The sequence below is a fragment of the Pogona vitticeps genome, chromosome 12, assembly GCF_051106095.1.
Source record: "Pogona vitticeps strain Pit_001003342236 chromosome 12, PviZW2.1, whole genome shotgun sequence".
NCBI lineage: Eukaryota > Metazoa > Chordata > Lepidosauria > Squamata > Agamidae > Pogona > Pogona vitticeps.
Window position 1 is genome coordinate 9,527,377 of NC_135794.1, and position 72,089 is coordinate 9,599,465.

A 72,089-nucleotide genomic window follows, 5' to 3' on the forward strand; every position below is an offset into this window, starting at 1 on the left:
ACGCCAAAACTAGCAAACCAGCCAAGTGGAAAAACCACAGGGAAAGCGTCCTGGATTCACACGCAACAGTGTACAGAAGGATCAAAAAGGAGTTCATGCGTGCCTACGGAGCACCCTGCAGAATAGAATTCGAAGAGAGTGGGTGTGATCAGAGAGAGGAACGAGGGATGTTTTTCCCCACCACCACCTTTGGGGGAGGGGGGTTAGGATTGTCAATACATGGCAGTCGTGTTAGGAAAATGAAGTGTCTTTGGGTATAGCTGGCTGGAGGGAAGAAAAAAAATAGTTTTGTGTCCCGGCCATTTTGCTACTGTGGTGATGCTCAGTCATCTACAGAAATGCACAGCCGATCCAGAGAATCCCTGATTGAAACACGCCCTGTGTCCCCTTTCCCTCCCCCACCCCCACCCCTTCGCCCTTCTTTTCATTGAGGACACAGCAAGACCTGAAGAAAGGCTACATGGACAGCAAGATCCTCCCAAAGGGAACCTTGCCAGCACAGAATCTCCCGTCCTTGGCTGCCGTCCGGTCGGTCGCAAAAGTGCGTTCCTCGAGGCGAGGTCACCGGTGAGACTCCAAGCCGAGAGGCGCCGCTGGAAGGCCGGAGAACGCCAGACCAGCCCTTCCTGGGTTTCCAGCTCAGAGGGACCAACTGGTGGAGGGCTCGACGCTGGGGGTGCCCCTGGAGGAGGTAGGGCTTGGGGAGCAGTGGGAGGAGCTGCTGCTACCGCCACCGGTGCTCTGCGTGCTGGATCCGGCAATGAGGTGGACAACAGGCTTCTGGGCAAAGAGGACCCCTGTAGGGCAGGAACAGGCAAAGAAAATTAGGAAGCCAAAAAAGGGGGGGGGGAACAAAAGGAGGTCCTCTGGGAAAAAATGGACCTCCTCAAGACAGACCATGAGAAAATTAACAGCCAAATAGTATCTAAACTACTCCAGGTGGAGTTATTTGGAATCATTTTTCCACCAGAGCTCAGCAATTCTGCAGCCTGGCAGATGGAAAGGGAGACAGTGTGTGTAAGAGACCTCTTTTTCGGGTTTGTTTGGCCCAGTTGTGATCTGGTTCCATTTTGGACTCTGCTAGGACTTTGCATTTATTTTTATTTTAAAATTCTATTAAACAAAATCATACAAACAAAACACGTAACAACCATTCCTCCCCCTCAAGCCCCATTCCCCTTCCAAAATTGCATTGACTCTTGCAAAGGTATATTAATACATAATCAATGAATTCTCCCCATATATCTATAAACATATTCTTACTTATCAACCACTTTTCAACTTTAATATTACGTATTAATTTGACATTAATAGCTATATCCAAAACCTCTCTATAGCATTTATTTAACTGAAAATTATACATTGATTTCGAATTCCTAGCTAGAGTTAGTCTTGCGTTTAATAAATTAGAAATTAAGTCTTTAGTTGTCCAATTACATGGCTCCCTATCAAATATTGATAAAAGTGCTATTAGAGGACATAACTCTAAACTTAATTTTATTTTCTTTAACTTTATTTCATTTACTTCCTCAAAGATTAATTGACAAAATTTCAATATATTCTCACGGTCCCACCACATATCAAAATAAGTACCCATTTTCCAACCACCTTTCCAACACAACCTGGAATAATTAATATCTATTTTATTTAATCTCACCAGTTAAATATCATCTCCAAACTACCCTGTGAACATTTTCCTTTATCTTATTTATTTATTTATTTATTTATTTATTTATTTATTTATTTATTTATTTATTTATTTATTTATTTATTTATTTATTTATTTATTTATTTATTTATTTATTTATTTATTTATTTATTTATTTATTTATTTATTTATTTATTGGACTTATATACCACCCCATAGCGCTATAAGCACTCTCCGGGCGGTTTACAATTTTTAATTATGCAGGCTACACATTGCCCCCCCAGCAAGCTGGGTACTCATTTTACCGACCTCGGAAGGATGGAAGGCTGAGTCAACCTTGAGCCGGCTACCTGGGATTTGAACCCCAGGTCGTGAGCACAGTTTTAGCTGCAGTACAGCGTTTTAACCACTGCGCCACGAGGCTCTTCAGACACAGATTTCAGTATTCTTCTATCCCATATATTTTTCCAAACCCAGTACTTATTTTCTGATCACAGATTGTACTCCCATAATGTTCTGAGCAAATCTGCTTCCAGCAATAATTTATAAATTTTACTTACTGTCCCTTTCATTACCTTATTTTCACCAGTGCCCTCTTTTTGTAATGCTACTACTCCAAAATTCATGATTTCTCTACATTTGCCATTTCTTTTTTACCCAATCCTTTGTCCACTGCTCTAACTGAATAAGTTTAAATATATTCTATCCATTCCTAACACTTCTTTTGTTTGCTCTTTATTTCCCATTTTTTCTATCCAATATTTTATCCTAACTTGTGTCTTTCTTAATATATTTTTGATCCTCCTTTTCAGGTTTCTTGAATTTCCCCAACTCTACCACTGGATACAGTAGAGAAACTGATGGATTAAGTATTTTTCTAAACTTATTCTAAATTAAAACCATATTTTAAAATAAAGGATTTTCAGTATTTTTACTGTTACTATATGCTATAAAAAGAATGTTTTCAGTGGTCATATATAATTCTTCTGTTTCGCTATTAAAGCACATTAGTTTAATAGATGGAAGTATAATATCAAGCATATGTCTTATCTGATTGGCTATATAATATAACCAGAAACATAAATACAGCCGTTCTACTTTTTGAAAATTATACTCTCTTGTTATTGATTTTTATCTCCATTATAAAATTTATTAATCATATTTTGCCAGTCTTTAAACTCTTCTTCAGTTTTCTTATCAGTGACATCATAAATAAGAAAAATTTCTTGGGCAAAAACGTCATTTTACATACTGCTGTTCCACCAACTCATGAAAGTCCAATTTTCTTAAAAACGTCTAACTTAATTTTTATTTATTTCTTCAGTTTTTAAAAATTCTCTTCTTTCGATCTTTCTAAATTTGCTGGAATATTTATACCTAACTACTCCATAGAGTTTTGAATATTAATATCAAATTCTTTTCTAGTTATTTCTACTTCATCTTTATTATAATTAAACATTACCACCTTGGATATATGCCAATTTATCTAATGCTGTTATCTCTCCAAATTCTTTGAAATACGACTTTACCCTATCCATAACCATTAATGGGTTTTCTCTTGTTAATAAAGTGTCATCAGCAAATAAACTAATTTATTTATCTTCTCTAATGACATTTGCTAACAATTCTATAACTTAAAAAAGCAATACTGGGGAAAGAGGACATCCTTGTCTAGTAACCACGGCCTAGGAGATACCACTTTGCATGGGACAGAGGGAAAATTAGAACATTTTATTGTCCTCCTTTGGACAAGTTACCTTCCTAGACTGCAACTCCCAGAAAGCCCAGCATGGCTTGGGAGGATTCTCAAAAGAAATACAAAAATGTACTGTTGGGAGAGAGACACATGAAAAGTGTGGATGAATGTTTGTGCAGCCATGTAAGAAATTTGTAAAGGGATACAGAAAAAGGACAAGTCAAACCCAAGACTGGAAAAACAAGAAAATAAACAGAAACATGAACTTGACAGACTCTATATTCCCTATTCTGGGCACTCGAGAAGTGTTGAAGTGGGAGATTACTTTCTCTGTGCTACTGCTCCCTTCAGAGCAGAGCATGGGAATGCGCCTGGAGACTCTGCTGCCTATCTTGGCAATGACGTCTGTCTCCTTATGTTGAATATCTAATGCAATATCCTTACGTATATTTAATGGCTGAAGTCTTATTGCTTAGCCTAGTGATTTGCAATTACAGTAAGTCTATTGAATCAGTGGGGCTTTGGTTGAGTCCTCTGTAAATTCCACTGATTCAGGGATCAGCTTACCTCGGCTAAGCTACAGAACTTCCACCAGTATGTGATGCAAATTTCACATCATCTTCATATTCATAGTTATGAGGCCAGCTCATCACCTGGTGGCCAGCCATTTTGGTAAGGGGCCTGTCCTGTCTCCATTTAGCTAGACTGGCTTTCAGAAATGCAGTCCCCCCTCCCCCCCGTGATCATATCCAAAAGCAGAGAGATACCTTTCTATCTGACCATCTACAAATTCCTTCTGCGCATCTGAGTGCTTCCTAATTTTGAAAAATCACTGAAATATTGGCAGCCTTTAGCGTATATGCCAGATGTGGAGAAGGAATTTGAGTGGGAATTCAATGGTCAAAACAAAAGGGATGGCTTAAATTTTTCTGCCTGCTAGATTTTCAGGGATACCACCAAGCTCAAAACCCTCCCTGATATGCAGAAGCAGTTACTCTCTCACCAGCATAGATTGTGCCATTGATCTCCACTGACATATTAATGCTCCCAAAGCCAGATGGGGTCCAGTTCAATGCTGCCGCAGTTGCTGCCGAATCTGATTTATCCTCTGGTTGTGGGGGTTGGGGGAGAGAGAAAAAAAGACTAGAGTGAGTTAGAGTATGCTTGCTCCATTCCTTTGTATTCCCTGAGATAGCAGCTCAGCTTGAAAATGCCTCTCCTGCCCCCTATTCCTTGGCTGATCCATTTTTTTTTGCCTCAGTCCACAAATTTAAAATCTCAGAGAAATTAATCATAGGCCAAAATTCTGTTGCTTAGTCTAGTAAAATGCACTAGAGCACGCCCATTGAATCAATGGGGATTTAGTGATTTAACTCCAACTTACTATGCTAAAGTAAGTCACAATTAGAGTAGGCCTATATGAAAGAATGAAAATTAGAGATGACCCACCAAATTCCCACTGATTCAATGGACCTTCTCTAGTGCAATCTACCACACCAAGCAACAGGTTTTTAACCACAGAATGGTATATTTGAAAGGGGCTGCTAGAGTATCCAATTCAACCATTGACAATGCACGAAATTATCGAATGCTACAGTGCCTGCAGAGTGGTGCTGAGGAAGCAAAAAGCTTCCAGCTGTTGGATGTCATTCATAGTGGATTTAAAAAACAGTAGTGGTCCAGGTTTTGTTTCGGGTCTAAAGCACCATGTGATACAGAGACTGTAAAGCAGGTAGATTTTGCCCCTCCACACATACCAACCATACATGCCTTTAAGCCAGAAAGATAGCCTCTGAATCCACAGGGGTCCATCAGATTAGTGAATGGCCACAACAGATTCTATCTGAAGCAGTGGTGTCTGCATCTTCTTCACCTCTTGCCCAACTGGCAGACAGACCATCAGTCCCAAAGTGAAATCTAGTTGTCTCTTGAGACTTCTGATGCTAGTGCTATACCAGTGTAGTTTGCTGGGCTAGCGCTGCAGGCAGCTCAGCTCCATCCTGTTTGATTGAAAGAGGGTCAGGAGCAAGGTATGAGGAAGAAGATAAAAAGCTGCTTTCTACCACGTCAGGTACTTGGCCCACCTAGGCCAGTACTGTCAACTCTGGCTGGCAGCAATGCCTCTCCAGATTTCAGGCAAGGTTCTTTCTTAGTCCTACCTAACGATTCTTAATAAACCTTGTCATCTTTCATTGAAGTCCTAACAGAGCATAACCTCTGTATATAAGGAGAGCCACACTATCCGTTCAGGTGGGTAGCAGGTGATTCAGGAGGCCCAAATGAGGCCCAAAGTCTGTCGTTTTTGCCTATGCCTTATCCCTTCTTGGTGCTAATATTGGATAAGGCAGGTCCTGGACTGGAGACAATTTGCCCTGCTCTCTAGCCAACGAAAGGTGAAAAAGCAGATGACAACAAAGCAAGACCACAGCTCACCTCGGCCATTGATTTTGATCTTCATGGGCAGCTGCCGTGCCATGCTGAAGAGGTTCCGCTGAAAAGCCTGTTGGACAAACCGCTGCTCTTCCTCGGTCATGCGGGCAATCTTTTCTGCCGGCTCACCAGATTCTAGCCTCTCCCTCAGCTGCTCCAGGGTGGCCGTTCTGGCTGCTGCTATGGTGGCCTGTTGATTAGCCAAGGACACAGGCATGGCAATGCGATTTGGCGTGGACACACTCAAAGGGATGCTGTCACCTGGAAAAACAAGTGGGTAAATCAGACCCCCAGCAAAGCACTCTCCTTGCAAGGAGGAGCTGTTGCAACAGTTAAGGCTTTCATGGCCGGGATCTAATGGTTGTTGTGGGCTTTTCGGGCTCTTTGGCCGTGTTCTGAAGGTTGTTCTTCCTAACGTTTCGCCAGTCTCTGTGGCCGGCATCTTCAGAGGACAGCATCTTCAGAGGATAGCCAAAGCACAGAGTGCTGTCCTCTGAAGAGGCCGGCCACAGAGACTGGTGAAACGTTAGGAAGAACAACCTTCAGAACACGGCCAAAGATCCCGAAAAACCCACAACAACCAGTTAAAACTATCATGAATTAAAAAGCAGCACACAAAGAGTGCACGTCGTTGCTGTTTACAAATCAAGTGACTAACTCAACGAAGAATGCAGATCCTTCAATCATGGCAGGGATACCAAAACTATCCTTGATTAGCCAGCCAAGAAGTCTTGGGGGAAACTGGCCAAAGCATATAGCCCAGTACCCTATTATCATGAGTCCCAAACAGAGCAGATACACTGACTCAGACACTGAGTGGTCGGCAACAAGACATGGACCATGGAACTTAAGAGAATAAGGAGAGCCCTACTGAGAGTAAAGGCCTCTCTCGTCCAACCCTCTGTGCACACCGCAGTCAATCAGTTGCCTCCACGAATCCCACACACAGGGCAGGAGCACGGACTGCATCCTTCACCTTCTGTTCCCTAGAAGGTAGCACCAGTGAGCCATTGTGACTAGCAACTTTTGCTTGGTTGCTTCTTTCTTTAGAAAAAAAAATTAAAAAAAACTGTAGCACTGAAGGCGTACTATAACAGTATTATAAAAACTGTGCACGCATGGTGTGAAGACATCCTGTGTATTTATGATGTTTATATACTGCAATTTAGGCAAATAGATCCCAGTGTGGTTTAATATGAGGCTCCAATAAAATATCAAAACGGGCAACGCAAAAAGAATTTTCCAAATTCACCACAACTCTCTAATCAACTCAGACAGCAGGATGACTAACCCAATTATAGTGTTTAAAACCCAGCTCCCTTTCAGGCCTTAAGCATTCATTTCATCTAGCAGGTCTGAGATTTTTGTTTTTTAAAGTCTCAATCTAGTGCCAAGGAAGTAGTAACACAAGTGTTGGGCCCCTTCCCTAATTTCATAAAGAAATAAGCTTCAGCTTAATTTCTTATGGTGATAGGAACTCAGAGCTCTGTGTGTGTGTGTGTGTGTGTGTGTGTGTGTGTGTGTGTGCGTGCGTGCGTGCGTGCGCATGCACACCTAGCATTCCCAGACCTCCCCAACCAAAGCATCCCCTTCCCCTAAGCTCTGGCAGATGCTGGTTGAAACAGGAGAAGAAAGTCCTTAAAGGCATCTGGATGAACAGCAGTGAGGAGGTAGCATAAACAGAGAAGAGAAAGGGAAGCAGAAAGCAAGAGCGGTGGGGTGGGTGGAAAATAAGTTGATTCTGATCAACAGAAAAAAAAAGAGACCGCAAGTACAGCTGAGAGCGACTGGATTTTTTTTTTTTTGGAGCACCTAAGAAATGGGTTGCCCCTCTACTTGACAGCACAACAGTTCCTATACAGTGGGGTCTTGACTTGAGAACTTAATCCGTATTGGAAGGCGGTTCTCAAGTCAAAAAGTTCTCAGGTCAAATCTGCATTTCCCATAGGAATGCATTGAAAACCATTTGATCCGTATCTGCTCTTTTCCGTCCATAGAAACTAATGGGAAGCTGCTATTCTGCCTTCGACCACTAGAGGGGGATGTTTTGTTTCTTTTTTCCTTAGGTCAAGAAAGGTTCAGGGAAGGCAGGGAAAATACAGTCCAGGCAGTACAGTACCAGGCAGTCTGAAGACTCCCAATCCACTCTCCAAACGCTGGGAGGAGTGAGGAAGCAGACAGGCACCCTCTTCACTGGCCAACAGTTAACTGAAAGTTCACATTTTGCACTTTCCCTGCCTCCCACGTGGTTTTTTTCAGTTCTTAACTCAAATCTAAGTACTTAAGTCAAGTCAATATTTTCCTACGAGAGTGGTTCTTAAGTCAAAATGTTCTTAACTCGAGCCTTTCTTAAGTCAAGACCCCACTGTACCAGGCAGTCCGAAGACTGTCTCCCAATCCACTCTCTAAACGCTGGGAGGAGTGAGGAAGCAGACAGGCACCCTTTTCACTGGCCAACAGTTAACTGAAAGTTCAAATTTTGCACTTTCCCTGCCTCCCACGTGGTTATTTTTCAGTTCTTAACTCAAATCTAAGTACTTAAGTCAAGTCAATATTTTCCTGTGAGAGCGGTTCTTAAGTCAAAATGTTCTTAACTCAAGCCGTTCTTAAGTCAAGACCGCACTGTACCATGTTGCAAACTTGAAAATGATTTAGGTATGTAACTTTGTCACAAGGCTTGACAAGCATTAAATTCAGAATGTGAGAGGCTGGAGTGTTTTTTTTTTGGTCCAGTCTCTGCAGCAGCCTAGTGCCTACTGGGTGATACCCGTCTGCCAACGCTCAATCCACCTAATCTTTCCCAAAGTCAGCACCTGGCTGCATACATTACAACCCAGGTAGCCGGGCTGACCTTTCCTGAGAGCACCTGCTGGAGACAGGTGAGTGTTTGTGGTTCCGCTGCTGGGGGTGAGGCTAACGATGGGGAAGCGGATCTTTGGAGGACACAGAAGAGAAGGAGGTCCTGTCGCAGCAGGCGAGTAACTGAACAAGGAGGAGCTGTAACTGGGCCGCCGGCCCTCCCTCCTGTTGCCGTCAATGGCTGCCTGCAGCTCAGCAGGAGAACTTAGGGACTTCTTCTCACATTCATAGGCATAGAGGTACTTCATATACCTGGTGGGGAGAAGAAAGAAAACAAACAGAGGCAAAGACGTCACTTGACAGGGTTCTGCATTTGAAAACAGAAGGGGTACATTCTAAACCAAGAACCATCACAGAATTAAGTAAATATTACACAACACCATGGTTAATGCTACCTCTAGTTAAAAAACTGCATCATGGTTGGAAATTACAGGCATACAGCAGAGGGTGGTTTAGAACTGCTTGTTGTTTTCGTTTTCCACCTCACTTTTCTAAGTTCACTCCTGTCTCCCTGGTGCAGCAGCCACCTGAGGCACAGCAACATCCCTAAACAGTGTCTTGACATTAATGCATAAATCAAAGCTATGATTCACAAACTGTGATTTACAAACCAGCTTCAATGCATTCTTCAATAACCTGGTTCGGCAATTACTCGCAGATGTCGCTTTGTAAGCTTCCCTAAGTTCAGATGTAATGTCAAGCCACCGTTTGGCACTGTCTGAATGCAACCACAGTTTACTAATCAAGAGAGAACAAAAACAAATATGTATGAAAAAATGCTATTAAAGAAAAGCAGATGGCAACGCGAAGGGAAGGAAATTGGTACAGTATAATGCCTTAACAGGCCAATCAACTACCAGATGGAAGTGTAATCTGACTCAATTCATGTATCTGACTTAAATAAATGAAATAAATCTGTTAATCTTAACAGTACCGTGGTTTTGTTTTTGCTTTTTCATTAGATGGTAGAACAGACTAAGCATGGCTGATTATTTCAAAATTAAAAAGTAGTTGAACAAATGCTCTATTTGAAAAGCTGAATATGAACAGGTATGTAGATATATCAAATTATTTTGTACACCAAATGTAGAAAGGGCTGGATTTATACCTTATTCATCAAAATGGAACTTATATGAGCCTCAGGGTTTTCTATTCCCTACAATTCTACCAGCACAGCAACTGGAAGATTTTGTATCTTCCTATCTTCCTTCCTTCCTCCTTTAAACTGCAATTTTAAACCATTAAAGCACAGTTACAACTGTGGTCAATCTTAACTATGGTTGGTTGAAAGAAGTCCACCTCTCAAGCCATGCTTTGGAGTTAGCTTGATGATAATAAGACACAATTAAGCTTAAAAACTGTCAGGTTTCAATAAAATTCCTAAAAGAGGCTAATAAAAGACACAATAGGTCATCTTTCTAAATGATGCACATTCAAGACTGGACAGTGCTTGAGTGGGAGAATGCTCCAATGAATTGCCATGTATTTGATAAGTGATTATTTAATGTGATATATTAGAAAAGAAAGAAGAAAAAGAAGGCAAAGGTACATCTTGTTATTGGCTACCTCTGCCTCAGCAATGTTTATTTCTCGCACACACACTCAGTTCCAGTTTGCAGTATGCAGAGAGGTGTACACCTTAGATTGTGGAAGACTTCAGGACTTACTGGGTGCGAAGTGTAAATGCAGCACTGGTGATGGAAGTGGGCAGGTTAAGGCCTTTGGTGATCTCCCTCCAGATTTTTTTGTTGATGATTTCCACCAGCCCTCCTTTCTCCGTCACCAGCTTGTACAGCATGTAGAGGTCAAGGATCTGCTTTGCCATAATGGGGATACGGTTGATTGGTGTTCCTGAAGCCAAATGCAAGACAAAACAAGCAAGCAAACAAAATCACCCGCAAGAAGTTAAAAACACACACAAAGTCAAAACCACAATAAGGCTGCAACTGGGCCATACACCTAGAACCGCCTCTCTTAACACCTTTGTGACGTGACAGATTCTTTCTTTTCAACACCTTCCACAGAGTCTACCTTTCTCATAAAGCCTCTGCCCCATTCTAAGGCTGAATGACAGGCACCATCTTCCTGTTCTTTCTTCCTTTGGTTGCCTTCCTTGTGCTGAGATATATTACTACTCAGTAACCCGTTATTTTGCTGTTATGGTAAAATAGTGTGCTTTAGACTAGAATTGCATGCATGCCACTGGCCATAGCTGTAAAATATAAGATTACCTTTCCTCAAAGGAAAACAGGGTTCTAATTCTTACAGAAGCTGACCTAAGACCCCTGGGTTTCTTAAATTGTGGCTAAAGAACACAACAAAAGCCGATGTTCTGTTCCTGGCATACGTTTTCCCTCAAGGTAGCTTCCCCCAATGCTCCCCAAATCAAACAAACAAAGAGCCCTACACCTAGGCAACAGCTTCAGAAAAATACAGTGGTGCCTCACTTAACGGGCGCCCCATTTAATGACGAATCCGCATAGCGATGAAGATTTTGCGACTGCAAAAGCGATCGCATTGCGATGTTTTTAATGGGAAAAAATTGCTTTGCGACAATCGGTTCGCTGTTTCGCTTCCCATTATCGCATAGCGATGATTTTCCAACAGCTGATCAGCGGTTCCAAAATGGCCACCGGGTAAAAAAATGGCCACCCACTGTGTTTTCGCCCGCATTCCTCGCTTACTGGGCAGCGAAAATGGCCACCATATGGAGGATTTTCACTTTAAGGTGAGTCTGAAGCCCATAGGAACGCATTAAATGGATTTTAATACATTCCTATGGGCTTTTTATTTTCGCATAGCGACAAAATCGCTTTGCAGCGATTTTTGCTGCACGGATTATCATCGCTATGCGGGGCACCACTGTAAAAGACAGTGGTTTGGGACCCAGATCTGTGGCAGAAATGTGCAGACGTCATTACATTCAGAGTAGTGCAGTTAGGGTTTGGGCTGAAGAGTATGAATCTCCTTTTAAAAAAACACAGCTCCTAGGATAGTGCAGACAGCATGGCCAGGACTCTCAGACAGATGGGTTGTGTAATCCCAGTTCTTATACTCTCCATCTAGTCTGAGGAGCTTTCCTATCTAAAGACTTTCAAGATTTCCAGAACTAACCTGGTGCCATCTGCAGAACTGCTGGAGGTGGCTACATTTTCAGGGGCAAAGCTTTAACATGTCAATATTTTGGATTACAACTCCCATCACCCACTGGCCATGCAAGCTGAAGGATTATGGAAGTTGCTGTCCAAAGAAAATCATTTTTCCAAGCTCTGGTCCCATGACTTCCAACCAACTTGAGTTGACTTTTCTTACCTCTGCAGCCTTTCTGTTTTAGCATTACATCTGTAACTCAGAGGATGATAAACTGGGCATATACAACTGGGTTACACTTATTATTTACACACACACACACACACACAGAGAGAGAGAGAGAGAGAGAGAGAGAGAGAGAGAGAGACTCCTATCCATCCATCCATCCATCTCTTCAGCAAAGTGGTGCTAATTTCTTGATTCTGTCTGATTGCTGTAGTCATGAAAGTATCATGATCTAAGCAGGTTTAAAATAGACTATCAGGACTGCAAAGTTTCTATCTTTGCTCTAATATGTCAGGAATTTAGAAACAATTGTAAAACCTTGTATAGGAGGTCTGGGTGGAATACTGAGAAAACAATAGCAGCATGCTCCAGACTGAAGTACACATGGTAATCAAAACACATGCCCCCCCCAGTAAAATTATTAAATCCATCATTTAAAAGTATCTAGCTGCATTATGCTACGTGGTGGTGCTGTGGGCTAAACCGCAGAAGCCTGTGCTACAGGGTCAGAAGACCAAGCAGTCGTAAGATCGAATCCACATGACGGAGTGAGCGCCCGTTGCTTGTCCCAGCTCCTGCCAACCTAGCGGTTTGAAAGCATGCAAATGTGAGTAGATTAATAGGGACCACCTCGGAAGTCGCACTGGCCATGTGACCACGGAACATTGTCTTCGGACAAAACGCTGGCTCTATGGCTTGGAAACGGGGATGAGCACCGCCCCCTAGAGTCAAACACAACTGGACAAAAATTGCCAAGGGGAACCTTTACCTTTACCTAGCTGCATTATTGGGCATTAAAAAGTAGTTGGCTTGATCTCTACAAGATTTCTACACAATCTTGAGCACACTTTAATATTCTTTATAAGCACCCTACAATTAAAGTTGCTGCAATTTCCTTCTAACCAAGGTAGGAAGGAGGTAACTTCCTGCTTCTCATCCCCTTGGAGAGGAGTGGCTTTTTCTCACATTGAAACCCATGCCGCTCTTGAAATCGACATGTTTGTTTGCACATAAGTTTTTATTTTCATGAGCCAAGCAGACCTCAAACTGCAATGCATGGGGTAACATCACGGCGACAACATTTCAATTTCAAAACTGTTTTTTCTCTAAAATGAAGAACTAAGTGGGAAAAGCCTTCATATTGAGAAACACATGAGAAGTATGTGGATGCAGGGGGGGGGGAGACTGTTCACCTCACTTCTGGTCTTTTTTCTATGCTCCTTGGGTGCAGATTGTTAAAGCTATAGTTCAAAGAGGCAACGGTTCCAACCTCGGCTGGCAATAAAGACAGCTACAGGCCTTCGCCTGAAAGGCGTGTTAAGAATCAGGAGTTTTACAGCACACCAGCTATCGCCATGTGAGAAAGTTCTTTTGAAGTCTGGCCGTAATGTTGATTTCATGACTGTTCCAATCTCCAGCAGTCAAAGAAATGTGTTTATCATCCCATGAAGGGCAGCATCCTGGCTGCCATGCAGCCTCAGGTTTTTTATGTTTTTGGCAGCTGTGGCTCAATTTCCCTCTCTGTTCGACTGAACCTTCCATTGGCCAAACTCATAAATCCATTCTCCTTAAGTCCCCCCACAATGTTTCAAAGAGGAAAAGAACAGGCTCAGTATTCTTTAAGCTTGTGAAGACAATGCACGGGGCCATGTTGTCATCAAGGAAAGAAGCTGGCTCTATATGTTGAAGAACACAACAAAACTTAGAGCTGTGTTTTTGTTTTAAATTCACAGGCACTGAAATAATGCATAAATAATAAGAGAAAAACAACAAACCAATCAAGCTACAGAGAGAGAGAGAAAAAAGAGGGAGGAACAGTCTTGCTTAAGATTTAACAGATTTATTTTAACATTTTTCTGGGCTCACTGTCTGCCTTTTCATATGCAAGGAATACAGTACTCAGCCCACAAGCACAGTAGTCATGGTTATGGGGGATTGGATATGAGTGAAACAAGACGCAGAGAACTACAACTGTATGATTAACAGCCCCATCATGATAACCACTGTGTATATAAATCTATGACTCTGATCTGTGGCTTTTAAAGTTTGGCCATAATGTTGGTGAAACAGATAGCAATCCACAGCAACTCTTGCTAAGATAGTTCTGTTAAAGTGCTGTAATATTTTTTTTTGTTTTGTTATACTGAACTGGACTAAAATGGATATAGTTTTAAGAGTACAAACTCTCCTGCCAGCTCCTATCTCAAGCACAGCCTATATACCCCAAGCCACAGCTGAACCAAAATACATTTCCTGAATTCATGTCACTGTAACAGAAGAATCTGAACTCAAGAAGCTTGTAAGAGAGTCAGTACAACAACTCCTGTATCTGTAACAGCAACTAGGGATGGAGAGAGGAATGGGACAGAAGGGTTGAAAGCAAGCTTTGGAAGGCAGAGAAAAGGTTTAGCCATATTCTGGTGATCTTATTAGTTATAAAGGGGAATAAAGACACTGGAACACAATTTGTACCATTAGCAGATTCTGTGACACGTAATGTCTGAAACAAACCCAAATACTATTTGAAATTACCTAAATGAACAGTGACCATCTGTATGTTCAACGCAGTTGCCTTCACATAGGGTAGGAAGCAAACAGAAGCATACAAAAAAATCTGATCTGAAAGATTACTTCAATTTTTAACTATCTCAAAGCTTAAGAGCTTACGGTATATAGTTAACTTCTTTTCCAGCAGTCACTTAAAGTACTCTACCGGTTTAGAGCGCTGTGTTTAAATAATCTAGCCAACAAAATCTTAGAAATATATGCACAGGGCAAAATAGGAAATGCCACAGAGGGCACATCATATATAAAGGCTGGTTTGACAGGAAAGGATGAAAAATCCCCAACCAAACATGACAAACACTGCCCACGGAACAGATTTCCTGTAAACTGCAATACCGCTCCAAAGCAGAAAACAATCATAACCCTTAATACTCTCTGCTGCAACCAGGATAAGAAAATTCCCACTTTTTTTCCCTTGAATATTCTTTTGTGCTCCCCATATTCTTAATGCCAAACAGCCTGTCACATTCTCATGATGTTCTATTTAAAAGCATCCCTTACCAGAGTTTTGAAATTTCCTCCTCTAAAGTAATAGAATATTCTTATAGGCTCAGAAGAGGAGTTGAACCAACCCAGTATTCCAGCCTTAAACAGTGGCCAAATCCAGATGTTTCCTCTTGCATTTGTCTACTGTCTGTATGTAAGAGCGTGTCTACTGACCAGATATTCGGTCAGACGACAAAGCCAAGTAGCCCAGAACCTTGATTACTGTACATAGAGGCCACGCAGAAGCCTCTGGGAAGCTCGCAGGCAGGGTGTGGCTAGCAGCTCCAGTCCACCCTTTTAAGTCTGGTGTCTCATTTGACTCCAGCATTCTGTGAGCTTTCCACAACCACTGAGCACACTCAGTCCTAACTAGGCTGTTTTGGATCATCTTCCCCCAACTGGCTTAAAGGCAGTGGTTCCCAAACTTGGGTGGTCCAGGTGTTCTTGCACTGCAATTCCCAGAAATCCTGGCCAGCACAGTCCAAGAACACCTGGGTTACCCAAGGTTGGGAACTACTGGCTTAAGGTCTTCACCTTCTTCTATCTATACTTTTGCAAACTTTAGAGTTACCCCAAATCAGCTGATAACTCTCTCTTGTACACAGGGGCAGGCTGTTTCAGTTGCGTCAACAACGGTACCTGTAACCTGACATCAGAGTCCCGAATCCAACATACCACTGAATGAAACTTAGTCCCCACTACTGGCAATCCTTTGAGTTGCTAGGTGTTCCTAGAGTAGATTTTTGAGGCACATGGAGAATGGCAAGAAATCAACCCTCCTACTATAAGTGCTGCCCTGTCAGTGGAAGTTCAGCTTTTAACTCTGTCCAGAGGGAACGATTCTCCCTCACAACAAGAGCGCTTCTTTGTCCTCCTTTGCCGGGAAGTATCCCATAACATGACAAGAAATAATAATAATAATAATAATAATAATAATAATAATAATAATAATAATAATAATAATAATAATAATAATAATAATAATAATAATAATAATAATAATAATAATAATAATAATAATAAGAAGAAGAAGAAGAAGAAGAAGAAGAAGAAGAAGAAGAAGAACAACAACAACAACAACAACAACAACAACAAAACAACAACAACAACAACAACAACAACAGTAGTAGTAGTTGAAAAAAAAAGTTGCTTTCAAGAAGTGCTCAAAACTGATTTTTCATTTTGTTTTGTTTCCCTTGCAACATATATGACAGAAAGAGCTATGTTCCAAAATACAATAGGAGAAAAAGCTGAGAGAACAAACAACAACAAAAGGGAATGCAGCCCCTATATTTAATTGTTGTACAAGTATTCTCCTCATCACCCAATCTTTTAAAACTTTTGTGATGGGACTGCAAAATCTGAGCCAGCGCTTCAATGCAGGGTATGAGAACTATTGCTGAGCTTTCTGGAGCCAACAGTTGAGTGCCACCAACAGGGTGGATAAAAATCAGTGTTTTTTTTTTTAATTGATTTTAAAAAACAATTAAAAATTTTAAATGGATTTTTAAATTTAAATTATCAAAACCCCTTTTTTAAAAACATTGAAATCATGATTTAAATCAATTTGATTCAAATCAAATCCACCCTGACCACTGCCTGTGTAAATCACCCAGGGAGCCTAATGGAGTTCACACTCAAATTCTACCCTTCTCTTGCTTTCACAAAGCAGATGTAAATTAATTCAGGAGTTTCCTCATCATTTTTCTGCTGTTGTGGGCACTCTCTGTAACTGAGAAATGAAGAGAGAGAACTAGATGCGTGAAAACATTAACAAAGATTAAATCCCAGCATGCATGGCTTGTGAATTGCAGTATATATATGCACTACTGGGCTCCCTGTGGCCTCCTGAGTGGCTAATTAGCCACCCACTCTTCCCCAATCCAATTTAGTGAATGGTATTAACTCATCACTAAGTAAGCTTGATCCACTGACCAGATGGGAGGGATGGGCAGAGAGTGAAAGGGGAGGTGACTCATAAAAAAGAAAAAGGGGTCACATTAAATGCTAATCCATACCTTCACTGTATGTACTGCTGTTAGATTAAAACTGCTTGAGGAGTATATGTGAGTCAGCTATAGACCCCTGGCTAGTGAGGCCCTTAGCCAGATGCAGCATATGCTAGCCAGAGCTCAGGAAAACCTGAATGCTAGAATGCCAGAAGTGAAATCTTGGGAGTTAACCTGTACCAACTTTTGCAGCAGTTCCCAGCATCAAATGTACCGCTAGTATCAACTGACCAAGGGCTAACAAAAACTATTCTTTATCCTTTCTTAACCTTTTATCCCACAAGATTTATGACAGTTTTTTAATCCTTTCAAAGCAGTGTATTTATTAACCAGAGCCTTTTATTCATTGCTATTTTTAAATGTGTTCTTAGCATCTCAATTTTTAAAAACACTTTCATAAACTGCCGGAAGAATGCTAAATGGCTAATGGAGAGAGCATGGGGAATATATTGTAAAAACAAATGGTGAAGAACTGTGGCAGCCTCTGCAAACCATCCCATATCTGGGAGCTGAATACTTAAAGGACTTGACCAGCCTTACAATCAGGGGTGGCATGCCCTCCAGGTGTCTTCTTACAGCTCCTTTCCACTATGAGAAACCTCTAGGACTACCAGTTTTCGATTAGTGCCCATTTGGGCACTTCCTGTTTATATTTAAAAACAAGAGCAGAAAACTCTTTTCTGGGGCTTCTGCAGCCCAAGGTGGAGGCTGGAGTCAAACAATTGAAAAGAATATTGTTCTCTCACAAAGATAATGTAAGGATTCCTGAGATAAAACTGGTGGCATCTTCTGAATGTCTTCAATAATACACCAACAGCCAGAAATACAATGGTAAAACAACCAGTTTAAGAGAATAGCTGAAAGCCTGCATACAGTTTATGAACTAGTGAAAGGAAAAGTGTTTTTAATTTTATGGGAAGCTACAATTAAAGACTCCTGAACATAAAAAAGACCCTAAGACTCGGTAAAACTTTTCTAAAATCCACCAACTCTTTGTACATGTATTCTTAAGGTTAACAAACTAAACCAGGTTAACATCAACTAGTACCTTCTTCTGTTCAGGGAGCCCACACTGTTCTATGGCTGGTCCAGGCTAAAACTTGCTGAATGTTTATTGTTTCAAAACTTCATAGCATGATCCAGTTTTCTAATAATGTCTTCCAATGGCTTTGAAGTCTAAGCATCCAAATCAAGAGAGTAAGAGTCTGCATGCAGCATTCCAGGTAGTTCTAGAATACTCTTAGGAAAGAAAGCTACAACCGAGACCTAAAGTTTGCATTCCCATATATGTGTGCATTTCCATATACAGTGGTGCCCCGCATAGCGACGTTAATCCATTCCAGATTAATCGTCGCTATCCAGAAACATCGCAATGTGGGCGGGAAAACCCCATAGAAACGCATTAAACTTCGTTTAATGCGTTCCTATGGGGCGAAAACTCAACGTTATGGAAAGATCCTCCATAGCGCTGCCATTTTCGCCGCCTCGGTAAGCGAGGGCAGCGCGCCAAAATGGTTGTAGCGGCCATTTTGGGCACCTGGTGCCCATTTTGGAACTGCCGATCAGCTGTTTTAGAAACACTGCAATGCGAAGATCGGTAAGTGAAACGCTTATTGATCATCGCAATGCGATGTTTTGCCCATTAAAACAATGCAATTCAATCACATTAGCAATCTCAAAAAGTAGATCGCTATGCGGATTCGTCATTCAACGGTGCGTTCGTTACGCGAGGCACCACTGTACAGTGGTGCCGCGCATAATGATGATAATCCGTTCCAGAAAAATCGTCACTATACGGATTCGTCGCTATGCGGAAAAAAAGGCCATAGGAATGCATTAAAACACGTTTAATGCGTTCCTATGGGCAAAAAACTCACCGTTATGCGAAAATCCTCCATACGGCTGCCTTTTTCGCTGCCCGGTAAGCGAGGAATCCGGGCAAAAACACAGCGGGCGGCCATTTCTTTTACCCAGCAGCCATTTTGGAACCGACGATCAGCTGTTCTAAAAACATCGCTCTGCGAAAATCGGTAAGCGAAACAGCTTACCGATCGAACATCGCAATGTGATCACAAAAACGATCGCAAAAAAAGTGCCACTATGCGGATTCATTGTTAAACAAAGCGCTCATTAAGCGAGGCACCACTGTATGCATTTCCATGCATATATGTATTTATATGGAAATGCATATATGTATTTTTCATATATGCCTACGTGTCTTTATATACTATCAATTGAAAATGCCCGCAGGATTTACTAATATAAAAGGACGGATTTTAAATAAAATAAAATCAGACTTATGGTGTCAAAATGAGACAATACAGTAGTAGTATATTAAAAACCAGCAATAAAATGTAAGCATGTTTTTTTTTTTTAAAAACTCATCAACTATTAAATGCCTGGTAGAAGAAGCATATGGTTTCTAATGCTGCCTACAAGAATGCCAGGCAGATTGCCATGGGAGGGCATTCTGCAGATAGAGCCATTATTAAAACAACAAGTTCACTCGTAACCATCTGTCACACCACTGTGGGTGGAAGCATCTCGTGACTTTACAGACATATGTGAGCAAATACTCAATCAGGTATACTGGTCCTAAGCCACTTAGAATTAGAGGTCAGCACCAATACTTTGTACTGAGTCCATAAAACGACTGATAATACACCTCTATACAGTATCTCTCTCCTGCACATGCTTTCAGCTGGTGCCAGATTTTGCTTTTGCCATCTCACTGCCCTTTCTTTCTAAAGCAACTTTGGTTTTTGTGCACCATCCTACACACCACTGAGAGACAATTCCCATTACAGTACTTTCACACTGGAGGCTGTGAGACCTTCAGTCTCACAATATCCCTATGAGGCAGACTATGCTGAGAGAGACAGTGATTTTCCAAAGGTTAGTTTGTTCCACAGCCACTGAGGGTTTTTTATCAGCTTCCCGGCAACCAAACCCACAATATTAGCAAGCAATCCATACTGTAGATGCTGCTTAATGCTACACCTAGCATGCATTCTCTATCGTTCACCATGGATTTATAGAATTTGTTACCATTGGGGAAGGGGGGGATCACCAGATCTGACAGCCTGGCCTGCTCTGATGGACTTCTACTCTTTTGGTTGAAGACTGTGATGAAAATATTACATAACACTAGCAACAAAGACAACCACCTTTTAAAACATGCGCTAACCTTCAAAACTTTGTATGAAGAAGTTTAGTTTGGTTTGTATTATTCTCTGGGCAGAGATTACAAATTTTTGAAGACAGTTCTCTGATTTGAAAACCAGATTATAAGTTTTTTAAAAAAACTACTAAAAACAAACACACAAATGACACATATGCTAGTGGGTTAAAATGTTGCTTGTCTTTTTGCAGCTTTATCTTCTTTAATTAATAAAAGACTGAACTACTGTTTTATAAATTGTTACTCCTACTTTGTTTATTATACCATTTGCTACTCTGAGGACCCCTGAGGTTAAAAAACTGTATTTAAAAAACAAACAAACCTGTCAATAAATCTGACAAGGACCAACTATTATTTCAGAAAATATTTATCAAAGTAAAGAGGAGGGATAACAGTGAGCTTGGGATCCACTGCCTTTGAATGGATCCTGGTGCTCTCCAGGAATAGCAAAATTAAAACACGGCAACACATACATATTTTGTCAGCTAGCCTTATTAATAAAAAATCAGAATTCTTTTGGGCGCACAACTTCGCACCCAGTGCCCATTTGTTTTCTCAACATGCACTAGAAGCTCCCTTGCAGGAGCTGCTGGACAGGGTCTTCGTGGTGGTGGCATCCTGGCTGAGGAACATTCTTTCCAAAGATGCTCAGATGGCATCTGCTTCCACGACTTTCTGGTGATAACAAGGTGAAGGTCCCTCCACCTGCACAAGGTTTCAGTTGGCGCTAGACATTATTCTTGCCATCTCACTGCTTTTATTTCTCCTTTTAATGTTGCTGTTCCTTTGATTCAGCTGAACATCCAGCCGTTCCATTTTAAATTCCTGGTGACATTTATATTCTTGGAGACTGAACTTTGGAAGTTTTATCTAGCAGGTGAGGCCAGAACACACAATTTTAAAATGAAACGAACAACAACAAAAAGCGAACACGTTAGGAAATCGAGAGCCTTTCACTCACAGACAGCATGAAAAGGTTCCGTGTCAGCTCCTAACCCCCATCATCCCCCCCCCCCGACTTCTGGCAGCATTCTGGTAGGAAGTAAAAGGCGATAAGTCTTTATTGGGAGCCCTCTGTGTTGAACAGGAAAGCTGAAAAACGAGCATCATGGGACCGAGGGAGGCAGAGGCTGAGCAGGTCCTTTCACAGCTGGCTGCAAGGCTTGTCAGAGCCCATGATGGATTACTGTCATCTGGCAGTGTGGGGATTAATGATCTTGGGGTCAGAGGGGAGAATTCCAGAGGGGAAGGTCAGTGACCGGGGGCATGGCATGAGACTTGTTGCCTTTTGATGGCAAACTCATTTTTACTGTATTTTCCAAAATGCCTCTCTATTCCAAGCAGGCCTGCACAAGAAGCTCTCAGATTCCAGCTAGTCAGATGGAGGGCCCTAGCCCATTTCCGCTGCCCCTTGAATTCCTTATACCTTTTCCATTTCGTTAACAGAGCAACCCCCATCTCGCCCCCTTTCTTCACTCCTGCTGCCACATGATCCCAAGCCACCTCACCTCTGATACAGAGTAATCAGAATCAGAAGGAGCCTTGGACACAGATAATAAACAGCAGCCCGAGGAGTCTGCCTTTAGATTCAGAAAACTAGAAAGGGCATTCTTCTCCCCACTTCTGAGCCAAGAAACCATTATGACAACACGTCTATAACCTAGAATGATGAATAGTTCCCTGAGGAACCAGGCTGACTGGTTTAAAACTGAACACTAGGTGGCACTCATAAACATGGCCCATGCTTGAAATACAGTGGTGCCTCGCTTTACGATTTCCCCGCATTACGACAAATCCGCTTAACGATGATCTTTTTGCGATCGCAAAACGATGGTCTGAATGGGGGAATTTCACTTTGCGATGATCGGTTCCCTGCTTCGGGAACCGATTCTTCGCAAAACTACGTTTTTCTAACAGCTGATTGGCGGTTTCAAAATGGCCGCCAGGTGATTAAAATGGCACCCCGCTGTGTTTAGGGATGGATTCCTTGCTATACAGACAGTGAAAATGGCCACCGTATGGAGGATCTTCGCTGGACGGTGGGTTTTTACCCCAATGGAACGAATTGAACGGGTTTCAATGTGTTTCAATTGGGTTTTTATTTTCGCTTTACGATGTTTTCGCTTAACAGCGATTTTCCTGGAACGGATTATTGTCATTAAACGAGGCACCACTGTATTCCAAAAGTGGGACTCTGGGAGAGAATCAAGCAAACTGCTAGGATAAATGGAGCTTGTTTTCCAGTTCTGCCCCTTGTTGTCCAAGCCTCCAAAAGTGGGACGAAACTAACATACTTATGAAATTCAATGCTACAAGAGGTGGAGGAGAAAGCGGCAGCCATGGGTCTTGATCTTTAGAATGGGACTAGACCACTTTCAGAGCCTGCATGGTGTTGTGGTTAAGAGAGCTTCAGCTGAGGCCACAAAGATCCAGCTTCAAATCCCAACTCTGTTACAAAACTCACTGGGAGATATTGGGCTTACCATAGCCTCTCGGCCTAAGCAATCATGCAGGCTGCTGTAAGGATTAAACTAGGTGAGTGATGTTACGAACAGCACCTTGAGAGTGGGATTAAACCTGTACTATTAATAACAAGAAATGTAGGAAGCGTCATGCTAGTGAGTTATACTGCTGACCAGTATTGTCCATGCTGACTGGCAGTGGTTCTCCAGGAGTTCAGGGTGGATTTACCCTTAGCCTCACTTGGGAGACTGAAAACAGAAACTTTGTTATGCACAAGAGGTGCTCTACTACTGAGCTAATAATTTCTCTCCTACATACAGCAGTGCCTCGCTTGATGACATTAATTCGTTCCAGAGAAATTGTTGCAGAGTGAAAACGTCGTAAAGCGAAATAAAAAAGCCCATTGAAATGCATTGAAAACAGTTCCAATGGGCTGAAAACTCACCATCCAGCGAAGATCCTCCATAGGGGTGGCCATTTTCCATGCCTGTGCAGTGAGGAATCCATCCCTAAGCACAGCGGGGGGCCATTTTCTTCAGCCGGCAGCCATTTTGAAACCTGACGATCAGCTGTTTTTGATCGTCGTAAAGCGAAAATCGGTTCCCGAAGCAGGGAACCAATCATCGCAAAGCGGAAAAACCTCATTCAAACCATCGTTTTGCAATCGCAAAAACATTGTCGTGAAGCAGATTCGTCGTTAAATGGGGTAATCATAAAGCAGGGCACGACTGTATCACTAACAAATAACACTGTTATATTTCATGTTTCTTGTTGAAATGCTTGCACAGACTAACATGGCTACAACTCTGAAAGCAAAGATAATACTAAGAAATAACTAATCAGTGGTTCTCCGTCTTTGTTATGGTCCTTGCCAACTAATCAATATCCCACAGAAACTGAGTCCTACACCATGACAGAAACAAAAAGCTCACTCTTTCAAAGAAGTGCATTTATAAGTTTATAGACTTTCTGTTGTTATATGCATAATGTATGTTAAGAGTGTGTACACTTGGAAGGTGGATGTCAGGGGATCTGAAAGGATAGCTACAGTCCAGAGTTACTGCTAGCCTCACGAAAGATTACATATGGATTCTCCGTGACAGTAGGATCAGTAAGAGACAGCATGGCATGGCATGCTCGCAGGAAGGAATGGAAACCGAGGAACCCTAAACTGATGGTTGTTGTGGGTTTTTCGGGCTCTTTGGCCGTGTTCTGAAGGTTGTTCTTCCTAACGTTTCACCAGTCTCTATGGCCGGCATCTTCAGAGGACAGGAGTCAGAACTCTGTCCATGAAAGCCTTCGAGAATACATTGAAGCCTAAATTCTTAGGGACAGCTTTTAAAAGCATGTGCCCTACTTAAACCGCTTCTATGTCCCACAAGCGGTACTGCTGGTTCAAAACCCCTGAATTAGATGGCAACGAACAGCAACTGGATGATATAAGGATAGGGTAGCACTAGTCATGATAGCTAAAAGGTTCAGTGGCCAGTTGCTGAGAGCAGTGGCCAGTTCTGAGAACAAGACTCAGTAATTGTGCTTAGCTAACCCTAACCACAATTCAACCACGAAGGACTGCCATGTCCTTCCTTTCAGTTGTCAGAACGTCTTGTGCCACTGGGATATAGCTAATGCCTAGGCTGTATTTCAAAAGTACAAAATACATGACTGTACACATGTGCAATCTTATCATACCTTGATATAGGGGAGTTTGACAATGCCAAATTTTGGGGAAAGACAGAACTTTCCCATCAGTGGAGATCCTTTCGTAACACAGTTCTACCCCTGGTTTGTCTTCCGTGCCCATGGATGAGCAACGTAGTAGGAGAAATGAACAAAGAGTAGGAAGGAAAGGTGATCTAGTCACAGAGCCATCTATATCGGACATTCCTAGCAAGCAATATCTGCATATTTCAACAATGGAGCAGAAATTCATGTTATGCCTGGACAGACTAAGGATTAGGTGCTCAAAGCAAGGCTCTCTATTCATGTGGCAAAGAGAGAATTTCATACTTCTTCCTTTAAGGTCTTATTTGAGAGTTAGAAGGGGAAAAACATCTCATGGGGAAAAATGACTTCTTTCTCTTCCACCCCCACCTTTCCATACAGGCTACATAATACATCCCATTCCCCACTCCACCTCACCCTCTTCTCTATTTCTCACAGTGGGTATTCGAACCTCCTGACACCATCCATTACTTGATCTGCAAGGCTGTGGACCATCACACATGCTTATCAAAGCGGGAGCTGGGGAGGAGGGTAATTAATCATGTTCTATCTGACATGAGGCCCAGTTCTTATCTGCACCCATGGAAATGCCACTGAGTTGTATTGCCCCCTTACATAGCACTAAGACTGACAGATCAGATCACAGCCTGTTTATCAGACTGGTTGCCAAGCCGAAGGCAACCTAATGGGTAAGTGCACCCTGCCTTGGTGACAGCAGTCATTCGATCCCTTCTGTCAAATCCCCTACAGTTCAACGGAGCCGTGTGTCATATCCCGTGTTAATCCATGGGCAAACTTCTCATGAAGGTTGCTCTCCATCCTGTTAAACTTCACTAGTGTTCAGTCGCTCAACAGCTACTGGCACAGCTGGGTTTAATACACTTCACACTCTCAACATCTTTACCAGATGTTAACAGCTCTGCTACTGGTGGGGTTCTCACCCCTTTGACCCTTTGAACTAACTCCTCCTTCCCTGGTGAAATCCAAAGTTGAAATGCAGTTTTTCAAGGGCAAAAACAATAAATACAGGCCTAAAGCAGATCCATTGATGTTTTTAGGGCTTTTATGGCCCAGCAAAGCCAATCTGCTTCAAGTATAAGGCAAGGGTACCCAATGAGATGCCAGCCATGATCCTCCTCATAATAACGCTAAAGTGCCTGATATTAAATTGCTAAAGCACAACTACTGTAAAATATCCAGACAGATACCTGTCAGGAAGCTGGAAGATAAAAGTATTCAAGGTCTCCCAAGGACACACCCTTTGTAATTACTAGCTTAAAGGGGATGGAGGTTGGAATCAATCAGAGATGTAGGAGCTAGTTCACCACTGAGTTACATTCCTGGGAGGTGAAAAGGAGACCTCAGATAAATTCAGGTTTGATGGATAAGCAGAGGCCCACAAATTCAGCTGAACTTGGTAGTTTGCCTGATCAAGACAAGGTGGTCTTATTGACTTAGTTCTTCTCCTGGGAAAGGGAAAATCTTAGCTGTAACATTGCATTGCACCTTGGAGCTTTTCCAACTACAGTGGTGCCTCGCATAGCGACATTAATCAGTGCAGCAAAAATCGCTGCTAAGCGATTTTGTCGCTATGTGATTTTTAAAAGCCCATAGAAACGCATTAAAACCTGTTTAATGCGTTCCTATGGGCAAAAACTGACCTTAAAGAGAAGATCCTCCATACGGCGGCCATTTTCGCTGCCTCTTAAGTGAGGAATCCGTCCCTAAACACAGCGGGTGGCCTTTTTTTTAACCCAGCGGCCATTTTGGAACCGCCAATCAGCTGTTTTAAAATGGTCGCTTTGCGATCATTGGTAAGCAAAACGGACTCGATAATCGCAAAGCGAAAAACCCCCATTTAAAACATCGCAATGCGATCGCTTTTGCAATCGCAAAATCTTCGTCGCTATGCGGTTTCATCGCTAAACGGAGCGCCTGTTAAGCGAGGCACCACTGTACCAACCAAGCACTTGCCCTCCATCAGGTTTGGGAGATTCTCCCTATGAGGTTAAGCCTCACAGAGGCTCTAAAATGAGCCAGCCGCCTTTAGCATCTTCAAAGGCTAATAGATTCCCTCAGCTTTTTCCACATTCTTGAGAAAAATAGAGGATTCTGCCAACATTTTAAAAAGTGACAAGTGCCACTATGGATCCTTAACTGATATCAGTGGCAAAGGACAGTATTTCTCCTGACCCAGAGGATCTTCCATTGATATATACATAAGAACTCCACCCAAGATCTGGCATTTTAAATGTCTACTTCACCCATTCAAAGAACACCAGGACTTCTACATGGCTGCTCTAGATTCGTTCAGCAAGAAATTCAACACAGATCATTTCATATCTTTTAACCTCAAATTCTCCTTCATTCTTCCCAAATGGAAACATCAGACGCAAAGCAATGACTCTCCCATTTAAGGTACAGTTATCTGGCAAGTGACGTTCTCTCAGCAATTATGAACAGCGATCGCTTTGAAGCAGTCAATGCCTTCCTTCCCAAATTCCTTATAGCCATGCCACATAGGGCACTGATAATTGAAACCATAATAGTATAGCAGGCTCCAAAGTACAAACAGAATAAGCAATCAATAACAAGGACTAAGCAATGAAAAGAAACTTCTTCCATTGCATCTGTACTCTGTTCAAACCCTTTAACACAGAAACACAAATATCCCAGGTGGGATCAACAGTCTGAAGAAACAAATTAATGCATAGTTGTTGTGGGTTTTTCGGGCTCTTTGGCAGTGTTCTGAAGGTTGTTCTTCCTAACGTTTCACCAGTCTCTGTGGCCAGCATCTTCGGAGGACAGCACTCTGTGCTCTGGTGTAGTTGGCTTGGGAGTGGAGTATTTACGGCTGTGAGATAGGCTTTTGTCCTATTCAGGAGATGGCTTCAGAACACGGCCAAAGAGCCCGAAAAACCCACAACAACCATTAGATCCCGGCCGTGAAAGCCTTCATGAATACATTAAACTAATGCACATTTCTTATTTTTCTGGTGGTCTGGAGACCTGGATTTTGAATGGGTATCACAATGCATGTTCAAGGCATTCAAATACTGTTTCTTTCCAGCTCTGCAGTTCCAAAATAACAATGATGATGATTTGCACACTTGCCTATTCTGGGATCAGCAAAAGAAAGTCAGTCTCTCTTTCTTTCTACTTTGCCCCTCGCATCACTATGGCACACTGACATGGTACAATTAGTGTAAAAACACTCTTGCAAATTTATTTGCTTTGCCAACAAGTCGAAGGACAGGATATTATCTTTAGCTAGATTGAAATTTGAGGACATACTTTGGATAAGAAAAAGTAAACTCTAAGCCTGCAAAAAAGAAAAGAAAAAAAGAAAAAAAAGTGGAGTGGGGGTGGGGGTATTAAGGGTATTCCCCAGGTAGGCAATGATAAGAGCCCCTGCGGCCTGTAGATAAAAGAGCTCCCCTTCTCCCACCAAATGCTTTCATCAATATCAGTTTTTTTTTTTTTTTGCTGTCAGCTTTTCCACATCTGAAAACATGCAGATAAGGCATACAGCAGCAGGAAAACATTAAAACCACACGCTTGGACTTACAAAGCTTCTTCTATGCATATATACATCAAACCCAGAACAGACAAGCCATCTGGGAAAACTAAGGTCATGTAGAAACCTTGAGCGGTAGCAGAGTGGTAGAATCTGAAGCTTTTTATGAGACGTTCACAAAGGAGTCACTTAAATGAACAAAACAGCCTTCCTGGCTGGAATGTCATTTGCAATTTAGCACCATTTGCCTTCTCTTCAAGAACTCACATACAACCAAGACCTCTCTGAGGCATCACTTCTTCATGCAAAGAACAATAAGTCTCCATTTCATGAGTTTCTAAAGCATCCAGACAGCGATCATCCAAAATAATCCCACTGAAGAATGGGAGAGAGTATGAATACATTCAACACAAGTGTTAGAATGCAACCTGACTAACTTTATATGCTGCAGTGCTCCCTGGCCACACAGATTCATTCAGACTCCTTGCTTGCAATTTCTCTTAATGCACTGAAGACCCTCCTGTTTAAGTTAGCTCATGGACATCTCTCAGAAACCCGATATCACTTTAGCTCTCTGCTGCATGTGCTATTTTTGTGCAGTGATAAAATGCCTTATGCTGTTTGTCATATTCTATTTTATTGTTGAATAGTCTGTTTGTACTGCATTGTTTTTAGTGCTTGTCAGCTGCTTTGAGGGCTTCTTCAGAAGTGGAAAGATGGGATTACTGCTGTTACTAACTACTGCTGGATGATTTACTAATAAATTGGCCGTAAAACAGGCCTCACACTTTGCACAGAGTCCCTCCTTAAGCAGAAGCAGAAGCCATCAGAAGACTTAAGCATCACCACTTCACAAAAGCTGCAATCGTAATATATCTACTTAATTTATTTTAAAAAAATTGGCAATGGAAACAGAATGTTTTTTCTTCTTATAAAATCCATTTGATGTAGTACTGTAGAGAAGACAATATATGGGAGAAGCATCACCAGTTGGTTTTTCTGTTTTTTGTCTTGTAGGGCATATCACAGTCTGCCTGATCTCACACTATAACAAAACATCTCTCACTCACACACACACACACTCACACACACATACACACACAGCTCTTCCATATTTTCCTGCATTTATGTCATGCTTCAAGATCTCCACATTGCCTGAAAACTGCCAATAACGAAGAGGAAGCAAACAACAGCACCAAAACAGCACAACTGAAACACCTGAAGTCCAGGCCTCTGTGTTCCTGTCAATTCTAATATCTTGGGATGATTTTTACGTGCAATCAAAGCCCACTTATCTCAGCCATGGAAAACTCCACTAGGTCATTTTAAGCCTGAGTTCTTAACACTTGCTGTCCATTCTGCCACACCTTGCCCTCTTTATTCTATAAGCAGAAGTATCGCTATTTACTTTGTCCTTCTCCTTGTACTTCGGCATTCTGTTATTGTAAACATGTTGATTCAGATCTGTAGGAACAACTCTCATTAAGCTTGCATATCCCTCTTCTTTTACAATGCAGTCTGCCTACGGGTGGGTGAGACAGGTTCTATCTGCCTTACCCTTCTGAGGTTCCTTTTTTTTAAGATAAAAAAAAAACTTTACATTTCAGACAGATACACAGGTAATTTATTCACAGATCTTTCCCTGTCCATATTTCTTACTTGCCGAGGAGCTTTCTTGTCTACACACCTTTATAAGCTCTGGAACAGCCACACACAGAGACAGAATGACAGGAAAGGCAGAGTCTTGTCTCCAGAAAGGACCCAAGAATGGGAAGAGGTTTTCATGTTTCTGAAATTATGTCTTCTAAATCTGAAGACTCATGTCAAACATCTCTCCGAACCGACCCTTTGTTATTCCTACCCCATTTCCGTGTCATAGATGAGAGCAGTCTAGTACTCTCCCCCCTGCAAATGTGTTATGTCTTTCCTCTGCTCTCCTATCATTGCTTCTACTGAAGGCATTTGCTTTGTGGTAACCTGTTGAGCTTAGAAGAGGCCTTGTCATGTCTGATACAGCAGAGCTTCCTCACTGCTCGGTATCTAGAACTGAGGCTTTCGTCCTCAGGCCTATTCAGGAGGTCACGTGCTCTTTGCCTTTCACACGGAGCCTCCAAAATCAGCTCTAAGACTCACTGAATTACACCGGCCCATCCTGCTATTTAAAGGAATGCTTTAGAAATTTGCTCATAGCTATCCTGTATTTTCTGGCAAACAAAATGATACACTTCAGTGAGGTGATGGCTGCGCTTCTGTTTCCAAATACAGCGGCACTAAGCACAGAGGTGACTCCTTGTATTTATTTATAGTACCTTGGTCCAGAGACCAAAGCTTCCAAGATGTGGTCAAACCTGTTTCTACAGTTGTGAAGTTTTGACTGGTTAGCTTTAGATTGTTTGTGGGTGGTGGGGATGACACCAGTGCTTAGGTGCCTCTTTTTCTATCTGTTAGCAACATTTTTCATCTTTTGCTCTCCCACAAAGACTAGAATATTGTGGCACAAAGCATTCAACCAAATGACAGTTGTTAAAAATAAGATGAACAGGTCAACTAAACGCATGTTCTATAGCAGAGCTTACATACATACAATTGCACTGGTTAACTCCTTCTTTTGTAATTCTTACTTCTTCCTTTCCTTCTCTCCCCCTTTTTCATTTCTTTCTGTTGAAATTTAGAGAGAAGCTCTCTGGGACTGGGATTTATCCTTTGGAAAATGCTGTTGATTAATGGCTCAGTCATATTTGGCTCCAAACCAAATATGGTGGAAGGGATGGAACTACCAGTACAGTGTTATTAGAACATAATGCCCAACAAAAGGGCAGCTTCATAGACTGCCAAACTGTATCTCACTACCTTAGAAACTGCAGTTATTTCTAGCTCCCTCACAACTTCCTGCTTCTGAAAATTTCCGAAGTCCATCAGCTTATCTGAATGACTCCAATTGGAGCAGAAGTGAGGAGACATATTCTCCACTGTTCCTTTTTAAGCTATTCAAACAGAATTCATGGTTCATGTTGTACTTACCTCTCTTCTGCATAAAGACAAAGAGATCATCCAGGAATTTCTTCCGTTCAGGGTCGCTATCCAATTCATACAACTAGGGAAATAAAGCGAGTAAAATTTAGTTCATCTTGGGCTGCTTTCAAAAGATAAAGCAAGAGCCTATGTATGATGTATGAGCCTATGCAAGAGCTATACAGGGCAATCTGGGCCTTCTTTGGTTGTTGGGCAGCAGCTCAACAGAGATGAACGAACACACACACACACACACACACACACACACAACTAGGATGAGGTTTGAGACTCTGTTCATAAATCAAGGCAACCTTGGACAGAGTCATTTTGGTGGCCACAAAATTGGCCTGTAACAGTCAGTTGTGAGGGCTGGAGATCTCCTTCCTTGGACAGAAATACTGCAATAGTACTGAATTTTTAAACTGGTCATTGGCTGGAAAGTATTATATAATTGCTTGGGTCTGCAAAAGAGAAAGCTAATCATACACACAAAAAGTAATTTCAAAAGGAACATATTTTGATCTCACCCAAGACAAGCCATTATTAGGAAGAGATGACCCACCAAACCAAACCTTAGTTTTATCAATGTAGTCACAGTGTTTTTCTGACCTTGCTGCTTCCCTCCTATAAACACTGTACTATGATAATCTTAGCAGGCCTTACATGGAGGTGAACATTAGGCTAAAGCAAGCAAGCAAGCAAGCAAGCAAGCAAGCAAGCAAGCAAGCAAATAAATAAATAAATAAATAAATATATTGTGTCACTTTAAAAGACTAACTGCTACATTTTAATGTGAGCTTTCATGGAGAAGTTCACTTCCTCAGAAAATTAGAGTGTCAGGTAGTGCTGAAAATAACATTTCCCGAAAGACTGTTCTTATGGAATAAGCTTGTTAAAGACTATGCAAACAATGGCCCATGGATAAAAATTCTGGAAAACATTTTCTAGCAGCACAGTTTCCAAACAGATATTTTGGGCTTAACTGTCACCAATGTGTAAAGCTCCAGCTGTCTTTCATGTTTAGTAGCAAAGCAAAGTTTTGTGTTCACAAGACAATGAACTCCAGGTTCTCCTAGCTTTAGTAAAAAGGAGCTACAGTGGACCCTCTACTTAAGGAATTAATCTGTATTGGAATGGTAGCTGCAAGTCAAAAAGTCTGTAAGTCGAATCTCCATTGACCTACAATGCACTGAAAACCGATTAATCCCATAACCAGTGGTTTTTATTCTATTTTTATTCCATTTTGGTTTTTTTCTGGTCTGTAAGTCAATTCTCTGGCTGCAAGTCGAATCTAAATTTTGCAGCCAGAGAAGTCTGTAACTCGAAAAGTCTGTAAGTCGAGCCGTCTGTAAGTCGAGGGTCCACTGTACTGTTTGTGGCTACCACTGCCCTCTCCCTCTCTTTCCATCTCTGAGAGACTCTGAATCCTACTGTACGGTCACAGATGTGTGGCCATATTCAAATATGGGCAAATAATCACTAAAATATAGGCTCACCACCAGCATTACATCTCTTAATGTAGAATCCAGCCCTACTGACACACAATGAAAAAGTTTAAGAGCAAGGAAGAATGTCAGCTATCCTTTCTGTAGGGGAAGGCCAGCTAATGCACCCATACTTATGTGAAAGTGAAAAGAACAGCAAAACCTTGACGAAAGATACCCATTATCCAACGCCTCTTCATTCAATTTCAAAATACCAAAGAGATCTAAGACAGACCCAACATGTACAGATGGGAAAAAAGAAAGAAAATCTTTCCCAAGATGATCCTATCAAGTTCCTTTAGATTTGCGCACTGGATGCTAGCTTAGAAGTTCTCCTGTATCAATGAAAACAAAACAAAACAATGGAAGAGGAGCTGCAAAGACCACAACATGTTTTAGGTGTACTGAAGGTCAGTTGTCAGGAAATCAAAGAGACAAAGACAGAAATTTGTTTTTGTTCTCTTTGCTGATCCTACTGTCAGATGAGCAAAGGTCAGCTGAAGCACCCAGGCTGGGTAAAGGATGGGTCACCCCAGTGCTTCCTGGCCAAATCAGGATATACAGGAAAGTTGGTCTAGATGGAATGCATGCCTTTCATTAACATGCTCCTCTTTTATCTTTAGCCAAGCTCACTTGTTCTAGGAGAGAGTGGCAGATTTAGTTCCTTGACATTTCCTTCAAGTTACAGATCCACGTCCCTAATCATCAAGGAGTGGTCTCCTTGGTTACAACATGAGCACCATGGAGGCAATTCAAATGCTGTTCCCCACCAGGCTCAAAATATACAATCAAATCAAAATCACTGTACTAACCTTAGCGAAGTCTCGAGAGATCTCTCTCCCTCTGCTGCAATCAGCATCTTCGTTCCAGTTCAGGCTGCCATTCTAAAATTGGGGCAGGGAGGGGCAAGATGGGGGGAGAAACAAGAGAGGGGGTGTTTAAAAAGGAGAGAGCAGGTAGAACATTATAGGAGGCATTCAAGTCAAGAAACAGGAAATCTCTGTAGCTGCTACAACCACCCTCTACGAGTTAATGTCAGCTAGAAACAAAAGCTTAACCCAACAGGCTGATTTTGATTTTACAGCTGCTACTTCTGACTTAGTGATAAGATTGTTATGTCAGAAAACCAATGCCAGCAAATGCCAAGGGTTTTTTCTGTTGACACCTGTACCTTTGCAAAATATTTTAGAAGTTTTTTCTATACTTTCAGTACCTTCTAATAGCCCACTAGGGTTTATATTAGTGGTGGGGAAATTCTGTCCCTGGAGTAGAATCTGGCCCTTCTCTCATCCCAAATCTAGCCTTCTTTTCAAAGTTGCCCAGACTTCCCCCATCACATTATAATTTGGTGGTTTACCAGATTTCTTGCAGTGGTCTCCCCATTCTAGAAGCTTATAATGCTCCCCCTAAAGCTTACTTATTGGCAGGGAGAGGGTTAACCTAAAATAGGTTGGTATTTTTGGTTCCTCTTTTTTTTTCTTTAGTCCTGCCTTCCAGTTGAATGCAGCCCACCAAAATGTGTCTGAAATCAGTCTGAATGCTGAAAAACATTTCCTCACCCTTAGTTCATATCCTGCATTTTCCATACCCATTTCTCAATCTGTAATGCGGCATCACTGGCAGATATCTTTCTCTAGTGCAACAATAACAACAGCAAAATAATCTTGCAGCACTGTGGAAATCAGCAGATTTATTTTCATTTCAGCTTCTGTGAATTACAATCCATTCCTGAGATTGCAGAACACAACATTCAAGCCTAATCCATGATTGATGCTCAAATACTTCTATTTCTCTTAAGGGTGCAACAATTTTTTTTTCGTTATTTGAACAGATCAATATGCTTATCATCCGAAGAATTTCCCTGCTGTGAGCACAAGGCTTTGTTAAAGATCATCAACATATTTTCCATTCCAACTCACCGTTCTCTGGTCTCTTCCCCCTCACTGTCCCAGCTTAAATTTGAACCTTTGCAAGATTCATATTATGGAACAGAAACAACTACGTATATGCAAAGTCTAAGGGGTATCCCCCTCTGTGACACCTGGACTTCAAAGGGTTAAGGTAAGTTATAGTGTCCTACCATTAGGACCTGCTACCACTGAGATCTATTTCACTTCAAAATGTATCATTCCAAGAGGAGGGCAAAAAACCTAGAGGAAGGGTCAGGGTACCATTTGCTCCTAATGATTGTGAGAACGGAAGGATAAATTCTGCAACAATCTGAACTGCAAACAACACGGTGTAAAAGTAGCCTGGGCAACAGACAAAAAGCCAACTGAGCGAGGTCAAACATCACCGGCTGGTTCAGATCACTCCACCCACCATCTGGTGGTGAGCACATAGGATCCTAAATCAGATAAAAAGCCACTGAATTCATGAAGGGATTTCCAAACAAAAACAGTTTTTAATTAGAGGCCACTTTAATGTCTACAGTCTTAGTGTCATCTGGTAGTGACATGTATACTGAATTACCAAGATGAATAGCTCCTGTCAGAGTCAGGCAAAGCTACATTCCCCTTTTTTCAAATGGCAGCCGGCTGTCCTAATGCCTGCTGATTTAGTTTGAGCCAGTAATTCCTGCTGGAAAGTCAATTATCTAGTGAGCCCCATCAGCTGAAAGATATTTAATGGAAGATTATTGCCACTTCTGTTATGTCAGCTGTTTATTACAGCAGTCAGCTTTCCCAACCCTTCTTAGGAAGAGCTTTGAAAACAAGCTTTGTTGACACTAGGACTCATCCGGGGACACTACATGTAGAAACCACAAACACAACTCCCCCCCCCCGCACCCTGGTTACAGTACTGGGTCAACGGTATCTTTAAAAATGTGCCTGTATCCAAGAGGATGGCAATAACTCCTTCCCTATGAAGACAGGTTGAGACATAGGCACTCTGGATGGGGAAGAAAGGAAAGAAACATAGAAATAAACAAATAAATGGGATAAGAAGGATGAAACAACAATTTGGGATGAGGAGGAAGAAAGAGGAACACATTTTCCTCTGTTAGTTGTGGGCAAAAGAACTTAAGCCTGAAATAAATCGTATTTCTTCTGGGTTTTCACTACTCCGTCATGAGCTGAAGGCAGCTCAGAGCCAATGCCAAAGAAACAATTTTCCACCATGAAGACCTTTGCTAAAGTTGCATCTAAACAAGAAGTTTAGTGGAGAGATGCAAGGGATTTTTTTCCCATCTACTCTGGGTCTGCCTTTCAGAGTTCAGATGACAACAGATAAATTCCCATGGAAAACCAGCTGCTTTCACAGGAAATTTATCTCCCTGGTTTTTATAGCCCAGCACCACTCTGACTTTCTACAACAGAGGAGGGCAAATGTCAGATTTCCAGAAACTACTTTTTTTCTTCTACACAAACCAGAATCAGATATGAAACAGCAGTCGAGGGAACAGAGAAAAATGCAAAATGGGGGTTTGTATTTATAACCCCAACTTGGAAAAATTATTTGACCAATGTCTATACTCACAACTGTAGTCCCCAACAGTAACTTTTTCCAATTATCTACTGGACCCAGCTAAGAAAACTTGTCCTGCACATACACACTACGTTGCTATAGGTCGGAGCTTCTGAACATAAACCTCCAAAACAGTCCAGCAGTGATGCTCAAAGACATAGTTAAAGGAGTCAATGGGTATTTTACAGGAGAGGAGGCATAAACAATGAGTACAATGTGAACCAAATAGGTATTCTTAAGCTTTTATTTGTCATTATTAAACAAATGAGAACCAGATCCCTGCACTTATCTCCAGCAAATCACTCAGAGGCCAGACCCAGTCTACCATCTGGCCATACCTTGTAATGGGGGCATTGAACATGGACAAATACATGGGCTGATGGCAAACATAAAGACAGACACATTGTGAGGAATGGATACAAATCTCTCATCAGGTGTCAAAACTGGCAACTGCACTGCCTTGCAAGGTTATCAAGCCTGGCAGTCCTCCAGGTGGTCCTCTGGTGCTAGATCCCCAATTCGTACTTCTCATGGCTTCTGCCTCAGTTGCTAATTGCTCTTTTGAGTCTTTGGACTGAAGAGCACAGTACACACTGTTAAAAAAATACAAAATTTTAAACTAAAAGTACTAGGTATGTTTAGAGGGACGTGGTGGCGCTGTGGGCTAAACCGCAGAAGCCTGTGCTGCAGGGTCAAAAGACCAAACAGTTGCAAGATCGAATCCACGCGACGGAGTGAGCGCCCGTCGATTGTCCCAGCTCCCGCCAACCTAGCGGTTCAAAAGCATGCAAATGCGAGTAGATAAATAGGGACCACTTTGGTGGGAAGGTAACTGTTCCGTGTCTAAATCGCACTGGCCATGTGACCACGGAAGATTGTCCTTGGACAAAACGCTGGCTCTATGGCTTGGAACCGGGGATGAGCACCGCCCCCTAGAGTCGGATACGACTGGACAAAAAAAATTGTCAAGGGGAACCTTTACCTTTACCTTTACCAGGTATGTTTAGCTTAACGAAGAGAAGACTGAGGGGAGACATGATAGCAGTCTTCCAATATCTGAAGGGGTGCCACAGGGAAGAGGGCATCGATTTATTCTCCACTGTGCCTGAGGATAGGACAAGAACCAATGGATGGAAACTCGTCAGAGGGAGATCCAACCTGGAAATAAGGAGGAATTTCCTGACAGTGAGAACCATGAAGCAGTGAAACGGCTTGCCTCCCGATGTTGTGGGTGCCCCATCGCTGGAGCTTTTCGAGAAAAGATTGGACAGCCATCTGTCCGGGATGGTAGGAGGTTTCCTGCCTTGGGCAGGGGGTTAGACTAGAAGACCTATGTGACGGCTGCGATGACATCACCTGCCTATCAATGTTATGCTGGAGCTCATCTGCCTATAGCAGGGCAGGAGGTGGGACTCCAGAAGGTGGAGCTATGTATATAAGGGGGGAGTGAATGATGTGTGGGAGATTTAGCTAGGATGAGAAGATAGAGTTTGAGTTAGGGCATGTATGTTAGGAGGTACTGTGTTAGATAAGGTCTGAGTGATAGAGTGATTGAAGGGATTCTTTATTTTATTGATTGACTTATTCCGTTCATACATTGATTTACCTTATATTAAGTTGTACCAATAAACAATAACTTTTATTTTTAAAATCCATACCTTTGTCTGAAGAGTCAGATATATGTGTGTGGTTGGTGGCAGCGTGTTAAGAGAAAGAAAGTGTGAAGTGGCATCCCCTCTGTGACGTATGAGGAGGCGGCCACAACCTCCAAGGTCCCTTCCAACCCTACGACGATTCTATGATTCTATGATAAAGGCAAGATTTGGCAGACTTCCATTATTCACCAAATTGAGTTTTAATTATGATATCTTTATTGGCTACTGAAGAGAAGCTTGAAACAAGGAATGCCCAATGATTTTTAAACCACCTGAGTAACTCCTGAAAGCAAGGTTCCTGCTAAGCTGGGTGATTTTTATATGCTGTAGTCGGCCATAACGATTCAAATAAGAGGAAATAAATCAGTACTGCTAAAGTTCCTGGGACGTTCATCCTGGGATATAAACCACATGACCATGATTCATTACAACAAAGACATGGAAAGTATCGGAATAACTAGAAAACATTTCCCTCGTGTGACCAGGGCCTATGGTTAATATAAATGGAGATGTACACACCAAGGCAAACAGATATATAGTAATTTTACAGTCCTTCCTTAGTTAATAAGCACAAATAACTGCAGTATAACTGCAAATAAGTGCTGTACAAAAAGGATGTGGGCAGTTTGGATCACACTATTAGATGCCATAAAAATTCTGTTCAGTTGCAAACTACTGTCTGAATTGCCTGAACAGAATCTTTTATACAACTGACAATTTAAACCAATATCGCCTGACCTGGGAGAAGGGTGGACTCAAAGAATTAAGAGTTGGACATCAGCCCCTTGCTTTTTCTTACGAATGACAAAAGAAGAAAAAAAAAGAATGTGAACTAATAAAAAAAGAGTGTTTATATGAAGCAAGCTGAGTAAATTTACTTCATTTACCACTGGATGCAGAATTCATTTTTTCATTGCAAAATGGGGAGTCCTCTGGCACCGTGTGAATAGTAAAAAGACAATCACTATTTAAAATGGAGTACACACACACTTGGCACCACTCAGTCAGGTAAGCCTCCTCTGGAGACAATCATTTCTGGACTTATTCCATGAATGCTTCCCTCTTATTTGTTTCAGTAGCTATCTCCTTGGCCCCAAGAAACTGCCCAGGTCAGTGTGCTCTTAATTTGTCCTTTTTGTCTAATTGTTTCATATTTGCTCCCAATCTCACCCCCATGCAGCTGCTGCTGCGCGCGCGCACGCGCACACGCACACGCACGCGCGCGCGCGCGCACACACACACACACACACACACACACACACACACACACACACACACACACACACACACACAGAGAGAGCTCTGGACGGTACTTTTCTGGCATATTTATCAAATAAATCCTCAGTGCTTAGAAAGTTTGCCACAATTTCTTACATGACTCATTATGAAACCTCCAAAGGAGGGATGTAATTTGTTGCTGGTAGCAATTCCCTCCCCCTCTCCCCGGAAAAACCTATTTAACTGTTAGCCTTTAAAATTGCCACAATAATTTGCTTCCCACCCACCCGCTTTTTTTCTTTTCTCTGCTTGTACTAATCCATTCTGAGACGGACTATCACAAGCATGAAGTGATGTTATTCTACTCACAGCAATATTTTTGAATTTTAACTTTATTACACCTTTGTGTAATTTGTTACCAAAAAAAAAAGAAAACGTAACATGCTACAGCAGTTATTCCTTGCTTTGTAACTCACTGCTTGCCAGCTCTAGAAATATGTGATTATGCAATTTCTTACATTCAGATGCACTGATATAACAGATACAGTACAGATTATGAAATGCTGTGTGTGTGTGTGTGTGTGTGTGTGTGAGTGTGAGTGAGTGAGTGAGTGAGTGAGAGAGAGAGAGAGAGAGAGAGAGACAGACAGACAGACAGACAGACAGACAGACAGACAGACGGTAACAATTGTGGGCCTTCAGGGTATCACAGAAACCTGCTGGCAATATTCTCCTTCATCTTCCCACCAACACCACCACAAACTCATCTTCTAAGGATGCTGATGAGCTATCAATTCAGACCAAGGACCAGCCCCTCCCCAGAGACTGCAAGCCTGACTTTACAGAAGCAATTAGAGCTACAGCTATTTTGGGATTACTCCCTAGCCACCTGGAACATCTTATTAGAGTGGAATTCAGATGTCCAAAACAATTTCATTTTCCCCACCAACACCGCACCCTTTGTGAAAGACATTTAACCATTACCATTTTTCAGCAGCAGCTGCAATTCCTATCAGAATGGCTGCACCCACTCGCCCATCCTCAGATTTCTTAAAACACAAAATTGTAGGACAATGAAGGAACCCTCTTGGGGAAGTTTGTATTTGGACTGATCTCGCCCTCGAAAAACAACTTTTCATGCATTTACAGGGTATGCAAAACAAGGGCAGATAAAAATCAATTATTTTTAAAAAAAATCAAATTGGTATAAATCACAATTTAAATTTTAAAAAATATTTTTTATTTAAATGAAATCAGGATGGATAAATGTCAATGATTTTTTTAAAAAAGGAAAATTGGTTTAAATCACAATTTTAATTAAAATCAATTTTTATTTAAATGAAATCAGGGTGGATAAAAACCAATGATTTTTGAAGATTGATTTAAATCATGATTTAAATTAAATACCTGATTTTTTAAAAAAAATTAAATCAGTAAAATTTGATTTTTAAATTTTAATTCATGATTTCAATTGTGACTTAAATCCATCTAATCCCCCAACTGAATGGGAGTGAGGTTTAAATCAAATCCATCCTAAATCAAATCCACCCTATATGAAACAAAGTTGGGTTGGTATCGTCCAGTGCCTCATTTTGGAGGAACAACTGAATCCAGAAATTATCTTTGAAGACCACTGCAGAACATTTGCTGGGGTAACCTGGTGTCAATTCCAAAGGCTTAAAAATCACAACTGCTAAGCCTGGGTCTATTATACAATTTTACAAAGATAAAAGCCTGCTTGTTGCTTTGAACTGGTGATAATTGTTCCTAATCACTTCCTGAGATGCAAAGTATGACTTTTTTTAAGCTACATCTCTCTGAATATCACAACCAGTGTCCACCAGAGGCCATGTCAGCTGGAGGATTCTGAGACACAGAGCCAAACGATAATGTTTCCCATCTCTGACCACTAGACTGAAGAATCCAGCAGCACAAGAAAATAATAGAAATTCTTCAGCGTTGTAAGACTGTGTGACCAGAGAAACTCAATCCTATCCCAATGGCCGGCTACAGCTCCCCATCCCCCACGTAGCCCTCATTCCTTTGTAGGCCCTTAAGACTTTTTTTTTCTACTGTAAAGCAAACAACCAGTATTTTCAGACTCTGCTTTGCATTTTTTTTAAAGAGTTGTGGCTTCTCCAACAATGAACACCCATCCTGAGGCAAGGAAATGTTTCATTTCAGGTTTGCCACCCACAGAGTTTGTGAGGTGAGGGGGTAGGATGTTGAATGGAGGATTACTGGAGAAACAGCCGAAATTCTTTCAGTGGGTGGAGATGAAGCCTCGGAAGTGAAGCAGATGTGCTAAAACACAAAAACTGTTGTACAAAACTCTGATAAGATCAGGATTACTACCCTGCATGGAAGCTCTCAAGCACAGGGACAGAAAATTAGCCATTATCTCTCTCTTCCACACACACAAACCCTCTGTTGTCTGTTACCTTCTATATGAACAGAAAAATAACCCCAACCCTTCTTGGCGATGTGTGACACTGCCAGCTTTCTGATGCGTGAGAGGCTTGTGCCTGATCAAGTTTAAGTGTAAAAAATAAGAAATGAACAAATTCTGCACATGTAGTTTACCAGTTGTCTCATAACATTAGGCTTTTCTCTTTTACAACTTTCTCAGCATTGCCATGGGTCAAGTCATCTAACTCAATGAAAATACACTCAAGCAGTAGAACAGAAGTACAGTGGTGCCTCGCAAGGCGATTTTAATTCGTTCCGCGAAAATCGTCTTGCAAGGTTCCCTATCCATCGGTCAAAAAAAAAAAAAAAAAATTTGCGAAGCATTAGTCTAAAAAAAGTCTTGCGAAGCATCGGTCTCAAAAAAAAAAGTCTTGCGAAGCACGGTCATAGAAAAAATGTTTTGCGAGGCACCATAGTGATCGCAAAAACCAATTATCTTGCGGGTTTTTCATCCCACGAGGTAATCGTCTGGGGAGGCACCACTGTACAACTCTTGCCAACAATTCCTTTGCTCTGCCTTGGCTGCTTGTGTGACACAATACAGCGCAAAGAGAAGAGGGTAAGGAAAAGGACGGGCAACCCTTCTAGGGGCCAACAAGAATGTGCATAATGTTAGCTGGAAACATCCATGAGGACCATAGGCAGGAGCTTATTGTGTTTTTGGGTGGCATTCATCAATTCATCCAGTGTGTTCCTGATTCAGCCAGCATCTATACAGGCCATATTTGATTGTAACCGCAACCATATCCCAACAAGAACATGGCTTTTATTCGTCCCTACAGGAATGCATGGAAATGTAGAGATGTCATTCCAAAAAGTACTTATTTAACAACAAGAGTGTGCCACATCAAGTCAATTCTGACCCATCTCAGGAAAATATAAAAGGAGAGTGATATCGGGTGCATAGTTGGGGTAAAGACTATTTGATTTAAATCAAATTGATTTGAATCACAATTTAAATTTTAACAGTCAGAATTTTGACAATTTCAATCAAAAATATTTTTCTAATTTAAATTGTGATTTAAACCAATTTTATTTTAAAGGGTCATTGATTTTTATACACCCTGCATACATTCCACTCCAGCAACTCAAATCCTCCTGACTATTGAGGGCTGATCCTGACTTCTTAAACACTCTGGATGTTGTTTCTTAGTCAGTGACCAGAGCGAAAGAACTTTTTAAAAAAGGGAAAGGATCGCTGTCAGGACGAAACTACAATTCAAATGTACTTTGGATAGCAAAGGGGGAAACACAAGGTATGGAATATTTTCATTAAGAACTTCCTATATATCTAAAAACTGCTTCTACCAGTTATGAATATTCGGGTGAGCATGCTTGATAGTTCAGAGACTTTACATTCAAGGCAGAGATGCTTGGGATTCCAAATTCTTCAGCATCATCTAAATACGGCATGTGCAAGGCTTTAAATAACCCCACATTGTATCACATACACCACCCCAACTACAAGCCTGAGTTTTGTGACTTCATTATTGACTCAATCTGGCAAACATTAAGAGAGTTGTGATCCATACAGAATGCTCTGTTTGTAATCTAGCAAACACAAACTAAGGCATCTATGACAGCTTATTTTAAAATTTTGGTTCAGTTTCTCCACTTTAAAGCCCCACAAATATAAATCTGCACTGGAAGGATTACAAATCATGCCCAAAAATCCAGTTATCTAAGGCAAGCAAAATCACAACATTGGGTCTGTTTGTTTCTAATAAGCAAACAGTCCTTGCCACGAATCTTGGGGTGAAGGGCTTAGTGCATACATGTCCCAAGAACTGTGGCAGAGATGTCTCATTTATCAGGAAGGAAAGGACTGAAAGTCATGATAGGCTTTACACTTCAGCCAGCGTATTGCAGAATTCCACCCCCAGTATGAAGAGCTGCAGCATAAGCACTCAAAATGCAGTAGTTTCCTCTGCATAGCACTTTTGTGTTCCTGGAAACCTGAGAAACCATTTAACTATGCCTATATCTGGACAGGAGCTATAACGTGACAAATGCAAGGAGCGACATTGGGTAAAGAAACTTAACTATTTAAAAAGTGTTAATTTCTCCTCCATTTAGTGACAGCCAACCATGAATAATCTTTCTGACTGGGACTCTCACATCCTTTTGAACCCAAGATGGATTTGAGAAGTGCTACAGACAGAAAAGACAGCACTGCCTCTCTCCACTTTGCTTTGGGGATTTGCCAGCCCCTTGACAAGCAGCCAACACTCCCTCCTCGTTTTGTGCTGACAAGATTCTCACCGCCCCTGTGTCAAAAGCTGAGCCAGCTCTTTTGTCTGGAAGTGTGTTCTACAATTATTTACTTGGCTGTGGGAGGCTAAATGGAACTCAAAGCAGCCAGGCGTCAACACCCGTACACTTGCTAACGGAAAAAGGCTCATATTATCTATGAGTTGTTGTCTCTTCGGCACAGCGTGAAGGTTGTGTTTTAAAAATGGGATGAAGGCCAAACAAAAAAACAAAAGCTTTGCTTAAAGCATCTTTTAGTTTTAGAACTCATCAATTTCAAGAGGCACTGATAAAGCACAGAAAGTAAAGTAGTGCCATTGTTAGATCAAATGACTATTCTGGTCAATGTGAAAGTCAATTTATGCAGCGCTTGCAAACTGAATTCGATGGGGAAATTACTGCAAATGATCAAAATACTGTATCTAATTCCTTGTACCTATATAGCTGCAAATATTTAGAGGAGGAGCTGGAACAATATGAGTAAAGTGAATGAAGAGGATTCTCCCACCAAATGAGCTTAGCGATAGCCACGAAGGAAAAGATTACCATCCATCTAACACAGTCCTGTAAACACTGCAGAATGAGATAGAAAAATCTAAAAATCGAACAAATAATGGTGGTTGAATGAACAGTATCTTTCCTAGGCTGCAGGTTGTGGAATACTATTTTTGAAATTCCTCTACTCAACATTATTCTGCACGCAGAAAGACGACCACGTGAGAAAAAAAAAATCTAGCCCAATATACTTTCTGTTGCTGTAGTGCCTTACCTCCAGAGAGGTGCTTTTCCTTTATGGAGTGGGGGCAGGATTCAAGACAGCAATAAATGGGAGAGTTCTCATTATCCTCAGAATACCATCCAAGCTTACATTTTTACACTAAAATTCCCAAAATTCCCCAGCCAGCGAGGCCACTATAATTTCCCCCTCAAAGACTAAACGCAATGGTACACAGCATATAAAACCGCTGCAAAGCCACATTTCTAAATTCCACAGCTATCCTATAATTAAAGCTTCAAGAGATGGCAACACAGACAAGATCATTTCAGTTTCATCACAGCTGTGGAATTTGGCACTACACCACAAAATAGATTTCCTCTCAATCCGATGGGGCCTTGTATGGAAGAAGGCCCTCCATTAAATGTTAAACTGGAGGCTCTCTTGGAAAAAGCTGAGGTCCCAGGCTGATTCCTGTACTAGTGATGGTGGATCACCACCTCTGTTCTTACCTAGAATTAATTCAGTTTCTTTGATACAGAGGCAAACTAAGGGGTTTGATATTATAGCACTTCTGAGTCGGAATATAGTTTTTACAGTGAAATGTCCCTGCCAATAAATAGGGCAATAAAAATATTAAACTTCTGGAGACTGGCTTCTGAGATACAGGCTTTGCAAACTTATTCAGGAGAAATGGCTGCTTTCCCTTTCCAGTTAACATTTACAGCCTAAGCTGTTGTCCAGTAAAACACAAAGAGCCTTTAAAAAGTCAACAATTAAGGTTTTCTTTGAAGACCAGTGTCCAGGACTTTTGCCTTTTCAAATCAAATAGGTCATGTCTAGAGACAGACTAGAAACGTTTCTATGGTGGTGCCCTGATAATAGAATTCTTTCACCAGGAAAATGCACTGAGAGCTTAGAAAAATTATAGCACTTGCTCATGCAAACAGGGGGGTTCTGGGAGATGTAGTCCAAAAGGAAATTCCCCTTCCAAGCTCTGAACATGAAACACATCTTACTGCGTTTTAGGTACTAGATAAGCCAAATCTCAGTCTTTATGGTACACAACTGGGCCCTTATTCTCCTTTTACTCCCTCAGAAGTAGTTCAAACAAGGTTTCCGAGAGGAATTCTTCAAGTATCGCGCCGAGTCTCAAATGCACTGCTGCAGTTGGAGGTGGGATACCTGAAGTCTGACACTTGGGTTTGGCTAGCTATCTTTAGTTTTTGGTCAAGTTCAGATTTTCCATCAATAGGCTTAACCTGTCTAATAAAATAATAATTGCATGCCGTCAAGTCAGTTCTGACTTATGGTTAGAATTATGCATTTTAAAACTTCCCAGGGTTTTCTAGGTAGAGAGTACTCAGAAGCGGTTTACTATTCCTTCTTCTGGAACTGTGCAGTTTGCCCATAACTACTCATGGTGGCTGTCCTAAACCACTGAGCCATACAGCCAGCTCTATTTGCTAAATTTAGAGGGAATGGCTTCTTTGCCTTATCCATAGGACAAGCCCTCAGACAACGTATTGCAGAGGTTGAGAGGTCTAGCTAGGTACTAAATGAAAACATTAAAAATATATATTGCCAAACATTTGGTGCCTAACAGTAATAGATCAATAAGAAAAAATGTAGACACTGAAGAAATGAATTGCAATATTTGAAGGAATACAATGAAATTAATTTGTGAATTTGTATTTGCAACAATACTTTTTGATTTCATTCCGGTTTTGCTATTGCTGAAATAGACTAACGCAGCTACCTCTCCGATAAGAATTTTTACTGCTTTGGGCAGGATTTCAGTTTTTACTCTATTCAGTACTGTCTTTTTGCCATATTATTGTTGTTCTCTAGTTGGTTAAATTAATTTTATCTTCTATTGAGTTTTGTTTCTACAAAATCACCTCAGAATTTTTTTTTTTAACTGGAAGTTACTTTTTAAAAGTGACTTTACAAATTGGTTCTTCACTAATTTCAGCTTCCTCAGCCTAAGGATCAGGCTGTTCGACAGCAAATGGGGGGAGGTACACCTTCCTCACAAAAGTAGCCCTGGAAATGCAGAGCAATGTATTTCTAGAATGGTCCTTTCTCTTTTCGGCATCTCCTCTCCCACCCTCAGCTCCAGGAAATGAAAGATGGAGAAAAACTGGCGCTTTCCCTTTTCTGAACTTCAATTAAAGTGAGACTAATAGGGATTCCATCTTCAAAGCTTACTCTGTTTACAGCAGGTATGCCTAATGTCAGAGGATACTTTGCACTGCAGTGGCATATATCTTTCTTGTTTGCATTCAAGCAGTGTACAGTTTCCTAGCTAAGGTGAAGATGCCAAAAAGGGTCTTCAGAACATAAAGGTATGCTTGATGCGTACTGACACATTTTTATGATAGTCAGGTTAGCTTCAGCTGCATGTTGCCCTGGCCGTTCCTGCCCCCTCCACCGTCACATAGCAGCACTATGTGAAACGGCTATGAAAGGAAGCCAACCCTGAGAGGCAACCAGAAATTCTAGCTAGATGACCTAGCAAGAATACAAGACTGGGGGCCCATCATGTGCTTCCTTGGCCATTCATCTGCCAAATTAAGGCAGTCTTTTAATCAGGACCATATACCTATAACCCCGTGCGGGCTTACTTGTGTTCTTAAGAGCAGCCCTGCTTGAGCAGACCAAATGAAACAATTGAGCCCGGATACTGCCCTCCACAGTGGCCTATTACAAATATTTGTTTGTTTGTTTATATCCTGTCTATCTGGTCTTACAACCACTCTAGGCAGCTTCCAGATACATAAAACAACATGTAAATATAACAGAAAAGAACAGTACTGTGAACTCTTCCAGTACAAGATAACGCCCTTCGCTGCAGCTTTGTCTGAGCAAATAATATTCAATAGCATATTCTCTTACCTTCGCATTCCATATCACCATCATGACTAGTATTTATTCCTATTTCTTGAAGTTATCTAATAACCTGGTCCTAGTTATCTAAAGCTAGTGGCCACAATCACATTGCAAAGTAATACATTCTTAGCAATTTTGTGTGGCATTCAGCTAAACTAGGTTCTAATTAGATGGGTGTATTATCAGTCAGTGTGGAATGCAATATCATGTTGTAATGCTGGCAAAGTTCTCAAGAACTATAACTGAGGAGGAAAATAGCTTACCTAGAATTATGTGCCATAAATAACTACATGCCATACCTTATGAGATTGTCCACTTGAAATACATACCTCTGTTATCATCAAAACCTCCTGAAAAATCTCTCTCCAAACCAACAAAATCAATGACAGTCATAATGCTTTGGCAGAAGACATCTCAAAGGTATTGACTGTTAATCCAGCAATTTCTATGTAAGGTGCACCTAGATAGCACAGCAAAGCCACTTTACAAAAACTCAACCATGATAAGACACATGCCAATGACACGGGTTACACACTTCGATCAAGAATGGTATCCCTACAATTCCAAATAGCATTCTGCAAAATTTTACACATCTTTACCACTAAGCTATATGTTTTCAATTACTAGGGAGTAGGTATGGAGAACTGTGCAGCCCCTACAACAAGCCATCCACCTTATGGAGATAGTCCCTACTCCATCTGGCAAAGTGTCCATCTGATAGCCACTTCCTGCTGTTGAAAAAGATTAATGTACTTAATCTCCACTCATTTCAGCTTTGCAAGGAACTATCACAACAAACTGCACCTCTTCCATTTCATGATCTTGGGGAACCTGCTGTATGCAAAGACTGATGGCCAGTGGTCAGAATGCAAGCCAAAATTTATGTCTGAGTAAACGTACTGTTGTAATTCAGAGTGAAGAAGTTGTAAATAAATGAGTCCTCAAATGAATTTCTAGTCATATGCTAAGTCATGAAACTGGCTCACCAATAGTAATTTAGTTAAGGTAAAGGTTCCCCTTGACAATTGTTGTCCAGTCGTGTTCGACTCTAGGGGGCGGTGCTCATCCCCGTTTCCAAGCCATAGAGCCAGCGTTTGTCCGAAGACAATCTTCCGTGGTCACATGGCTAGTGCGACTTAGACACGGAACGATGTTACCTTCCCACCGAGGTGGTCCCTATTTATCTACTTGCATTTGCATGCTTTCGAACTGCTAGGTTAGCGGGAGCTGGGACAAGCAACGGGAGCTCACTCCGTTGCGTGGATTCGATCTTACGACTGCTTGGTCTTCTGACCCTGCAGCACAGGCTTCTGCGGTTTAGCCCGCAGCGCCACCACGTCCCTGCAGTAATTTAGTTAGTGACTCATTAATTAGCAGTTACTTGCTGCTCCACAGTCAATGCACTTTACTTGGATTCTGGCCATTGTACTGGAGTGGTCAGAGAGCTGGGCTAGAGCTGGGAATCCTCACTAAACCTTTGGTGATTTTGAGCCAGTCACTCTCAGCCTGACCTACTACACAGGGCTGTTGTGAAGATGAAGGAGGAGAGACATGTGTGTTCCTGCTTTACACTCACTGGCAGAAAGGCAAGACGCAAATTTAACTAGTAAGTAAACAAAAGAAGTTTTTCCTCTATGTGAGGGTTCTGCAGACAACCGTATATATGCATACATATAACCGGTTTAGGACCTCGATATCTAGCAGAACGCCTCCTCCCACCTAGATCTACCCGAATCACTTGTTCTAGCCAGGAAGGGCGGCTGAGGGGCCTAACGCCGAGGGAGGCCTGGAGAGAAAGAACAAGAAACTGGGCCTTCTTGGCAGTGGCCTCTCACTTTTGGAACAGTCTGTTCCCAGAGATCTGTCTGGCTCCCTCGCTGGGTGTTTTTCAGAGCAAACTGAAGACCTGGCTCTTTAGGCAGGCTTTCCCTCCTGTCATAACTTGAATATTTTTTCCATCTTGAACTATATTACTATTGTTGTTTTTATTTTATTTTATTATATTGTTTTTATTCTGTTTATTATTGTTAGCCGCCCAGAGTAGACTTTGATCTAGATGGGCGGGGTATAAATTTAATAAATAAATAATAAACTAAAATAAAATTTCCACAAAATGCACAACATAGGCCCAGTTTCATAAAAGCTTATGATATAAGAATTCTCAGTCTTTTAAGTGGCACAAAACTTTTTTTCTCTTTTCCTTTTGGTGCATTTGGGGTATGAGACTAACACAGCTATACCTCAGGCACTGTGCAAAGCAATCACTTATGAACATAAAGCATAACAGAAAATTTAACTTAAATGCTACCAGCACCACCTCCCTCCAGAAGACTGTTCACAAATGCACAGCACCCAGAAGGCCACTTAACATTGATTCAACAGGCCAGATAAACTTCTGCCAATTGCATCACCCTGCATATTTTTGAATTGCAACATCTAAAAAAGGCTCTTTGGCTACAAAGTGTCACACAAGGAAGAGCAGTGTAAAAAGCAGTGGTTCTTAACCTTTTTGAAAGAAACACCCCCTTGAGCCATTGAGGAAGTTATCATTGACCCCCTCCCCACGGCGATATCTTATTTATTTATTTATTTATTTATTTATTTATTTATTTATTTATTTATTTATTTATTTATTTATTTATTCAAGACACTTAAATCCAATGACCCCTGAAAATAAAATTCAATTGCAAGAAAATGAAATGCCCGAAAAAACAGTAACACTTAATGATTTAGTTACAAGTGAATTTTAAGATGCAAAAAGAAATATTAAAAGGGCTTAAAAACAAACCACAATGCAGGTTTGGCTTGCTCCAGCACCCCCCCTACCGCCCCCCTTCTGCTCCAGCACCCCCACACCGCCCCTTTTCGTTCTACCGTTCCCCTGAAAAATAAAATCGCCCCCTGGGGGGCATTACTGCCCACGTTAAGAACCACTGGTGTAAAGTACCTCTTATTCTCCAGCCAGCCATACCAAAGACATCAGTATTGAAGGTAGCAGAACCTGTGAAGGGAGGACAGGTCTACCTCCCACAGTCTACCTGTTGTGTGATTCCACTTCTCAAACTCATCGCAGCCTAAAATAGCTGCTGAACTCAGAAGGGCCTAGGATTTTTTTAGTGCTCTGGTCTAGCTGTCTTACTGCTTCACACAGGGCAGCAAGCACATCTGGTCCATCTCACTGACACATAACAGAGGAATGAGGAACCTTTGCCTCCAGAGGTTTTGGTCTTCACCTTCAAGAATTCCCAGCCAGTACAGCCAATAATAAAGGGTCTCTGTAGCCCACAACATCTGGAGGGACACAAGTTCTCCATCCCAGCTATGTGGTTTCTCTACTGCACTAGGAGACAAGGAGGTCTGGGTTCTAATCCCCATTCCACCACTGGTGACCTTAGCCAGTCAACATCTCAGAGTCTCATTTACCTCGCAGGTTTGGGAGGAGGGAAGTCAGTGGAAGAAAAGCAGGATATAAATTCAACAAATCAGTACTGGAGCCCTCAAGGGAAGCATCTAAATTTCAACTTTTTCCACATTTAATGGCCAAAGGCAGCAGTTATGGGTATTTCTACTGACCTGCTTGAGCTGTTCATCCAACCTCCAGGTCTGCCTCACAGATGATGTACCAGAATATGGAGGGTTCATAGCCTCTTTACCCTGGTCATCCTTTCCCTGTTGCCCCCGCTGCACCCCAAGAACTGGCAGGGTATTTGATGAAGAAGCCACTCTTTGGTTATGAGGGGTTACTTTGGAAGCATGAAAATACTTCAAAGCAGAGCACGCATCTTTCCCAGTTCTTGGAGCTCCCTCCTCAAGATCACCATCTTCCAAATCTTCTTCTTCCTCTTCTTCTTCTCCTTCTTCCTCTTCATCTTCATCCTCCTCCGAGTTCATACTGCTCTGATCAAACGTTCGGGCAGCCCCAAGCACAGGCAGGACTCGCGCTGAAGGGCCAAGAGCTGGGCTACTCGAAGCCTTGCCAGATGCAGCAGAGAGGGCAGGGGGCTGCACTGTCAGCTGTTGAGCATAATGCAGCTGGGTTTCTCTCATCTGCCTCTGCTGTCTCTCTCTGGCATCCATCTGCAGAGGGGCTTGTTGTTGTTGTTGTTGCTGCTGCTGCTGCTGCTTTTGCAGCTGTTCCACAACAGCCTCCAGCTTCATCCTGTTGCTAACATGGCTGTAACAAGAGGATAGTTCTTCCACTCAAGACCCCTGCCAAAGTCTTCTTCAGAGAGCAGCAGAATCTGAAACACAAATATTGGATCTGTGTCAATTACTTTCAGCTTTCCTACCTGCAGGACAAAAAGCGGTAAGCAAATCTCATGTCCTTTCCCCAGAGTGGGAAACCATGAAAGTTTCAGATTTACACTTCCGATTCAATTAGATTTTTTTTTTTTTTGAAACTACACTTATGGAACAAGAATCAGTATTAGTAGCTCATCTACAGGCAAAACAAGCTTCCTGCTCAGCTTGTCACTTTGCTATCACCTGATCAAATCAGATTATCCAAGGATCATATCAAAACCTGTGGGTTTGTTTGTATGCACAAACCGTTAAAACCCAAGTAGATGCCATTTGTTCTAACCCCTAAACCTCCATTCCCTCTTTTCTGCCCCTGATTTGTCGATGCACCAAATAATGGCCAGAGACAGGACAGAGAAGGGCCTACAGCTAGAGTAGTCCATCGTGACTAGATAGGCGGGATATAAATTAAATAAATAAATAAATAAATAAATAAATAAATAAATAAATAAATAAATAAATAAATAAATAAATAAATAAAGAAAGAAAGAAAGAAAGAAAGAAAGAAAGAAAGAAAGAAAGAAAGAAAGAAAGAAAGAAAGAAAGAAAGAAAGAAAGAAAGAAAGAAAGAAAGATGGAGGTTCAAATCAGTAAACCATGAAAGTTACTTTCCAGCTCTGGTACAGATTTGGTACCTTTTTGGCCTAACCTGCCTCACAGGATTACTAGGATAAAATGGGAGAAGGGGGTTAAACCAGGCATGCAGACACTATTCTCCTTGAAGAACAAGCACGATAAAAGAAAATAATTATGTTTGATTTTTATTATATTGCAATTGAGAAGTGGGGGAGAGATAGCAAGATTTCATCAACTGCAGTTCTTTGGTGCCAAACCTGGATGCTCTGGGAAGAAAAAACTAGGAGCCAGCTTCAGAATTCCAGTCGTCTGTGCAACTAAACATGTGAGTGTTTTTTTCCCCTCCTGCACATACACACAATGGTAAGGCTCTGACTTTAACTGGAGCAGCACCTTTCACTGCCACAGCAACAGACCCCGAGCAGTAGGGAAGCAAAATGCCTGGGAAAAGGGGGTGGAAGTGGGGAAGAGAACCATCTCCCTGCTACTCAGCACTATCAATCAACACTGCCATAACAACAGGGTGCCAGGAAAGAGAGTTCCTTTCTCCCTTAGCAACTGTTCCTATATTATTAGTAAAACCTGACGCCCAGTTTCAGACCTGAGATATTACACCCTATCAACACAATAGCAACCTGTGAATATCAGGTGGCTTACAAGATGTAACAAGAAAGCGCACAGCCACCAATTACAGGATCAACTGTCCTCAAAGAAAGTTACTGCCTGACCCAGACTCAAGAAATGATTTGGGGAGTTTTCAATGTAAAACTACAGCTGACATGGTGCCTGTTTGCTTTGTGGAACTAAAGAGAAGTCAGACAAGAAGTGCACCACATCTATTACTATAACCATGCCCCAATGAAATAAAGCAAATATTTTCCCTCCTATTGATAATTCTCCCCTTTTCTGCTATCTCCTCAAACTGTCTTTTTATATCTTGCCAACTGCTGTGCATGCTGCCACCATTATGTGAACAATAATAAGTGAGCAATCTTTCTTGGAATGAAATCTCTCCCACAAAACTTTATTAGTCATATAAAAGATGTGGAACATTCATTAAAACAGAGCAAATGAAATCCTGCTGCGCAGTTTATGCCACATAAGGCAGATGATGCAGCAATTTTTTTAAATTTAAAATTCCCAAAAAAACCCCCCAGCCCCCCAAATGCATCTAAAGGTTCTTAGGTTTGCTTGGGATCCCTTTCACAAGGAAAGGGATCCTAGATGGTGGGATAAGGGAAGTCTTTAATTTCTGAAAATCACTGCTGTCAGCGGCACAGAAGGGCTTCCCCACAATGGAAGGGACCTCAAGGGAGCTTTGAGACCTTTGAGGAGGAGGGCAGTCAGAAATTCTTTATTTCCAAAAGTCACTGTAGACATAAGTTAAAGCAAAAAGGATTTCAGGTGCTATGTACATAAAGTTAAATCAGAATACCATCAGGAAACAGAAATACTGTATGTTCACCTGAAAAACATTTAAGAAAACTGCCAAAGAACCCAGTCTATTGCATTCTTACTCTAGATAACGACTTAATTTTAGCAAACATAACATGTTTTTAAAAGACCTCGAGCTTTGCTGAAGCTGTGTCAGTCAACTTAAGAGGAAATAAAACAACTCCTTACCTATTTTCAGAGACACTCACAAAACACACACACACACACACAGTGACTTCCACAGTCCAACTCAAATGTTCACTTATACAACTGGACTACGCCATATTCCCAAATCACAAATATTCAGCATCACAAACTGATCACTAGCAACTTTCTCCGTAGTTCTTTTCTTCAATTTTTCTGTTAGATTAGAATGTCACAAACAACCCTGAAATGCCTGAACTATTTTTAAATTACAAAGGCAACTCTCATGGGTATAAGAATAACGATACTGTGACAGAGATAGCAATCAGCACAAGGGTAAAACAGCTAGAAATTCAAAATCACTTCAGCCACATTGTCCCACTTCTAACATGCCTCAAAGTTCACTTACTGCACATTGTCTAGCATGCCTCGGCCATAGAAAACCACGAGAGTAAACAAGGAACACTCACCACAGCTATAATGGTACAACTCACAACTTGGAATGTTGTTGATGTGTTAGGCAAGCACCTCAAGTAAAAGGAGGCGCATGGTACTCTCTCTGGATCGCTGCAGGTCTCACCTAGGTCAGAAACAACCTTACTTGGCAGGTTCCAGCAAGACAGTTGCATTGTTGCCAAATGTTGTAATTAGACATGAATGCAAAGCCCCACTAGCCTCCAGCACCAAAGAAAAGGACAGGAGTGAGGGCTGCCACACCTTTCATATTAGAGCTACTCCCTAAAGGCTGTCAAAACAGTTTAATATTTCAATCTTCAGTGTTCCACACACAGAGACCAATCGGTGGTTCGACACGTCTCTGTGCGTCCAGTTTCAAACTGCATCCCTTTGCCAGAACTCTTCTTTCACCAACCAAACACTCCACATGGATAGCTCAGAGGTTTAGATAACTGGCTGCAGAGCCGGATGCTGAGAGTTCAATCCCCCACAAGTCCCTCTTTGACAGGGGCTGGACTCCACGATCCATAGGGTCCCTTCCAGCTCTGCAGTTCTAAGTTTATTATTACTGACCATGCAAATCAACAACTCATCTTACACAAGATATTTATAACCTTTTCAACTAGCTTCACTAAAGTCCTGAGAAAACGCACATTTTCTCATTCTCATTTTCTAATTCTTCCCATTAATATTTCAAAATAATCTACTACCGATTGATTTCCCGCTTTTACATACATTTCTAATGCATGATCAAGATAGATAACTATCATTTATAAAAGTGTCACAATAAAATTATTTCACTATCTAAATTCAGTAATGTTTAGGAGACAAAAACAAGTAACAAAACAATATCACTTTAGATTTAAAGTAACATTGGAAAAAGCCTGGTAAAATAAAAGACTTCCTAAAATTTGCAGTGAAGTGAATAATATCTTCACAGGAAACTCCTTAATTTTCAGGTGTCATTAGAGATTCCATTTCTTACATGCATCCTTTTCTACTTACTTTCCTGTAATCAGGTTTACCTACATCCTCTAATTCTTTCTACATAACTACATCACCCAACACTCACTCCTTCAAATACACCCCATGCTATTCCTACCAATACCTCCAGCATCACTCTGTACAGATAGAAGTACTGTATCTACAATAATTTTATTTCATAGTACTCATTTAGTTATATCAACATCTCAATCCTAAAATGTATTTTGAACAGTAACTCCCATGGCAATAAATGCAACAATTATAGAAAGCATATACTATTTTTCAAAGTATTTTCTCACTCATTATCTGCTATCCTAAAATAAGCTTATCTAAATGCTACAGCGTAATAATTGCTCCCACAATAAAGTAAAAAGACACTTTTCCCTGGGATCTCAATGACTTGTTTCCAGAGCTACAAATAAGTCCACACATCAGATGATCCAATACCATTCCTTTTTCAGACTTTTACTCTTCTCCTAAGACAAACGCCTGTACATCACAGTGCTCACATCTACATGAAAATACTACTAAAACTCAATGGAGTGCAGCCTCATCTTTACGTGGCAATCCTATGCACACTTACTTAGAAATAAACTCTACTGAATACAGCAGCAATTACTTCTGAGGAAAGGTGCATAAAATTAAACTCTGTGCTTGTTCAGACAGCGCTATCCGTTTTTGTACTTTTACTCCCTCAACCTGGTGCCACGAGTGATGCTCACAGGAAATTATGGGCATTCCAGTCCAATACATGGTTTAGAAAGGTTGAGAAGGACCCCAAACTGTGGTTTATAGTTCCAAAAACAAGCCTAGGTGAGCCGTCCCTTCTCTGGCAGGGCTAAAAGAGGTTTTTGTTTCATTTCTGATATTTAATGGACAATCTTGGACAATCAACAACATTATTATAGGAAGTGGATTTAGTTTTTTTAAAACATAACTAAGATCAACCATAAGCTTGTGTTCGGATATAACAGTAAACTATGGGCAACAAATAATGCAAGCACAGTTTTCTGGTTTTATCTTCTTGGGGATGCTAGGAAAAGGCAAGTCAGGCAAACTGAGGATGACCTAGGCTCAGTTTTGGAAAAAAATTTTTGCCACATGTCTTGTTTGCTTGTAAGGACAGTTGACTGCTTTCATTGTGATTTTATAATGTATGTTTTCTTTATATTTTTCACTGTACACCACCCAGAGTAACAATTTCGCAAGACAGATGGCATATAAATCAAAGATATACATATATCTGAATATAACCTTCTAGTCACTTCTATAAGATCATGGGAGTCAGAAAAGAGGAGAAAATAGAATTTCTTCCCTTTCCACCTACAGTACTAGAACAGAAATAAAATGGAATCTGCTTTCAGGTTCTGCAAAAACGAAGCAGAGCATTGATTCCAGAAGCATGTAATGAACTTTAGAAATCTTACATTACAAATAATGGAGATAATTATCAGTGCAGATGATGGAGAAAATCATGACACTTATCCCTCTCACACGTTGTTTATGAACTTTTGTGAAGAAGAGATCTTAAACAGAATCTTGCGCATGCCTCTCTACAGAAGAGAGTCCCACTGTACTTAATTGGAGGATAAGTGTGCACAGGTATTTCCCCATTTCTCTCTCTCTCTTTCACACCCATATAATCTTCTTTTTACCCACAAGTTCTGTAGAGGAAAAAGGAGCCCTGGCCACCCTTCCACTCACCAGTCCCTTCCAGCCCGGTCTCCGGACCTCCAAATATTCCTACATGCCTCTGCATAAAAACCACTCTCGACCCCACCCCAAACAGGCCACGATCCTAAAGGTATTTCTTAGGTAGCAAATGCTAGCCATCTCTGGGAGACTTATTTTTGAGCCATCCTGCTTAACTCTGGCCTTACTCCGGAGGAGGAGCAGCGCAACCTTCCTCCCCCCCCCCTCCCGCCTGCGTGAGTTTTAAGGGGTCGGACTTCCTACCAGGTGTAGCCCACCTCCCACTTAACACCCCTAGGGGCTTCCTTGGGAGTAGATACGGAATAGGAGGGCGGTCCTTTTCAAGCCAGTCATTCCCTTCCCTGAGGGGGGGGGCCTTCCCTTCCCTGAGGGGGGGGGCCCTTCCCTTCCCTCTCCCGCCCCAACTCCGTGGGATTGCAAAGCCGTCGTGAGCACCTTTGTTGGGGGAGTCCGGCTCGCTCCCCTCGAGGGGGACTTGCTCCCGAGGAGGCGTGCCTGGGGCTCCGCTCTTAGCATGCTCAGGACTCCTCCCGGCCGAGTGGAAGGAGCCAAGCCTCAACTGGACTCCATGGGACTTCCTTGCACGTCAGGCAGGCGGACCGACTCGGGAGTAAGGGCACCCAAGGCGGCGGCGGCGGCGAGTGAACGTGAGTCTAGGATGGAGGCTGCTCCCCCCTCCCTCAGGTTCTTCCAACCCCCCCCCCTCGACGGACGACAGCCCTCCCTTCCTCCCCACCCCCGCCGTTCCTCCCCCCACCCCCACCCCCGGGGGGGGCAACTTCTCCTGGGACCTCCCACCCCAAACCCTCGGTCTCCGCCTGCGCGGCCCCCCCCCCCGAGGAGGCGCCCCCGTCTCACCCTTCGCGTCCCCCGGCGGGGTCTCCTGCGCAGCAGCAGCAGCAGCAGCAACAGCCGCCGCCGCCTCAGCCGCGCCCCCAAGGCCCCCCTCCCCCACCCACCCGGGCCGGAAACGGGGGCTGAGGAGGAGGAGGAGGAGGTGGAAGAGGGAGGGGGGACCCTGTTGACCACGCGCCGGAAGGAGCGTCACCGCACGGTGGTGACGAGGGGGGGGGGAAACGACGACTAATCCGGCACTTCCGGTCTAGAGAGAAAGCCAGGATTCCCCCCCCCCCTTATTTTTTTAAATGCCGTGGGATTTTGGCATTTCTGGCGTGTGCGTGTCTGTAAATGACAACATAACAGTGCATATTACTTACACACACACTTATATACTGTATTCCAATGTTGATATGTTTTCCAATATTATATAAATACGTTATACATATGTTAAATAAATAATAAATATATAACGTATTTTATTTTATTTTTTCAAAACATTTTATTTTTTTAACATAAGGGGTAACAAAGGAAAAAGGGAATTGGAATTTATGAGGAAGAGGGGAGACAATAACATACTGGTATCCAATCTATATCTATTGCCATATCAAAATTTTAAGTTATTCTATTTACTCTTCTCTGCCTTGTAGATAAAGTTCACATTTCAATATATATTGATCAGCTACTGCCTGTCGATTCAGTCCATTTGTTAAATAAGTCCCATCTTTCTGTTGCCTTTTGCAGGGGTAATATATAGCGTATTTTAGACATGTAAATATGGAATGCACTGAGATATCTAAAATACGCTATATCTCAGTGCATTGCGTATTTACATGTGTATAAGACCCAAACAGCACTTAAAGGTTTTTTTTGTATTTATACGCATATAAATAGCATGACAATTGTACATTGTAAATACATTATATATGATTAATTCCATCAATTCCAGACAGGCTGATGGGTTTCCCTCTATTCTATACAATGAGATGCAGTATTATTCAAATTAACAGGATTTCCTGAACCAGGAGTAAACTTAACAACCACAGTAATATTAAACAGTTTTGAACCAGGTCATGACACTATGATTACTATTGACACGTTTTCCTCAACTCCAGGCTGATTGATGCCCCTTTTTCCACTCCTAGTGACAGGAACTTTGATCAAGCGCGCAAGGGATCTGCCTTAAATTGTAGTAGGGATACCTCAATAGGCAGGGACTAGAGAGCAGGGCAGCAATCCCCCTTCATGGATTGCTGCCTTGTCGTGGTGAAGGAGCTTGAGTAACTCAGAGAAGCTATGGGCTATGCCGTGCCGGGACACCCAAGTCGGACAGGTCATAGAGGAGAGTTCTGACTCAACGCGATCCACCTGGAGCAGGAACTGGCAAGCCACTCCAGTATCTTTGCCAAGAAAACCCCATGAACAGAAACAAAAGGCTAAATGATATGACGCTGGAAGATGAGCCCCTCAGGTCGGAAGGCGTCCAACATGCTGAGGAAGAGCGGAGGACAAGGACAAGTAGCTCCTGAGCTAATGAAGTGGTTGGGCCAAAGCCAGAAGGACGTTCAGCTGCGGACGTGCCTGGAAGTGAAAGGAAAGCCCGATGCTGCAAAGAAAAATGCTGCATAGGAACCAGGAATGTAAGATCTGTGAACCTTGGTAAACTGGATGTGGTCAAACAGGAGACGGCAAGAATAAACATTGACATCCTGGGTGTAAGTGAACTAAAATGGACGGGAATGGGCGAATTCAATTCAGAAGATTATCATATCTACTACTGTGAGCACGAATCCCGTAGAAGAAATGGAGTAGCCTTCATAGCCAACAAAAGAGTGGGAAAAGCTGTATTGGGATATAATCTCAAAAATGATAGAATGATTTCCATATGAATCCAGGGCAGACCTTTCAACATCACAGTGCAGTAATCCAAGTTTATGCACCAACCACCGATGCTGAAGAGGCTGAAATTGACCAATTCTATGAAGACCTAGAACACCTTCTAGAACTGCCACCAAAGAAAGATGGTCTTCTCATTATAGGGGACTGGAATGCTAAAGTAGGGAGTCAAGAGATAAAAGGAACAACAGGGAAATTTGGCCTTGGAGTTCAGAACGAAGAAGGACAAAGACTAATAGAGTTTTGTCAAGAGAACAAGCTGGTCATCACAAACATTCTTTTCCAACAACACAAGAGGCGACTCTATACATGGACATCACCAGATGAGCAATACCGAAATCAGATTGATTATGTTCTCTGCAGCCAAAGATGGAGAAGCTCTATACAGCCAGCAAAAACAAGACCAGGAGTTGATTGTGGCTCTGATCATCACCTTCGTAGAGAAAAATTTCAAGCTTAAACTGAAGAAAGTGGGAAAAACCACTGGGCTAGTCCAGTATAAACTAAAACCAAATCCCTTATGAATACACAGTGGAAGTGAAGAACAGATTTAAGGAACTAGAGTTGGTGGAGAGTGCCTGAAGAACTCTGGATGGAGGCTCATGACATTGTACAGGAGGAAGCAACAAAAACCATCCCAAAGAAAAGGAAATGCAAGAAAGTAAAGTGTCTTTCCAACGAGGCCTTAGAAATATCAGAGAAGTGAAGGAAAAATGCAAGGGAGATCAGGAAAGATACAGAAAATTGAATGCAGACTTCCAAAGAATAGCAAGGAGTGACAAGAGGGCCTTCTTAAATGAACAGTGCAAAGAAATAGAGGAAAATAATAGAAAGGGAAAAACCAGAGATCTGTTCAAGAAAATTGGAGATATTAAAGGAACCTTTTGTGCAAAGATGGACATGATAAAGGACAAAAATGATAGGGAACGCAAAGAAACAGAAGACATCAAGAAGAGGTGGCAAGAATACACAGAGAAATTACACCAGAAAGATCTGGATGTCCCAGACAACCCAGATAGTGTGGTTGCTAACCTTGAGCCAGACATCCTGGAAAGCGGTCAAGTGGGCCTTAGAAGGCATGGCTAATAGTGGAGGTGATGGCATTCCAGTTGAACTATTAAAAATCTTAAAAGATGTTAAAGATTTTATTTAAAATCTTAAAAGAAAAGTTAAGGTGCTACACTCAATATCCCAGCAAGTTTGGAAAACTCAGCAGTGGCCAGAGGATTGGAAAAGATCAGTCTACATCCCAATCCCAAAGAAAGGCAGTGCCAAAGAATGCTCCAACTACTGTACAGTTGCACTCATTTCACACGCTAGCAAGGTTATGCTTAAAATCCTACAGGGTAGGCTTCAGCAGTATGTGGACTAAGAACTCCCAGACGTACAAGCTGGATTTCAAATGGGCAGAGGAACTAGAGACCAAATTGTTAACATGTGCTGGATTATGGAGAAAGCCAGAGAGTTCCAGAAAAATATCTGCTTTATTGACTATGCAAAAGCCTTTGACTGTGTGGATCACGGCAAACTATGGCAAGTCCTTAAAGAAATGGGACTGCCTGATCACCTTATCTACCGCCTGAGAAACCTATATGTGGGACAGGAAGCAACAGTTAGAACTGGATATGGAAACACTGATTGGTTCAAAATTGGGAAAGGAGTATGACAAGGATGTATATTGTCCCCCTGCTTATTTAACTTATATGCACAATGCATCATGCGAAAGGTTGGACTGGATAAATCCCAAACTGGAATTAAGATTGCAGGAAGAAATATCAACAACCTCAGATATGCAGATGATACCACTCTGATGGCAGAAAGTGAGGAGGAATTAAAGAACCTTGTAATGAGGGTGAAAGAGGAGAGCGCCAAAAATGGTCTAAAGCTCAACATAAAAAAAACTAAGATCATGGCCACTGGCCTCATCACCTCCTGGCAAATAGAAGGGGAAGATATGGAGGCAGGGACAGATTTTCCTTTCTTGGGCTCCATGATCACTGCAGATGGTGACAGAAGCCACGAAATTAAAAGACACCTGCTTCTTGGGAGGAAAGCAATGACAAACCTAGGCAGCATCTTAAAAAGCAGAGACATCACCTTGATGATAAAGGTCCGCATAGTCAAAGCTATGGTTTTTCCATTAGTGATGTATAGAAGTGAGAGCTGGACCATAAAGAAAGCTGACCGCTGAAGAATTGATGCTTTTGAATTGTCATGCTAGAGGAGGCTCTTGAGAGTCCCTTGGACTGCAAGGAGAACAAACCTATCCATTCTGAAGGTAATAAACCCTGAGTGCTCACTGGAAGGCAGATCCTGAAGGTGAGGCTCCAATACTTTGGCCATCTCATGAGAAGAGAAGACTCCCTGGAAAAGACCCTGATGTTGGGAAAGTGTGAAGGCAGGAGGAGAAGGGGACGACAGAGGACGAGATGGTTGGACAGTGTCACCGAAGCTACCAACATGAATTTGATCCAACTCCGGAAGGCAGTGGAAGACAGGAGGGCCTGGCGTGCTCTGGTCCATGGGGTCACGAAGAGTCGGACATGATTTAATGACTAAACAACAACAACCGAGACCAGGGACCCTCTTTCTTTTCTCCTGCTTAAGACAGTGTGGGGTCTGTCCAGCCTTATCCAGGGTATCCAGCCAGGGGTGGTTAGGGTGGGATAAGCATACTCCCAAAATTCATTCTTCAGCACGATAGTGTTCTTTCTTCCTTTCTCTTTCCCTTCAAAAGGAGGTCTCTGGGGTGACTGTGAATTCTGACGGCTTTCAACCTTGATGGGTAACTTGTGGGCAAGAAGCTGCTATTAGGACAGAACGTTCTGGAGAGACAGAATGCATTTTATCTCTTTATTCAATCTGTACACAGAACGTATATGGAAAGCAGAACTAGATTCAGATGAAAGAAGAGTGAACATTAGCGATGGAATCATCACTAATCTAAGATATACAGATGAAAGCAATGACTTGGAACTTTTAGTGAAAATGAAAGCGCCAAAGCAGGACTGCAGTTGAACATTAATATCAAAATCATGACTACTGAGGGATTAAACAACTTTAATGTTGAGAATGAAGAAACTGAAATTGTTAAAGATTTTATATACCTTGGTTCAATCATCAGACCCAATGGAGACTGCAGCCAAGAAACCAGAAGATTTCTACCCTGGGCAGCAATGAAAGAACTAAGGTTGTAAAGATAATAAAGTGTTACAATGTATCACTGGAGACCGAGACCAAGATCACCAGCATTATGGTGTTTCCCAATCACTATGTATGGGTATGGAAGTTGGAGAGAAAGTAAGGATAGGGGGGAGGGAGGGGAAAGATTCATTTGCAATATGGTGCTGGAGAACAACTTTGTGGATACCCTGGACTGCCAAAAAGACAAACAAATGGATCCTAGGGCAAGTCATGCCTGAACTAACTCTGGAGGCAAAAATGGTGAAAGTGAAGCTGTCCTTTGGGCACATACATCATAAGAAGGAAATTAGCTGGAAAAGATAATAATGGTGCAAAGGTTTTGAGAGGAAGCAGGAGAAGAGGAAGACCTGCTATGAGATGAGTTGACTCCCTAAAGAAACCACAGATTTGAGTTTACAATTGCAGAGCAGCGAGAGCTGTTGGGGACAGGACATTTTGGATATCGTTCATTCATGGGGTGGAGCAGGGCAATCTCTGAACAAAAGAATGGACATAACTCTGACGTCAGGAATGGCAACACGTAAAAATCTTTTTGGAACATTTCAGTCTACCTGGACAACTCTTTGAATCATCCGGAAGTCACCATTTTAGAGGGGGAACCTCACTACAGAACTTGACTAGAAACAGAAACTGCTGAGATATCAGTTTGATTGACTTATCCATAAAAGTTTCTTAAGGCGCTCAGAGTGGTCTAAATATACCAGATGGGTGGGATATAAATCAAATAAATAAATGAATGAATAAAAATAAATAAGTCATCACCAGCTCTTTGCCACCTGCCTAGTCTGTTCTGCTACTGTTTCCTTGTAGACAGATAAATGAAATCCTTCACAGTTTGAGAACACCTTTCTTTACTAACGAACCATTCTCATTTCGTACATTATTTCTATTCCCCCCTGGTCATGAGGCCATGCACAAATACGACTGCCATGTAGTCCCACTGAAGAAAGGGACTTGATCCACCAAAGCTCACATTAAAATACACAACATTTTGTCTTTAAGATGCCACAGCGTTTTTGTCTCCGGGGGGGGGGGGTTTGCTGTTCTTGTTGTGTTTCATTATTTTTTTGTCGACAAACCGATGCTGCACGCCACTACTCTCGAGTAAGCCCTTAAGACTCCCAATGCGATTCATTCACAAAATCTTCCCTCCACCTCCTTCCCCATAGAGGCGCCAGAGCTAGAGCTGCGCCGCTTCTGCCTTCATGGACTCTATGGCCGCTTCCGCATTCAAACCGGAAGTTCCGGCTGGAACTTATGTTTTGAGTAACGATACTACTGTTCGTTCTCTTTTTTTTGAAAAACATAAATAACTATAGATGAGACTTTAAGTGTAGGGTGGGGCAGGAAAGAAGGTCAACAGAGAAAAAGCAGAGGAAAAAACAAGTGGCAGGGAGTGAAAAGGGGTGGACTACTCTCAGGAACTGCAAGCTAGTCTGCTCTGAATCCCACAGCAAAGGAGGAACGCAACCCGGTTCCTTCCCTTGCTATGGCTCGTTAAACCCTCCGTAAGAGGCAAACTAATAAGGGTGAAACTGAAGCAATTCGGGGAACTATAAAAGCTGCGAGTAGATTATAGCGGAGAAGAAATCGCGATAGGTGTACGTGTGCGCACACGTTGTTACTATTAGTAGCAATTGGTGTGCTGCCAACCTGATGCAGTTATTATGACCCGAAGGTTTTCCAGATTTGTTTGCTTTTTGTGTCGGAGCTTTGTAAAGTACAGAAGCGACTGTGTTACTCTTCTCTTGCAAACCGTTAGAAACCGAGAAAACAATAAAAGAAAGGACACAGAGACGATCCAATATATATGATTAAATATATGCTAGAGGAAAATAAAGAATGTCGTATAAAATTGTGCTATATCAATTGCATTATGTCTGGTTCTCACAGCATCTTCCGTCATTGCACATTGTAGAGGTACAGTAAAAATAAATCAGGGAAGTGGTTTACCAGTCTTGTCCTTTTGGTGGCGCTCTGTAACTGTGGCTTGTCCATAGCCGACCACTGGCAGAGTACATAAGGGCACAGAATGCAGAAACCATAACCCCCTCAGACACATACCCTTGGGTCATCTGGTGGAGATGAAATGTGTTACATTTTTATTGCGGATGTAAACACATCTGGTGAAAACAGGTATATGGGAACTGTTGTGATGACTGTTAGAAATATGAAATGTTGTGATGACTGTTAGAAATATAACTGTTAGAAATATGAAATGTTCTTCATCTTGCATCTGAAGAAGTGGGCTACAGTCCACATAAGATTATGCAAAAAAAAAAAGTGCCAATCTTTAAGATGCTGCAATACTTGTGGTTGTCTTTACTACTGCTGGCAAACTAACACTACCTCCCTTGAACCCACTTTTGCTAAATCCTGCTGGGTGGGGGCCAAGTCATGCTGGCATTGTATATAGCAAGGGGCAATTGCCAGTGCAATGAATATTGTCAGAATGTACAACACAGCTTAGAAAAGTTACAATTTGGGGGCAGAACACCAAGAATGACCATGGACTGTTCAGAAGTTTGGGACAGAGCAGAATACCTTCCATTTCCCCAGAGTAGTCCACCTTTTTTTCCTCATTAACTGGCACAATATCAAGAACTCACTCTGAGACATTAGTAGGAGAAAGAATAAAAATTTCATACTTACAATCAAGCAGCAAACTGACATGACTGTTTTCAACAACAGACTTCAAAAGACTAAAGAGAGAGAAACAACACAGAGCAGAGAGGCAGGGCTCTCTCAGAATTCAGAGGCAGGGAACGAACAATGGGTTAGTGCTAGAGACATAAAACTTCCCAAAATTTCCATTTTTTTCCTGGGGAAAATGGGAAAATGGATTTCCCCCCCAAAAAAATTTCCCATTTTTTTCCAGAAAAATGGAAATTTGGGAGGGAAATGTAAAAAAATGTTATAATACTTATAATAAGAAAATATAAAATGAAAACACTTCTTACGTGGATTTTTTCTTGGGAAATTATTATTATTATTTTGTTGTTGAATTTATACATCTCTAGTTAGTGCTAGATAGATTGAAAGTCACCCCAGACCAGGTTTCCCATCCCAGCTAAACCTACCGTGAGGGGCTGCAGGCGGTCATCCCTAGCAAGCTGTTTGGCCCCAGCACACAGGTATCAGGCAACTGGGAGGAGGGTCGGATTTCTCAGGATCAGGCCAAGGCAGTTGAAGGAAAGACCGTTCCCTAATGAGAAATAGTTGGAGGAGGCTGGGTCAAGGAGGACAGAAGAGCAGGACTGGGAAGGCAGAGGACCATCTCCCAATCATAGGATGTGTTGGAGGATACAGGAGAAGAGCAGGTGGGAAGCCCTCTGCCCTCTGCTGGTTTGCTTGCTTGCAACGGGCATCGGAGCCCAGAGGCTCCAGCTGTGTTCTCGGGCAAGGCTATGTTAGCCTGGACTGTTTTTAGGAAGCTAATTAAAACAGAGTGATATAAAGCTGCAGCTGGCTGGATAGCTGAGTGATTTGGGCATCTGGTTGTGGAGCCAGAAGTTGGGAGTTCAATTTTTTATTATGCCTCCATTGAGAAGAGCCAGCCTGTATGATCTTGGGCAAGCTGCATGGTCTCAAGGTGCCCCCATAGGGAGGGAATGGTAAACCACCTCTGAGTACTTTCTACCTTTGTAGAAATTTGTAAAATCAATGCACTAGACTAGAACAGGAAAAGGGGCTGTCCATTTGTGTGTGTTCCCACTGATGTACATGACATTAGAAGATACGATAAACTTGACACATGTTTGTGATGGCTACAGATGGCTAGCTCCGAAAGCTTGTGATCTATGGAAGTTTAAAGTCTGTTAAGAAATCTCTAGTAGGCTCAAAAGGTTGGCGTCTTAGATCCAAATCAGTCTGCCAGTTCACCCCATTTAACCTTAGAACTCCTCCTGTCTTTCTTCGAGTCAGAAGCACCGGAGTGTAAGTAATAAACACACCAGATAATTTTTACCCAAAATGGGCACCATCAACAGCATTTTGGGCAGGGGCACAGAGTACGCTGACATAGGTGTCAACATGTCTGCTCTTGCAAAGGGCTGTGTCAATGTCAAAACCCCATGTTCTTAGGTTCACTTTGGCTCACCTAACTCTGGTCTGTAGTCTATTCAGTGACTTCCATGTACCCCATTTCTCCGTCGGGCAGGGGCCTAGACCAGGGGTCTCCAAAGTATGGCCTGTGGGTCACATCCGGTCCGCCTTGCCTTTTTATTGTAGTAATTGATTGTAGCAAAAGGGATCAACATGAGCCCATCAGAACTACCAAAAATACCCAGTGTTGTAATTTTACCCTAGAACAGAATCTAACTGGTCCACTTCAATACAGACTCCACCAAAGCAGACTTCATTACAAATTGCGTCAGTTCTATTCAAAATTGGGTTTAGTCCCAACCTGGTCCATAGCCCTCATACCCATTAACCTGGGAGTGCATAATTCCATTTATCAGTTCAACAGGGAGGAGAAAAGTGTATGCCTATTCGATGCAGATGCTTTGAGTTGTTCCCTTTTAGGTGCTAAATCTCTCTCTATGTGTTGCTGGGTGAAATACCTGCTAGATAATTGGCTTGATTATTAGGGCTCCAAACATTATGATGGGCCAACATGAGCTCATCAGAAGCACCAACCTGAACCAACATTTTGCCCTAGAATTAAATCTAGCCAGTCCATTGAAAGCCAGACTTCTGACGTCGTCGTTTAGTCGTGTCCGACTCTTCGTGACCCCATGGACCACAGCACGCCAGGCCCTCCTATCTTCCACTGCCTCCCGGAGTTCTGTCAATTTCATGTTGGTTGCTTCGCAGACACTGTCCAGCCATCTCATCCTCTGTCGTCCCCTTCTCCCCTTGCCTTCACACTTTCCCAACATCAAGGTCTTTCCAAGGAGTCTTCTCATGAGATGGCCAAAGTACTGGAGCCTCAGCTTCAGGATCTGTCCTTCCAGTGAGCACTCAGGGTTGATTTCCTTTAGAATTGATAGGTTTGTTCTCCTTGCAGTCCAGGGGACTCTCAAGAGCCTCCTCCAGCACCACAATTCAAAGGCATCAATTCTTCGGCGGTCTGCTTTCTTTATGATCCAGCTCTCACATCCATACATCACGACAGGAAAAACCATAGCTTTGACTATTCGGACTTATGTTGGCAAGGTGATATCTCTGCTTTTTAAGATGCTGTCAAGGTTTGTCATCTCTTTCCTCCCCAGAAGCAGGCGTCTTTTAATTTCGTGGCTGCTGTCTCCATCTGCAGTGATCATGGAGCCCAGGAAAGTAAAATCTGTCACTGCTTCCATACAGCGAACCCTCAACTTACAGAAGGCTCGACTTACAGACTTTTCGAGTTACAGACTTCTCTGGCTGCAAAATTTAGATTCGACTTGCAGCCGGAGAATCGACTTACAGACCAGAAAAACCCCAAAATGGAACAAAAATAGAATAAAAACCGCCGGTTATGGGATTAATCGGTTTTCAATGCATTGTAGGTCAATGGAGATTCGACCTACAGACTTTTCGACTTGCAGCCACCGTTCCAATACGGATTAATTCCGTAAGTAGAGGGTCCACTGTATCTTCCCCTTCTATTTGCCAGGAGGTGATGGGACCAGTGGCCATGATCTTAGATTTTTGATGTTGAGTTTCAGGCCGTTTTTTGCACTCTCAGTACACAGATCAGTACAAATCATGCCATATTTCTAAACTTGGGATTTGCTTAAAACTGATCTGTAGTCCTAATACTCACTAACCTGAGAGTACATAATTCCACTGATCAGTTCAACAGGGCTTACTTCTGAATAGATACGCAGAAAGCTGCACAGTGAACCCACTACCTTAAAGGCGCCATCTAGAGTCATTTCATTGAAGGACAAAATAGTCACAGCAGGTGTACAGGTGGTCAAATAAATCACTAGTAAAGAAAAGGATAGAGAAGCCGGGTGGCATTGGGACAAGTCCTTGAAACGTGAACACAGAAGAATCGATGGACTATGACCGAAGGAGTTGATCATAGAAGGCCAAAGGCACCTTAGGCCATATATGGCCAGATACGTGCTGTTGTTTGCCATATATGGGTAACATCAGATTTACAGCCACAGTTTGACTTCTGATAAGCTTTCTGTTAATACACAAGCGGAAGAATGAAATCAAGGGGAGACAAAGGGCAAACTGGGTAGCAGTGGATAAATAGGACCAGGTAGGCGTGAAACAATTTCTTACACGGTCCACCTTGGGGTTGCCCACAAAGCCAACTCTGCCAGCGTCAGGTAAGTCTAAGAACAAGGCTAAACACCCAGAGTGTTCTATCCTCAGTCTGTTGGATGCATTCGCTCCTCCTCTTTGGCTGGCTGCAAGAAGTTAAGATCCAGGTGAGCTGGACAAAGGACCAGCTGGAGGGAGTTTAGCCTTAAAGGAATTAATTTGGCAATTGCAGGTTTTGGGACTGTGATCTGGTCTTGCAGTTCAGTCTGGTGGCTAGGTCATGCCTTGGCGTCTCATCCTGATTTGGTCTGGATTTATTTGTGCCCTGGATCCAAATCAATGTATAGTGGTGCCTCGCTTAAAGGGTGCTCCGTTTAGCGATGAAACCACATAGCGATTAACTTTTTGCGATCTCAAAGCGATTGCATTGCAATGTTTTAAATGGGGGTTTTATCGCTTTGCGATGATCTGTTCCCTGTTTTCGCTTACCGATCATCGCAAAGTGATGTTTTTTAAACAGCTGATCGGCAGTTCCAAAATGGCCGCCGGGTAAAAAAAATGGCCACCCGCTGTGTTTTCGCGCCGATTCCTCGCTTAAGAGGCAGCGAAAATGGCCACCGTATGGAGGATCTTCGCTTTAAGATCAGTTTTTTGCCCGTGGGAACCCATTAAACAGGTTTTAATGCGTTTTTATGGGCTTTTTAAAATCGCATTGCAACGAAATAGCTTAGCAGCGATTTTTGCTGCATGGATTAATGTCGCTATGCGAGGCATCACTGTATACATTTGCTCCAGAACTGCATCTGTTTGTTCCACTTAGATCCAGACCCCATTCAAACTGATCCAAATTATTATATAACTAATCAACTAAGATTTATTGGAGATACTATATATAACAAAGGAAGGTTAATTTGGTGGGATATGGAATCCTCAAAAATAAATGGAAATATTGAAAAATATTTGTTTAATGTAGTAAAAAGAAAGACAATAAATCAGGTAGACACCCTTTTTAAAAGCAAAATATATTGCTTATATACTGCCCTATAGCACTTCAAGCACTCTCTGGGTGGTTTACAAGTTAATTATGCAGGCTACACATGAAGCTGGGTACTCATTTTACTGACCTCGGAAGGAGAGAAGGCTGAGTCAACCTTGAGCTGGCTACCTGGGATTGAACCCTGGGAGCACAGTTTTAGCTGCAGTCCAGCAGTTTAACCATTGTGCCATGAGGCTCAAATAAGAAACATAAGAAACATGTTAAATGTCTGCAACAGATATAATAATAAGTTATATCCCTTTACTTCACCACTAAAATTAGTGACCAAAATAGAAAATTTCCCAGCAAACTTGAAAGGTTTAGCCGATTTGTTTGATTAAAAAGTTGCCAGAATGAAGGAGTGGATGATTAAAATGAGATCGGAGGATTATAGTTAAACTTCAAACTGATAAAATATGGTATAATTATACCCAATTAGATAGTTGGACAAATGGTTGAAAACTAATGGCAAATGCAGAGAATGTACTAAGTATGAACAATTTCTATCATCACATGAAGACATGCAGAAAGATGCTTTGAGGAAGGGAGTAGTGAGTAGAATTTATAACCTAATTTTGGAAAAAGAGACTGAAATAGAAGGTCTGAAATCAATTTGGGAACGTGATTTAAAGACAGAAATTAAAATAGGATTGGAGAAAAAATTGGAAGATGACAGTTTTATGGAGTTGGAGGGGAAGTGCTGCTGTGGAGGATAATGCATGGACCCAGGTGAGTTATAAACTAGAGATCTCTAGTTATAAGCACAAGTATGTCTTTACTCCCTGTCTGGTTAGTGCAGCATGTTGTTTGATTAAGGTCTATTGGACACCCTTTGAGAAACTCTGATGGTGTTCTTCCTTATTCAAGCTCTGCGTGTAAGCAAGTTTGGCTATTCTGAGCCTGCTTCAGCCAAGCATTCTCTGGGTGTGTTGAATATATCTCCCATTGCCCTACCACATGAGCAAAACTGGTCGGTGTAGTGGGAGTTGTACTCCAACAAAGTTTTGGGGAAGTCCAAAATTGCGGCAAGCTGCTCAAGAGGGGCCACACAGCTGAGTCCCAGAGAGAGTAAAAGCCATGGGATTGGATAGCTGCTTGAAAACAGAGAGAAACAGGAAATAAATGGTTGGAATTTCCATTGTTATCACATCATGAGCACCCACCTCAGTACTGTAATATTTGGTTCTTATTCCCCTCCAAAGAGCTCAGGGTGGCAAATGTGCTTCCTTCCTCCTTGCCCACATTATCCTCACAGCAAGATGCCAGTAGAGTGAGAATATCTGATTCTCGTGGTTTCTTCCTGTTTCTCTTCACAATGATTTTAAAACACTTCTCTGGTATAGTGCTATGGCAGATGAGCACTGCAGTTTCTCAGGTGATGTCAATTTAGTGCTATGTCACTTGCCAATTAAAAAATAATCATTTGTAAAACCTAAATAATAGGTATTTTTTTAAAAATGTTTGACCTCTCCCAGGACACTGGCCCTTTGAATCGATATAGGCCATCACACATTCCACAAAAACTGAAAAAAGTCATTGGCAGAATTGCTACAAAAAAGCCACTAGTCTCTGCTGGCTGAGCAAAAAAACAACAAATAACCATGCAACAAGACTGGGCTTATTCACAATCTGTAGATCAAGTAGCTGATGGAAAATATACTGAGTGCAGCCTTGCCAGTCTAGCACAAAGTGTGGAGTGAATACCAGTGTAGTCACTCCTGACTGAAGAAATCTTAGTGTGGTCAAGACATATCTACTAAGAATTAAACTTCTAAGTTTGATACTATTTTACTTCCTAAGAAGTGTGTTTAGAAGTGGAACTTTAGTAATTTTATCATATGAGATATTTTTTTATTAAACTCTTCAACACAAATCTACATATCTGTATACAAAAGAAATAAGGACTAACATTCTGTTGTTTAGCATATTACCGTATTTTTCCGTGTATAAGATGCCCCCATGTATAAGACGTCCCCCACTTTTCTAACCCAAAATTAAGAAATTTAAGTGGGAGTTAACAAGTGTAGAGGGAAAGGGATCAAAGCACTGCAAGATCACTTGGATCACTGTTTTCTCACTTTGTGCTAAGCCCCACGGGGTTTAGCAAAAAGAGGGAGAAAGGGATCAAAGCAATCCTGCAACTGCACAATCATTTTGATCCCTTTCCCCCTTATACAGCCACCGGATTGCTTTGATTATTTCCCCCTCCTTTTTTTAAGCCCCATGAGATTTAGCAAGCAGAGGGGAAAACA

The 72,089-nt window shown here is 41.9% G+C and overlaps 2 protein-coding genes across 3 annotated transcripts in view; one reads left to right on the forward strand and one right to left on the reverse strand.

Annotated features, from left to right (window-relative positions):
* Positions 1-502: 502 nt before the first annotated feature.
* Positions 503-51,611, reverse strand: ARID3B (AT-rich interaction domain 3B). The gene is made up of 8 exons (XM_072982140.2): positions 50,631-51,611; positions 33,203-33,274; positions 30,916-30,988; positions 10,301-10,484; positions 8,626-8,885; positions 5,778-6,035; positions 4,348-4,452; positions 503-797 (listed from the first exon to the last, which is right to left on the reverse strand). The coding sequence occupies exons 1-8, from the start codon at positions 51,213-51,215 to the stop codon at positions 640-642; spliced, it is 1,695 nt and encodes a 564-aa protein (XP_072838241.2). The 5' UTR covers positions 51,216-51,611; the 3' UTR covers positions 503-639.
* Positions 51,612-57,096: 5,485 nt separating this feature from the next.
* Positions 57,097-72,089, forward strand: part of LOC110084467 (actin, cytoplasmic type 5) — a 20,729-nt gene continuing 5,736 nt past the window's right edge. Inside the window, exon 1 of one of the 2 annotated variants that reach the window (XM_072982141.2) lies at positions 57,097-57,310. The gene's annotated coding sequence lies outside the window, so the exon portion shown is untranslated. Of the gene's footprint in view, positions 57,311-68,740; positions 68,867-72,089 lie in introns of those variants that run through there. The other variant, XM_020803844.3, reaches the window with a different exon arrangement.

Bases quoted from the DNA above. Each gene is read 5' to 3' on its own strand.
- ARID3B (XM_072982140.2), bottom strand. From the start codon at position 51,215: ATGAAGCTGGAGGCTGTTGTGGAACAGCTGCAAAAGCAGCAGCAGCAG. The intron at 6,036-8,625 runs GTCAGCCCGGCT...TTGTTTTTCCAG, and splicing joins AGCAGGTGCTCTCAGGAAAG to GTGACAGCATCCCTTTGAGT. The intron at 798-4,347 runs GTGAGAGAGTAA...CCTGCCCTACAG, and splicing joins CAATGGCACAATCTATGCTG to GGGTCCTCTTTGCCCAGAAG.